The sequence below is a fragment of the Callorhinus ursinus genome, unplaced genomic scaffold, assembly GCF_003265705.2.
Source record: "Callorhinus ursinus isolate GAN/ISIS: 27379988/994484 unplaced genomic scaffold, GSC_fseal_2.0 scaffold5, whole genome shotgun sequence".
NCBI lineage: Eukaryota > Metazoa > Chordata > Mammalia > Carnivora > Otariidae > Callorhinus > Callorhinus ursinus.
Genome location: NW_027397067.1, coordinates 22,554,379 through 22,626,467, shown reverse-complemented (window position 1 = coordinate 22,626,467; position 72,089 = coordinate 22,554,379). Strand labels below are relative to the sequence as shown.

At 41.0% G+C, this 72,089-nt stretch overlaps 1 protein-coding gene and 1 long non-coding RNA gene across 3 annotated transcripts; one reads left to right on the top strand and one right to left on the bottom strand.

The window, feature by feature from the left end:
• Window positions 1-22,077: 22,077 nt before the first annotated feature.
• MSC (musculin) lies at window positions 22,078-24,896 on the top strand. 2 transcript variants are annotated; one of them, XM_025871447.2, is made up of 2 exons: window positions 22,078-22,790; window positions 23,685-24,896. In XM_025871447.2, exons 1-2 carry the CDS (start codon window positions 22,290-22,292, stop codon window positions 23,769-23,771), a joined length of 588 nt encoding a protein of 195 aa, XP_025727232.1. In that variant the 5' UTR covers window positions 22,078-22,289; the 3' UTR covers window positions 23,772-24,896. The 2 variants fall into 2 exon arrangements, with proteins under 2 accessions (XP_025727232.1, XP_025727230.1); XM_025871445.2 differs by having other exon boundaries at window positions 22,078-22,799.
• A 30,183-nt stretch (window positions 24,897-55,079) lies between these two features.
• LOC112823614 (uncharacterized) lies at window positions 55,080-64,784 on the bottom strand. The gene is made up of 3 exons (XR_003208079.2): window positions 64,454-64,784; window positions 63,506-63,612; window positions 55,080-55,584 (listed from the first exon to the last, which is right to left on the bottom strand). It is a non-coding gene; the product is annotated as an uncharacterized lncRNA (long non-coding RNA).
• Window positions 64,785-72,089: the final 7,305 nt, after the last annotated feature.

The window sequence follows — 72,089 nt, the reverse complement described above, 5'->3', positions numbered from 1 at the left end:
TCGAGCTCTTCCCACTGCTGTCCCACCTTGTGGTAGATTAAAGATGGCCACAAATACCTTCTTATTCTTGTCATTGAAAAATGGAGTCTAATTGTCTAATTCCTTTTCCTCTGGAAGCTGGGTTGGCCTCAGTAACTTAATAGAATGAGGTGAAAATGACATCCTTTGACTTCTGAGTCTAGGTTATAGGAAGTCTTGCAGCTTATGTCCGAGACCTCTTGGGGCAATCACTCATGAAGTCCCTAGAAACCGTGAAAGAATATGTAAAGAAGCCCTGAGACTAAATGGGAAGGGGTCGCAGTTGAACCCAGCCTTCCAGCCATCCCCATCAAGGTGTCAGGCATAAGCCATCTTGACCTGCCCCAACCAGGACAGCCATCAGTTGGACATCTCCAAGTGACCCCAGTGGATGCCCTGTGGAGAAGAAAAATCATCCAGCTGATCCCCAAATTCCTGACAGACAACATCATCCAATATGATAAAATGATTGTTGCTATATAAGCACAAAGTTTTGAGGTCGCTAGTTATGCAGCAACAGATAACTGCAAAAAGCTTTCTTCTCTGATATTACCATGCTGTGAACCTAATGACAGTCTTGGGTAAAAAACATAACCAGGGTATGATTCTTTGTTTTCTCATTCAGGTTGGGATATACCTGGGTGGATAAAGAGGAAAAAGGAAAAAGAGGAGAAAAGAAACAAGCTACCCATATGTTTCAGAGGTACCAAAGAGAAAGCATATTAAGATTCTTTTGACTTAAAATGATGGAAATCTTAATTAAACTGCTTTAAACAAAAACAAAGGAAAGTACAGAATGTATTGGCCCATGTAACTGAAAATTGTAGTAGAATGTTGACCTTGTCTATGTCTGATTAAGATGCTCAAAAATATAATAAAAAATAGGTTTCTCCCTCTTTCAGCCTCATTTTCCTCTGGGCTGCCTTTATTCTCAAGCCAACTCCTTCCTCGCGGTGACAAGATGGTCAACAGTAGCTCTAGGTTTATATTATACCATCTCAGCTGCGAACTCTCCAGCAAAGAGAATTTTCATTTGTAAGAGGTCCAGGAAAGGGTTGCCATTTGCCTAGAGTGGATCACATGCCCTTCCCTGAACCAGTTCCTGTGGTCAGGGAAATGAAATGTTCTGTCTGGTCAGGTCTTAGGAGACTATCCATTAGCACTGGGGGTAGGTCAACTCCATCTTTACCGGGTGGACTCAGAGTTTTGCTTCCCAAAGGATCCCTGTGTCTTATTTCTATCATAAGGACTGGAGGGTAAATACTACAGAGAAGAAAATGCACCTCCAAAGGGCAGTGAGAAGGAAAAATGTATTCCTTTTTCACATAATTAAAATCATGTTAATGACTTGATTTTATCTTGATTATCTAAATCATAACTATAATTTAATATTTGAATAAAATAGCTTTAAACAAAATTATGCTCTTCATCCCTGCCACATACATTTTGCTCTTCCCTCTCTTGCATATGAACACATTCTCCTGTTGCCCAGAGTACTCAGTGGTCTTATGCTGCTCTCTGGCAGCCCACGGCCCCTCACCCTGCCTGGTGAGTGCCCTGTTTTCTGAGCCTAATCTTTCTGAGAACTAGACAACTGCCATCAACTAGTTGAGCCAGTCACCAACCTGTTCTTGGCTCCTTCATACTGTAAATTGAAGGGACTGGGTAAGTAGCCTTCAATGTATCTTAGATAAACACTTTCCTCAGACTTTTCAATGAGACAAACCCTATAAAAGCAAACCCTAATCCATTTGCATATCTCATTGCCCTCGTTGGATGAGAGGAGGGGACTCTTGTTCTCTCTCATAAACCTATAGAGTGGCTAACTTCCAGTCTCTTCCTCACTCTGGAGAGAAATGATGTCAACACTCCCAATCTCTTTCTCTCTTTTCTTGTCCCTCCCCATCAGGTGGGAGAGGTGCTAATCTGTTTTGTGGGAGCCTGTTTCCATACTTGATGAGATCACAGATCACCGCCCACTTGTGGCATGGCATCTAGTTCTCCTTGACAGATCTGTACTCATGCAGTGAGATCCCTCTCCTACTCTGGTGCAAGCCATAGCACTTCTTGGCTCTGAGTACTAACCCGCTTTGGGAGAGCTTGCTCCACTCAGGAGGGATACTAGCCATTCTCTCTGTATTCCAGTCCCTCCTGCTCTCCAGAAGCAGTCTTTGAACTTTCAGTAAGTGGACTGGAAGACGGTGCAGCAGATTCAGCTCTCTTTGCAAATACAGAGGTTTTTATTTGGGTTGGGTGGGAGGGGACCCGATCTTGGCCTCAGGTCTAGCTGCATTCTCCAATCTAGATTTCCTAGAGCTGTGAATTTTATTCACTTCTTCTCTGCCTAAAATGATGATACTTTGGACTCCCATTTTGCTAGTGATTCTTCTCTCCATAGGGAGGAGAGGTAATTTTTAGCTCTTATCTACCTCTAATAGCCATTTCCAAATTACTTTCACATGCATTCTTATCATTTAATTCTCAAACTGCCTTGTGGTGCTGCCAGGCAGGGGTTGTTAATTTCAGTTTACAGCCAGAAAAAAAAAAAGATTTAGAAAGTTAAGTGACTCATCTATTGTCTAGTGAGTTGGTGGCCGAGTGGGACTAAGTTGAAGTGATCAGACGCTGAGAAAAGAATCTGAGTCAGAGACACACTAACATTCTACCAGAAGAATAACTCAATCAGCAGTTACTACCTATCCCTTGTACTACTCTGGCAAGAAACTGTTATGAAAGCTTAAGAATTCCAATCCTCATGTACTATACACGATATAGGCAAAAAGAAAATCACGCAGATAACAAAGTATCGTAATGTCAGGTGCATGATTTAATTTCTAAGCTACTGTGACACTGTGACCACGCAGATCACAAAAATAACACATTGCAGATGGTTTATCCATGTAGATCTGAGCGAACATTATGGAACTCTATGCCCTGATGAATATGTGTAAGTGTGTTGCTTCTGTAGTTTTTAAAGACCTTATTGGATAGGATATTGGATCTCACTAGAGATTATGCAAGCCTGAAAGCCTGTCAAATTGAGGCAGTATATGCACCTGCATCCAGCCGTCCACCACCACAGCCGTTCTGGCAGCTGTCAGTGTTCCCACCCTCCCCCACATAACTGGGGATATCAAGCCACATACAACTATGTCTGCCTATGCACAAAGAGGAAACAAGGTAACAGAGTGTAAACAGCAAAACCTTAGCGATCTCACTACTTCTAATACTAAACCAGGATATTCTGAACTCTACAAAGTAATGAAATATTTTTGGAAATGATACCCTGAACATATTTGGTATAGGGGTGGAATCTTTCAAGAGAAAAATTTTCCCACAATTTCATTATCTCAAATTAATATCTAAGTATATCTCTGAATGTTAAGCAAAACCAGTGCAGAAAGAACTGATGACCATTCTCTAGTATTCCTTATCTCATACTAGGAAGTGGTATGAGGTTAAAAAAACCTATTTCCACTTAACGTTCCTTGGTTTTATAGGTAGTTTTTCTATTTCACTGTGTGTGTGCATGCATGTGTGTGTGTGAGAGAGAGAGAACAATCTTGAATACTTTGTGTGACATCTGGATCACTTTGTTCTGAGTTTATAATAAAGCAAGGGGCAGTAAAAATAAAGTCAATTCTATAGTCCATGGTTTGCAATCAGGTTATAGAAGGAATAGGAGAATTCTGGAATTCTGGGAGAATGATGACCAAATTAATCACATGCCTAGTCCACAGTAGGTGCTCACCATGCTTTTGCTCAAAAAAATGAACTTAAATTCACTGGGTTCATCACAGAATTTATTGATTGAATATATGCTAGATGACTAATGTTACTTGACAGTAGTGGTAGTCTTGTGCTTGTATGTATTTGGGAGATAAAAATAAAAGAAGCTAAATACTTTGTTTGCTTTTATACACCTATGAATTGTTTTATAAAAGCATTAAAGAATATCAAGTTGTCATCATCGTAGATACAAATAGTTAAGCCCATCTCTTCCTCTAAGTAGCTTTCCCTCTTGGATCGGGAGGGAAAACCTTTCAATCACAGCTGTTCCTACACCAGATTCTCTCAAGAGAATGATTCAGTCCTTGCCATGGAAAGTCTCATCACAGAGAAGCTACTGAGGAAGATGCAGAGGCAAAAACACAAATGCACAGGGGCGTATTTACATATGAGGCTGTGTTAAACAAGCAACGTGAAGAAAATATTTTGAATCCCAATAGCTAGCTGTTCCTTGGTTCCACTGCTCTGCCTGATTCTTGCACCAAGGGGAGTTGAAAACTTCAGAAAAGACTGAACGTGAACTCCTCAACATATGTGGGACCTCTTAACATTCTCCTTCTTACATGTGAACAGAAGACTTGGCACTTAATTTATTGCACTTATAAGTGGATCTAATGATATACCTAATATATATCAAGATTCAGTGGGAAAGGGATGATGTCAGCAAAAATGGCAGATTAAGGACCCCCAAAAATTCTCTCCTCCAAAAAAGCAATGAGAAACTCACCAAAATTGTCAAAATCAATATTTTCAGAATACTAGACATTAACCAAAGCTCCCAGCAACCTTGGTAGTAGTTTTCAAAGAAAAACAGCTGAATCTTGGTAAGAATAGTGTGATTTGTGGCATTTTAACTTGTCCTATTCCCATACCTCCTCTCTAGCTCCACAGGAGCCCTGAAAATGGACAGCTCACTACCACAGTGAAAACCAGTAGCCTTGTAGCCACTGGAAGGAGAAAAATGCGGTGGGGCTCCTTTAAAGCTTCATTCCAAGAGAACTGTCATTATTTGACCTTTTAGTTCCTGGAAGACCCGATTTGTAAAGAAATCTTTATTTAACCTGACTCAGAGGTCACTCGGTGCAAAAAGTCTCTTCTCCAGGCACACTGTCAAAAACAATTACAGGCAATTGTTTACCTCTGAACCTAAAGTGGTAAATAACAGTTGGGGGAAATAATAGGCTAACCAAAAATTTAAAAGGGAAAATCTGGGGAATGAGAATTCCATAGGGGCTTTGAAAAGCTCTGAGCTGCTCCTGGGAATTAAGAAAGTCACAAACATAGATAGGTGTGTGCACATTCCCAAAACTGTGCACACGATTAGGAAAGATCTGAAAAGGCCCTAAACTCTCACCTCTAGCTGATCTAGAGGCTCTATGCAAGCAGGAAGTGAAGGCTAAGGCAAAATTGTAAATTATCTGGCTAAGCATTGAAATAGTGCCCCAACACATAGAGAAAGCCCCTCAGCAAAGACCGGGAGATTTAATGGTTCAGGCATTTAAAGAAATCTCTGTCCAACTATTAGTGGACCACTCTGCTAACCAAGTAGAAACTTAGGTGGTCACACATGACTTCACAGAATTGGCGCAGAAAAGTCACTAAATAAACAAAAATAACAACACGTGACAACACTGAACCCTGGGAAGGAGGAAGAATTTGATTTCCAGAATTGCCACATTATATTATTTTAAACATTCAGTTATCTACAAAAAATTATGAGGCAGCACCAGTTTGCATTCCCACCAACAGTGTAAGAGGGTTCCCTTTTCTCCACATCCTTGCCAACATCTGTTGTTTCCTGAGTTGTTAATTTTAGCCATTCTCACTGGTGTGACATGGTATCTCATTGTGGTTTTGATTTGTATTTCCCTGATGATAATGAGTGATGAGCATTTTTTCATGTGTCTGTTAGCCAATTGTATGTCTTCTTTGGAGAAATGTCTGTTCATGTCTTCTGCCCATTTCTTGACTAGACTTTTTGTTTTTTGGGTGTTGAGTTTGATAAGTTCTTTACAGATTTTGGATACTAGCCCTTTAACTGATATGTCCTTTGCAATTATCTTCTCTCATTCTGTAGGTTGCCTTTCAGTTTTGTTGATCGTTTCATTTGATGTGCAGAAGCTTTTTATCTTGATGAAGTTCCAATAGTTCATTTTTGCTTTTATTTCCCTTGCTGGAGACGTGTCTAGTAAGAAGTTGCTCTGGCCGAGGTCAAAGAGGTTGCTGCCTGTGTTCTCCTCTAGGATTTTGATGGATTCCTGTCTCACATTTAGGTCTTGCATCCATTTTGAATTTATTTTTGTGAATGGTGTTAGAAAGTGGTCCAGTTTCATTCTTTGCATGTTGCTGTCCAGTTTTCCCAACACCACTTGTTGAAGAGACTATCTTTTTTCCATTGGATATTCCTGCTTTGTCAAAGATTAGTTGACCATAGAACTGAGGGCCCATTTCTGGGTTCTCTATTCTGTTCCATTGATCTATGTCTGTTTTTGTGCCAGTACCATACTATGTTGATGACTACAGCTTTGTAATACCGGAAGTCTGGAACTGTGATGACTCCAGCTTTGGTTTTCTTTTTCAAGACTGCTTTGGCTATTTGGTGTCTTTTCTGTTTTCATACAAATAAGATTAAAAATAGAACTACCCTATGACCAAGCAATTGCACTAGTAGGTATTTATCCAAAAGATACAAAAATAGTGATTTGAGGGGCACAAGAACTCCAATGTCTATAGCAGCAATGTCCACAATAACCAAAACATGTAAAGAGCCCAAATGTCCATCAACTGATGAATGGATAAAGAAGATGTGGCATATATATACAATGGAATATTACTCAGCCACCAAAAGGAATGAAATCTTGCCATTTGCAATAACATGGACAGAGCTAGAGTGTATTACGCCAAGTGAAATAAGTCAGTCAGAGAAAGACAAATACCATATGATTTCACTCATATGTGGAATTTAAGAAACAAAACTGATGAACATAGAGGAAGGGAAGAAAAAATAAGATAAAAACACAGAGACAAACCATAACAGACTCTTAACCATAGGGAACAAACTGAGGATTGCTGGAGGGGAGGTCAGTGGGAGGACGGGGTAATTGGGTGACAGACATTAAGGAGGGCACTTGATGTAATGAGCACTGAATGTTATATGCAACTGATGATCACCAAATACTACCCCTGAAACTAATCATCATCATCATCATCATCATCATCATCATAATTATGAGGCATGCAGAGAAACAATGAAGTATGGCCCATACAAGGGGAGGAAAAAAGCTACCAATAGGAAGCTATCCCTAAGGAAGCCCAGACATTGGATTTACTAGACATATTCTTTACATTAACTATTTTAAATATGTGCAAAGAACGTTAGTCTAAAGACTAAAGAAAATATGAGAATGATGTCTCATCAAATAAAGAATGTCAATAGAGACAGAAATTATAAAAAGAAAGCCAAAGAAATTCTGGAATTGAAAAATACATAAATTAAAATGAAAAATTCATTACAGGGATTTCAACAGGAGATTTGAGCAGCCAGAAGAAAGAATCTAATAACAGGGTCCCAAAATACATGAAGCAGAAACTCTAAGAATTAAAGAAATAATTAGCAAATTCAACAATAGTTGGAACTTCAATATCTCATTTCCAATAATGGATAAGACTAGAAAGAAAATCAAGAACAAAAAATAGAATACTTGAACAATACTATAAATCATGTAGATCTCACAGACATCTATAGAACTCTGCACACAACAATAGTAGAATACACAGTCTTCTCAAGTGCACATGGAACATTCTCTAAGATAGAACATAGGTTACATCATAAAAGAAGTCTCAATAAATTTAAAGGGATTGAAATAATAGAAATTATTTCTCCAGTAATAAAAGGACATTTGAGAATTCAAAAATATTTAGAAATTAAGCAACACACACCTTTAAAAAGAGTAAAAGAAGAAATCACAAAGGAAATTAGAAAATGTTATACTTATGTACAGTGTGATACACATAACACATAATAAATATTTATGAAAAAACTGAAGACACAACAAACCAAAACTTAAGGAATACAACTAAAACAGTGCTTGAGGGAAATTTATATCCATTGTATTAACCAAGGGTTCTCCAGAGAAACAAAACCAATAGGATATATATAAGAGGAGATTTATTACAGGAATTGGCTCACAGGATTAGGGAGGCTGAAAAGTCCCCAAATCTGCCATCTGAAAGGTGGAGAATCAGAAAAGCTTGTTACAATTCAGCCTGAGTCTGAAGGCCTAAGATAGAGGCCAGCTAATGTACAAAGGCAGAAGACAGATACCTCAACTCAAGCAGAGAAAGTGAATTTGCCCTTAGTCTGACTTCTATTCCCTCAAAGGATTGGGTGATACCTGTCCATGTTGGTGAAGGCAATATTTTTTATGCAGTTTACTGATTCAAATACTAATCTGCTGATACCTTCCCAGACATGTCCAGAAAAAATGTTTTCCCAGCTATCTGTGAATCCTCTAGTTCAAACTGATACATAAAATTATCCACCATGCCTATAAATGCCTATATTAAAAAGGAAAAAAAACAAACTTCAAACCAATAACCTAACCTTCACCTTAAGGAAATCTGAAAGAATATACTATACTAAATACATGGAGAAGGAAGAAAACAATGATTACTGTGGAAATAAATAAAACAGAGAATAAAAAAAATAGTCAACAAAATCAAAAGTTGGTGGTCTGAAAAGATTTACAAAATTAAACATTTACCTAGAATAACTGAAAAGAAGAGACAGCATTCAAGTTACTCAATCAGGAATTAAAGAGGGACTATTACTACTTACTTTACAACAATGACAACAAAGGAATTAAAAGGGAATGCTATGGACAACTATGTGCCAACAAATTAGGTAATCTAGATAAAATAAACAAATTCAGATAAAGATAGAAACTATCAAAACTGACTCAAGAAGAAATAAAGTTTTTGAATAGACCTTTAACAAGAGATTGAATTAGTAATCAAAATATTTTCCACAGAGAAAAGCCAATGAATTCACTGGTGAATTCTACTAAACATTTAAAGAATAATTAACAATAATCCTTCACAAACTCAAAACACAGAAGAGAAGGGAATACTTCTTAACTCATTCTATGATGCCAGTATTATCCTGATACCAAAAACAGAGAAAGATATAACAAGGAAAAAAATCTCTTATGAATACACAAATATCCTCAGTAAAATATAGCAAACCAAATCCAGCAACATATAAAAAGGATAAAGCATTACAACCAATTGGGATTTATTCCAAGAATGCAAGGTTGGCTTAATATCTCAAGGTCAGTTAATGTAATATATCAATTGTCAATAGAATAAAGTATAAAATCACCTGATCATCTCAATAGATGCAGAAAAAGCATTTTGCAAAATCCAACACCACTTAAACAAAAGCATTAAACAAACTAGGAATAGAAAGATACTTCCTTTTTTCCCCAAGTTTTAATTTAAATTTCATTTAGTTAACATACAGCGTAATATTAGTTTCAGGTGTAGAATTCAGTGATTCATCACTTACACACACCACCCAGTGCCCATCAAAAGTGCCTCCTTAATACCTATCACCCATTTAACCCATCCCTCTGTCTACCTCCCCTCCAGCAACCCTAAGTTTGTTCTGTATAGTTAGGAGTCTGTTTCCTGGTTTGCCTCTCTCTCTCTCTTTTTTTCCCCTATGCTCATCTGTTTTGTTTCTTAAATTCCGCATATGAATTCAATGGGGGAAAGAACTGTTTTTTCAACAAAATAGTGCTGGGATAAGTGGATATCCACATGCCAAAAAAAAAAAAAAGTTAGATCCTTACCTCACACCATACACAAAAAATAACTGAAAGTCAACCACATAAAAGCTAAAACTATTTACCCCTGGGTTTTCTTCTAAGAAGAAATCTTTGTGACCACAGATTAGAAAAACATTTCTTAGACATGATACCCAAAGCCTAAACAACCAAAGAAAAAACAGATAATTAGACATTGTCAAAATTAAAAACTCTTGTGCTTTAAAGGACACCATCACATGAAAAGACAACCCACAGAATGGGAGAAAATATTTGCAAATCATATATTTATCCAGAATAAATAAAGTACACTTATAACTCAATAAGAAGACCAACAATCCAATTTAAAAATGGACAAAGAACTTGAATAGATATTTCTCCAAAGAAGATACACAGATGGCCAACAAGTACATAAGAAGATGCTGAACATCACTAGTCATTAGGGAAATGCAAATCAAAACCACAATGAGACATCACTTCACACCCACTAGGATGAATATAATCAAAACAAAAACCAGAAAAATGTATTGGTGAGAATGTAGAGAAATTGGAAACTTTCTATATTGCTTCTGTAAATATAAAATGGTTGAGCTGCTTTGGAATACAAGGTGATAGATTCTCAAAAAGTTAAATACAGACTTACTATATGACTCAGCATTTCTACTTCTTGATATATACCCAAGAAACTTGAAAACATACATTCATACAAAACCTTGTACACAAATATTCATAACATCATTATTCCTAATAGCCAAAAACTGGAAACAAAATGTCCATCAACTGATGAATGTACAAACAAAATTTGGTATGTAAAAACAGTGGAATATTGTCTAACCATATAAAAATAAAGTACTATTATATGCTAAAACATGGATAAACCTTGAAAAACATCATACTTAGTGAAATAAACAGGCACAAATACATGTGGCTTATAATTTGGATGACTTATAAATGAAATTATGTCCAGAATAGGCAAATACACAGAGACAGAAAGATTAGTGATTTCCAGGATGTAGGGAGTGACTGATAATTGCTATGGGATTTCATTTTGGGACGATAAAAATGTTTGGGAAATAGATAATGGTAATGTTTGCAAAATCTTGTGAATATACTAAAAATCACTGAATTGCATATTTGTAAAGAGTGAATTTTGTGATATGAGAATTATAATTCTATTAAAAGAAAAGATTCAGTGGTTATATCCATCCAAGCAATGTGAAGAAAAATTTCTAATTAAAATTTATATTTTTCAACCAAGTTGCATAATAATGTTAAAAGAAAATATGAAGTCAATGTGTTGATATTTTACAGTTACTTTAAACATTTTCCTCCCCAGCTAGACTAATTTTTCCATGACGTCTCAAATAAGGACTAAATTTCAGGAACTATGAGATTCACTATCCCTTCATAATTTAAATATTCCGAATTTAAGCACAGAATGCCTAGCATATTATCCGGCTTACTAAATTTTCTAGGATTAGCATTCTTTGTCCAAGAGCAGTATATGAAAAGTAGGCCAGCAGGCTAGAGATGGAGGGAAGAAGTGGAGTTCAAGTCTGAAGGCAGTCTCCTGGCAAAACTCACTCTTCCTCTGGGGAGGTCTTTTTCTATTAAATACAGTCAACTGATTGGATAAGGCCCACTCACATTACAGAGAATAATCTGTTTTAATCATAATCTACTGATTTAAATGATAAGCTCATCTAAAAAAAAAAACACCTTTATAAAAACATCTAGAATAATGTTTGACCAAATATCTGCATATTGTGGCATAGACAAACTGACACGTAAAATTTAATCATCATGGGCATGATATTATAACAAGAGTGCTAGACTCTTATTGTGGAATTCTGAGTTCCCCTTCAACTATCTCTGTTATTCTCAGCAAGGGACTTTGCCTCTCTAAATCTCAATACCTTTATTGTAAATTGTGAGGAGATACTGAAATTTAGTATGCAGAATAAGAAAATAAGGGTTGTGGGGGGCCAATCTGACCTACCTCATCTTTTCCCCCCTTAAACTGTACATCACATGCCAGTGAGTACCCTATGACTAATATAGAGAAATCAGAGACAGTATTGATTTAAAATACCCAATATTTGCTGTGATCTACATGGCTGTGGGATATATTGAAAGAAATCTACTAATACTTTCAGGTAACCTAAATTCTGAATAATAGTTTGTGTTTATATATGTATGTATGTTGGCATTTATATATTTTGCCTTTTATATAGACAAGGCACAATGGAAAAATATAAGAAATATATAGATTATTTCACATTGTACTCTGTCAATGACATCCTCCAAACTTGTGCAACAGAGTGTTACTGCATCTTTGAAAATCCTTCCCTTTTAACCTCAAAGAAAAAGAAATTATAAGTATGTCTTCATTTTGTCTCTCTCTTGCATATCATGCATCTCCAACTATAGAAGCTTCATCTAAACGTCTGTGAGTGTCTCCCCTAAAAACCATGTTCCTAAATTGCGTCTCTACCTCATCAAAACCTAATGAACCTATTAATGGTTCATTCTTGCAAGTTCTTGTTACCAAGGCTATAAACAGGCAATCTTGTTATCAAGATTCAATTATTTCTAAGTGAAAACCACCATGTACCAACCACTATGCTGGATTACTTCAGTTGCTAATGGGTATAAATGCTCATCAGTCAACCTCATCAGGGCTCTTAACACTCCCTTGAAATAATTTTCCCTACACCTAGTCAGACCCTTCTTGTAGTCTCTAAAATGGTTACTTCTCACATTACTCACTTTTGTTCATCTGGATACCTCATGCCTACTCACCTGTTTGAAGTTAATAACCTGAATTTATACTCTACTGAGAAGACAGAGACCATCAGGAACTAACCTCTTAAACTTCCCATTACAAACTTCTACTGATCTACAGTAGCATTCCACGTTATTTTTTTAAAAATTTGTTTATTTATTTGAGAGAGAGAGAGAGCGTGTGTGTGGGGTGGTGAGGCAGAGGGAGAGGGTGAGAGAGTCCCAGGTAGACTCTGCACTGGGCATGGAGCCCCAGGTGGGGTTGATCCCATGACCCCAAGATCGTGACCTGAGACAAAACCAAGAGTCTGAAGCCCAACTGACTGCACGGCCCAAGCCCCCAAACCCACATTATTTTCATCTCATTTTAGGCAGAGAGGCGTATTTCTTGTTTTTCAAAGCCAACCCCTGCCCCCATTCTTTCCACCTCCTCTGGGAACTTGGCCCATCACCATTCCCTCTGTTTCTCATATATTTTTTAGTATCTCTAATCTCTTCCTCAAAATACAACCATACTTAAGCAACTCTTATCCTTAAAAACAAAAGGTGGGGAGTGGGAGGGATGGGGTGGCTGGGTGATAGACATTGGGGAGGGTATGTGCTATGGTGAGCGCTGTGAATTGTGTAAGACTGTTGAATCATAGACCTGTACCTCTGAAACAAATAATACATTATATGTTAAAAAAAAAAAAAGGGAAGAAGATAGCAGGAGGGGAAGAATGAAGGGAGGGATATTGGAGGGGGAGACAAACCATGAGAGACTATGGACTCTGAAAAACAAACTGAGGGTGCTAGAGGGGAGGGGGGATGGGTTAACCTGGTGATGGGTATTAAGGAGGGCCCATTCTGCATGGAGCACTGGGTGTTAAATAATGAATCGTGGAACACTACATCAAAAACTAATGATGTAATGTATGGTGATTAACATAAATAATAATTAAATAAATATGTAATGTAAATTAAAAAAAAACAAAAGGAAAATAGTTTCCACCTAAGATGTAACTCCAAAAGCTTCCACTTGCAGTCAAAATAGTTAAGACTTACCCTTCCACCTGAAACAACCACAAAACAAACAAAAAATAAGAAACAGAGGTTCTCAAAACATTGGTATGAGGCAGTGAAGGTCAGTGGACCCTAAGAGATGGGAAACAAATAAAGCAAGCTCAAAAATTGTTACGGTTGCCCTAGCTACCACCGTGACAGACGACTGGAGGCTGAGGAGCAGAAAGGGAGAACCCAGGCAGAGTCCCTGAATGAAGACAGAGCTGGGACTGCAGAGAACAAGGCAGCTAGAATTCACAGAACAGAGTACCAGGAAGAAGGGCACCTGGGTGGCTCAGTTAAGCGTCTGCCTTCGGCTCAGGTCATGATCCCAGGGTTCTGGGATCGGGTCCCATATCAGTCTCCCTGCTCAGAGGGGAGTCTGCTTCTCCCTCTACCCTTCCCCCCTGCTCGTGATCGCTCTCTCTCTCTCTCAAGTAAATAAATAAAATCTTAAAAAAAAAGAGAGAGAGAGAGAGAAGGGGGCCACCCAGGGAGAGAACGTAGAGACCTGCAGAGGGTCCCCCTGGAAGAATCAGCTGATCGGCAAGAGCGTATGAGGAAACAACCAGAGGCTGAAGGAAGAACCACCAAAAAAGATTAAAGGGAGCAGTGCCAGGTCCTCACACAGGGCCAGGAACAAGACCTGCTCCAGCCAGGCAGGAAAATCTCAGAGTTCACAGGGCATTGGGTTGAGTGCTCACAAGACTCCTGCCCTAGTAGGGGGAATGAGTAGCCCTAGAATGAACACTGCTCTGATTCCTCTACCAATCTCAAAAGGAAAACCAAAAAGGAGTACACCATTTCCAAGTAACTTAGCTGAATCCCAGAACAAAGATGGACAGTATTTAATAGGAATACAAAGATATCCAGCACCCAACAGGCAAAATTTACCATGTCTGGCATCCAAACCAAAGTTACCAGGCATGTGAAGAAGCAGAAAAATGTGACCCATAATTAAGAGACAAAAACAGGTGAAAACGAGCCAGTCACAGAGTCAACATGCTGGCTGGGCCTGTTTCCCCTTGCCTCCTTAGAGACTGCATCTACCAAGATGGAGACCTGCTCCAGCATCCAAATTTAAGTAGAGACCCAGGATAGTCATCCTCCTCACATGGGATGGATATGTTCCTCTTAATCTGCAGAGGTACTCAATACTGGGATACTCCTGCCTGGAGGAGACTCTGGAGAACTGCCCGGAGCTTCAACCCTACTCAACATTCAGTCTCTGTTCCAGTCCTGGCCCACACAGGTATTTGTCTTGCTTGTGAACACGGCTACGTCTTTCTAGTCTTCTATTTTTGCATCTTACCTCTTATGACCACATGTTTGGAGCACAAGGGAAACCTCAAAATGTGATCTTACCAAACCATCTCAACTGGAAGTCCTCACCCATTATGTCCTGAAACGCCTCCACTGCTTTCAGTAATGCTACTCTCTTTTGGTTTTCCTCTCACCTCTCCCATTACTGTCTTTTCATTCTCTGAATCCTCCTCTGCTCACTCATTAAACTTTAAAGGGCTCCATTCGCTCCTTAGTCTATGATAAAAAGTTTAATCTGAGGTTTTGAAGGTCTGTGATCCCCTGAAAGTTTATAAAAATTCTCATTTTTTTCAATCAGGAATAAAAGTTACAAATGGTATTTAAAGCTAGATGTCATTTTTATAAGAAAAAATCCTGTTGCTGGGATGTTTATAACAAATGTAATTCTTCAGTTATTTAGAATTAGCCCTGGGGTTGTGGCAAGTATAGTATATGAAAAGTAGACAGATACATAAGCTACATTTGAAAACAGGAAATATTCCTTAGAAGTTCACTCAGTTAATGAGAAATGTAATTGGGTTTCTGTAAGTGTTGATAGCAGGGTAGAGTACGTAGGAATAAACTGAGTTGGTTAAATGAAGGGCAAATTATGGGTTGAGTATGCACCTCCCGTTAATTATGGGTGAAAGTTGACCTGTGTTCATGTGTTTGTGAAGGTTTTCAACCATCACATATTTAAGTAGTGCCCTTCGGAAGCTGCTCAACACTGGGGATGCCCAAATGAACAAGACAGTCTCTGCCTCCACTGAGTTTACAGTTTGGTCTTTCATTCTCTTTTTAATTCTGTCTTCCCTGAAGGAAGTTGCCTGAATGTGGCAGTCTAAGAAGGAATGGGGGCAGGGTGATGAAACAAGGCAGGAGGGTACCTTACATTGTTCTGTTTCCAACATCTTCAGGGAGCTCTGCTTGAGAATCAAACCTAAAGAAGAATGTAGCAGGGTGGGTTTTTCCCCAGCAAGCTAATTGGCTCATTATCCTTGCTAATTGGGCAGAGCAGCACAAATAAGCCAAGGGGGGTAAAAATCAAGAAAAAGTGGTTCCATTTCCTAAAACCTCCCTGTTTTCTGATCATTTATGAGAGCTCATTTTAGAATTGGAAGTCCGAGGGGCTTGGGGCTTAGGGAAACAAAGTTTGTATGTAAATAAGCCAGGTCCCTCTTTTACAGAAGAGTTGATTAAGGGACTGGTTGACAAAGTGTACAGAATCCCTGCTCTCTGACACCACAAAGTATCTATTACATGAGAACTTCCTTCTGGCGCCAGGAGGCATTTAGTTTTCACTTGGGTGTTCTATAGGGGATGAGGCACTGGGGTGGGGGGCGGGAGTGGATGGTGGGAGGGTTACGAAAATGAAAGCAACTCTCAGTAGGGGGATAACTCTATTGGGAGAGGGGCTATGAAAAAAAAAATGGGACGCCAGGAGAAAGGGTGGGGACGATATGTGTGCTGCCAAAGAGAGAACAAAGATGGGGAAAATAACATCATAACTGACCTTGAACAATGGTCTACAGTTTCCAGGGGTGCCTGAACACTGGGCAGTCTCTGGGAGGTGGGCTCTACATAGAGAAACAACTCCGGGAAGGTGAGCAAGCAAGCAGCCCAAGGCCACTCAGCAGATGGATGCAGAAATCTAATGTCCATGGCAAAGGGGGGGCTCTTTCCAGTACAAGCCACGTGTTAGGATGTTATTCTCCCCTCAGCTAACTCCACAGTTAACAAGGCCTGGGACCACATACTGGAGACCAGAGCTGTGTGCTACATTTCAAGTGATGTTTTGGTAATGGAATATTTTCACACTTCCAAAGTACTGCCAATAAACACAAAAAGAAAAATCTGGCACAGAAGTTTCTTAGCTTCTGCCCAAAAGTTAAAGGCCGTCTCAAGGGATTTTTTTTTTTTTTTTTTTAGTAAGATTGCTCTCAGACTAGTTCATCCCTTGGCATGCTGCAAATCAGTGAGGCCCAGGGACTCTGCAAACAGAACTCATTCTTTGGAGGACTTCACCACAGGGCTTTTTCTCTGAGGCTGGTGTGGCTTTACTCTGCTAATGGGGCAAAGTCATTTGCAGGAGATACACAGCGTTCCGCTGGTGGAGGAATTTACACTTTGGTGTTGGCTACCTAGAATCCACAGATATTGCTTAAAAAAAATTTTTTTTTTCCTAAAGCCACTTGCATTTTTACCTGTCAAAGCAATCAATGAGGATTTTTTTCTTCCCTCCTGAATGGCAGAGAAAATCGGGTCTCTAAATCTTATCACCTCCCCCCTCCCCTTTTTCAAATTCTTAACCCCGACTTTTCTACCGTGAGCGTCCGCAAACCTGAGGTGTCCAGGCAGTGGCCTCTCTACACGCTAGGGCCTCTTGGGGTTCCAAGGAGGCAAAACTCTTGCCGCAACTTTTGGATAAGTAAACCAGCAGCGGAGGACTGATTGTGAGGAGGATAACAGAGACCTTCCGCCGCCCATTCCGAGTGTTCCCGCGGGTGCCTGACCACGTAGCTGGCGGCGTCCAAGTGCCAGGCGCTCCTTTCCTTCCGGGGTTGGGAGTGTGGGGACATCCCGGACGACCCAGGACAGAGGCTGCAGAGGACCTGGAGCTGGGCCCGTGGCTTCGTGTAGTCGAAGAAAGAAAAGCCAGGGCCTGACGTGAATGAGGGTGACCTGACCTGCCTCCAATTGACCGGCCTCCCCCCACGTGACCTGACCCCACATGACGTGCACGCCTCGTGACCTTGCACATCACGTGACTCGCGCACCACATTCCGAGCTCTTTCAGCTCCTTGGTCTAGGTGTCCTGCGCCTTAAGTACTGCTGCTCTGAGAGGCTGATGAACTAGGCCATGGAGCTCGGGGGTGATGTCTCCAGGGTGTCCGTTCTGCCTGAGGAATCAAGCCCAACCCTCCTCCAGGGCTAAGGCTTCCCACAAAGTGGGGCAGAAATCCCAGCCAGAAGTTTCTCAGCGTGGTCTAGGGCTGGCTGGATGAGATGAGGTTGAGTACACGCGGTGAGGTGCGGGGGAGATGAGAGGAATGGGGGGAGCGGTGTGCTCCCCGCATTACCATGTTTTTTCCCGTGTGTTTTCTGAGTGGGCAGGAGTTGGTCTCACCCACACCTGCCACAGTAAACAGTAGACACTCAATGTATAGCTGCATAGTTAATCCCTGACATTTTCCAAAAGAAAATGTGAGCTACATATGTAATTCTAAATTTTTAGTAGCTGCATTATAAAAATAAAAAGTGGCTGAAACTAATTTTAATAACATTTCTTTTAACCCAGTATGTCCAAAATGTTATCATCGTTTGACATAATTTTTAAAACATACTAATGAGATATTCTACATTCTCTTATTCATGTTGTCTCCAATATCTGGTGCATATTATACACTACTGTAGATGACTAGCCACACTTCAAGTTATTGATAGCCTTATGTGGCTAGTGGCTTCCAGAGTGGCCAGTTGGAGACTCTTTGTTTTTCTAGATCAAATGTATGGGCAATTTCTTCAGCCAACCAGATAGCTCAGAATATCAGGAGATTTTAGGAAGATAACACCCAGAAAGTCACATGGGGAGGGCTCTATCCATTCAAACGCATTCCCACAACAATCATTTCTTCAGTATTTACTTAGTAATGTTTTGGCTTGGTGTTCACAGAAGATTGTTGCAACCCCTGCTCTCCCTAAACCCTAAACCCACCTGACCTGCCCAGCTTCAGACTTCACCTAGTATCTACCGAAGAGTCCAAAGGGGCAGTAGCCATAAATGGCCTATTTTTATGGTCTGTAATTATTAACCCACCTCATTCTACCTTTTTAGAAAACCTAAGTTTTAGATATTTTTAATATTATAAAATATTTCAAATATTTAAATACTGCATTTTAAAATATTTTAATATATTAAGTGTCTTTTCTCTGTTACATCTGAGTGTGCTTTCACATACACTGCAATCTCATTTAATCCTTTCAATAACTCTGATTTTGGAATTTTATCCCAGTTTTCAAATAGGGAAAGTGAAGATTGGAGAAGTGCTGTGACTTTATGGTAAGAGAACTTGGAGAAAGAAAAGGTTTCTAATGCAGGCCGATCCATTTTCCCTCAGTGAGGTCTCTTACAAGATCTATGGGAAATGTCAGGTGATGGGATTATGTACTTCAAACTGTAGAAGTTTTCATTTAAAGCAAAATGAAACATCCTGGTGCCATCTAAAACCCAGAACAAGTCCTGGGATACAAAACCTGGGTCAACTCCTGACCTGATACTTATTAGCTGTGTGATTTTGGACAAAACAATTCATAGTAATAAAAATAGCTAGCATTTATTGATCTTCTTCCATGTATGGGGCTCTGGCCCAGGTAATTACTCATATACAATCCTATTCCTTATGAGACAGATAGCTCATTTTATAGATCAGGAATCTGGGCCTCAGAAAAAGTAAATTGCCAAAGGTCATACAGCCAATAAGCAGGAAGACCAGGATTATAAGACATTATTAAATGTACTAATGTTTATTTTATAATGTAACTTTAAGCCCACCCACTCCCTATTGCATACTTAAAGAGCACATCTTAAAGAACTTCAAGACCATTAGTGGATACCATAAACAACTACAAATCTAAAAGCACGGACAGATAGGAACTGTTTTCAATATGCTTTAAAAAAATACAAAAATAAAGCCTTTATCATTCATTTGCCATGTATGCTAACTTGCCAAAACAAAACAGCCGAGCTCTCAGAAGGGATAATTATACTTGCACAGTTCACCTCATGGGGCTGTTGCACTGAGAGAGAAGGAAAAGTAAAAGCATGTTCAAAGTATAAAGAGGTGACAAATGTCAGATATTGCAAACATGTTTAAAGCAAACTGCAGTTACATATCTAATATAAAATGTATTTGGATGATACACTCTCTAATCTTTATTGGGAGGCTGCAACTTGAAAAAGAAGAGTAAAAGAATGAAAATATAACTAGAAAGAAATGGAGGGAAAGGAAAGATGAAAGAAAGATAAAAGAAAATAGTGACGAGAGCTGTCTTTCTTGAAAGAGAACAGAGGGAAGGAAGAAGGAAGAGAGATAAGAAGGAAAAAAATGGAAAGAAGGAAAAATAGAGCATTAAAAAAGAAAAGAACATAAAAGAAAAAGGGAAGGAAAAAGCTATGACAAAAAAATAAGCATGAGCTGTTGGGGTCAATCAGTTCCTTCAAGAAAAAGAAACTGGCCATGACCCGCTTAGCGTTGAGGCTGGGTACAGATTTTTTGTGACTGTTTAGAGAAAATCTAGCACTTTCCCCACCATTAATCTTTTCTAAAGAACGACTTTGTTCTGCACCTGTATAAACAATCCCGATTTTTAAAACCTGTATGCCTGCCTCTAATGTGTGAGACTATGTATTTATACTGATAGATTCAGTCATCAATAGGTGATGCAGAAAGCTAGCCTGAGATCTCCTTTTTACATCTTTCTGCTCCCCCTTCTCACTTTTTTCTCCTCCTTCGCCAGCCTGGTACACCTAAAGTCAAGTTCAAGTTCAAGCACTCCTATAAAGAACTCTACATTCTGCCCAATACTCCCTGCATTTTCCCAACCCAGAGAGAACTGAAAGTGAGCAATATTTTTATTCAACTGATCCCAAAAGGAGCCCCTCCCCCATCCCTCAACAAAAGGACAAAATATACAGAGAGAAAACCTCTGCAAATGAGGGTGACCAGGAGGGGTTGTGTGAAACATCCCCCATGAGGGCGGCCTGGCCTGGGAGATGAAGGTGGAACGCTGCCTGAGTGATGAAGTCAGCCCGGGCCAGCCACCTGTTGCGGCACTTCAGGCATGAAGCCGGGAGCATTTGTTCTGCTGAGGAGCTGGTGGAGGGAAACCCGCCCCGTGGCTTCTGCCCACTCTGTCCTGGGCTGACTGCACATTTGTTTCCTTGCACTTTTGCTCGGTTTGGGAACCTATGCACTTTTAGGGAAAGGACGACTAAACACTTAAGTCGGGTGTGAAGATTCAGTTTCCTCATTGTAAAACGGAAGAATCACACCCCCAACCTCATGGTGGTTGATTATTTTGTTGTTTTCTTTTAATTCCTCAGTGGGCAATCATATGGTGCCTAGCCCAGTGACTGGCACATAACGGGCGCTCAGTAGCTGGCCATTGGTGTCTGCCTCCAAAGTGAAGTACCCATCCCCAGACCACTTAATTGCAAAGATCCTTTGAGTGAGAAAATGAGACTGCAGTTTGGTTTTGTTTCCTTTGGGGGGGGGGGGGGCGACACAGAGGGTTTATATTTGGTTGGCATAGGACACCGTAATTCTGGCTGCTGTTTTGTCGTTTTTATTTTGGAAGACTGTGCTGAGTTAGCATTCTGAATCCAGGAGTGTGCTCTTCAATACACAATCTAAAATAGTAATCCATTCCCTAGACTATAACTCAAAGAATCAGGGCAAGATCCTCTATCTAATGCATTGTGGTATTAAAAACAAAATCGAGCACGAAATTCTCAAGGCAGTGGTAAATAGCAAATATAACAGCTTGTGATGTGTGGCGCGGGAGGCGTGTAGCGACTGGAATATCGAGGGGCCAGGGATGCCAAACACGGATTTCCACTCCATATTCTACTTACCAGTCTGGTGATTTGGGATCCTTAAGTATCTATCTCTGAGGCTTAGCTTGAAGTTCTGCAAAGTGGAGATAACATTTAAGTCACAGATGTTGTTTGAAAATGGAACGAACCAAGGTAGTAAAAGTGTTTTGTAAATCATAAAGCCATGTTATAGGAAAAGGAGGAAGAGGAAAATAGGTTAGTTAACTGTTGCGGATTGCTCGGAGTTGTTTGCTTGTTTTGCTTTTACGCTTTTGTCGGGCAAGCTTTGGGTAGGCAGTCATACATTATGCGTTATGAACTTGGGAAATAGAGTTCCGCTGAAAAGACTGAGAGAGAAGCAGAGGTCGCGATCCTGGGGTTTCTAAGTGTCTGGCAATCTTCGCCCTCGCTAAGACTAGTTGGGGGTGGAAGTAAGGTGGGTACGACAAGGTCCCCTCCTTCACTCGCCCGAAGCACACTTCTCTCTCACTGACAATCTGAGGGTCCGACGGACCTGCGGCCCCAAATCTCAGTGGGCAGAGACTTCCCCTTCCCCGCCCCCACCAACAGATCCTGAGCGCAGAAAAACGGTCCCCACCCCTTCCACGCCCCCGCCCCACCTCTTGCCCCCCTTTCCAACCCCCTCTTCTTTGCCCGGGTGGTTTGTTCCGAGGAGTACAAATAAATAGTGCTGTCAAAAGGCGCAGCTCGCGGTGGTGCGCGCGGAGCCTGGGCGCGGGAGCCCACTTCTCGGCCGCGCACTCCCGGTTCAGCGGCAGGGCTCGCTCCCGCGGCCCCGCGCTTCCTGCCCAGGTCTCAAGTCTTCCTCGGAGTTCTGCCCGGCCCCCGCCTCCGCCAGAGAGAGCGGAAGGCCGAGACCGCTAGGCTGGCCTGCGGGAGGAAGGCGGGAGCGCGTGGGCGTGGGAGACGCAGTGATGTCCACCGGCTCGGTGAGCGACCCCGAGGAGATGGAGCTGCGGGGGCTGCAGCGGGGGTACCCGGTCCCCGCCTCCAAGAGGCCGCCCCTCCGCGGCGCCGAGGGCAGCTACATCTCGCCCAGTGACAACTCGTCGGCCGAAGAGGAAGACCCCGAGGGCGAGGAAGAGCGGTGTGAGCTAGGCGCGGCCGGCGGCGCGGAAGGCTGCAAGAGGAAGCGGCCGCGTGTGGCTGGGGGCGGCGGCGGCAAGAAGCCCCTCCCGCCCAAGGGCTCGGCTGCAGACTGCAAGCAGTCGCAGCGCAACGCCGCCAACGCCCGCGAGCGCGCCCGAATGCGCGTGCTGAGCAAAGCCTTCTCCAGGCTCAAGACCAGCCTGCCTTGGGTGCCCCCCGACACTAAGCTTTCGAAGCTCGATACGCTCCGGCTGGCTTCCAGTTACATCGCGCACCTGCGGCAGCTGCTGCAGGAGGACCGCTACGAGAACGGCTACGTGCACCCGGTGAACTTGGTAGGGGCACCGCACGGGGGGCCCGGGGCTAGCGGCTGGGAAATGCTCAAAGAGTTCCCGAGCACCAGGCAGAGTCAGCCCGCGGGGAAGAACCTGAAAGGGGGGTTCTGGAATGGGTGGTGAGGAGTCCAGTTTAATTTCTCCCAAACAGGGGAGGGGCCAAGCCACATTCTTGGAGAAGAACCTTCCACCCTTCAGTGTTTCTTCATTCTGATCATTGTACTTGGTACTTTGCCCCGTGGCAGCTCTTTGGCCAACATCCTACGTCCAGGGTGAATCTGGGTTCCATCTGCATCCACTGCCCGGTTGCAGAATGAATGGCAAAATCTCTCTCGCCCCAATTTTCCAGCTAAGAGTTTGACCTGTTCGATTTAACAAGCCCTACTTTCTGAAAGGAAGGAGGGAAGCCTGAGCTCTATTTAAAAGCCTTTGGATTTTTTAAAAAGTTCTTGCAGAATATGAGAGGTTTCCCCAAAAGGGATATGTCTGGAAAGTCCCTCTCCGACCTGCCAACTTTCCCGGCTTGAGAAAGAACCTATTCCAGTTCCTACTCGGAGTGGAGGGCTGAGTGTGTGTGTGTGTGTGTGTGTGTGTGTGTTGTGGGAAGGGAATTAAACAGACAAAATCCCAAACTTATGCAAGTTTCACCGAATCATCCTGAGGGCAAAGACCACGAGGAAGCATGGCAGACGTCTCACGTCTCACGCAATCAAATCCAGTAAAATTAAAATCCTAATTTAGAGAGAAGACACACAAATTCCCATAACACTGATAAAATATGAGGTACTAAAAGCCAGGGATATTCCAGGGTTCACTTAGGAGAACGGTTTCTGTTTGAGACAGTACTTTCTCCTCCAATATCTGACGCTCTTTTTGATTTTACAGACATGGCCGTTCGTGGTCTCGGGACGACCCGACTCGGACACCAAAGAAGTTTCCGCAGCCAACAGATTATGTGGGACCACCGCTTAGATCGAACTCACTTGCTGGGATTATTGTTGAAGCGCCTGTGTTTGGGGGCCACGGAGAGAAAGGAGCGTGAGAACCCCCAGAGAATGGGAGGAAGTTCCATCGGATTCTCCTAAATTCTCCTAGGCAGCCCCCCACCCGAACTGTGAACACGACACGTGGCGGGTGTTGGGGACAGAGCCCGAAGGGTTGGCCGCCTGGCTGTCATCGCAGGACGCCTAGGGAGGCCCGCTGCTGCGGATCCCAGCGATGACAATTTTCTTCTCCAAAAAGAGTTTCCTTCTCTGTCTCTGCAGCGAGGAACCAGATTCAACCTCGGACTTTAGCAGTATAGACTAACCCAGCGCCAAACCGCCTAGGAGTTAGTTTCCCGACCGAGCCAGATCTCTGTATATGATGGCACGGCTCTGCACCGCACAGGCAGGTTACGGTTAGGCAATGGTTAGAACGTGCTCTGGATGATTGGCTTTAAAGACAGCAGTCTTCACGCGAGACCAACATCGGGGCATGTTTTTAAGTTGCAAAGAGAGCAGAGTGGCATACCTGGGCCAGGTTTGTACCCCACAGGGCAGCAGCCTCCTAAAGGAAGGGGCATGTCCTCTCGGCACAGGGAGAGATGGAGGTACGCTTTCCCAGACCACCCGGCCCGGGGTTTGCCCGGAGCGCTCCGGGCGGTTCTGCCTCCTGGCCTCAGTCAAGCTCTTCACTCCTCCCAGGCTCCCGCCTCTTCCGAGCCGGGCTTCTGTCTACCCTCCTACCCACCTCCGGGTCTAGACAAGAGCCTCCCACCCCCGCACCCCTCACCCAACCAGACTTGGGTCTTCTTCGGGCCTCCCTCTACTCCTTCCTCCCATACCTCCTTGCAACACCCCTCCTCCGGCTCCTGGCGATGCCCAGCTGGCCTCCGGCATCCAAACTCTGGTCGCCTCCCCCTCCAGCACAGCCTCCCCGCTCCCGCGTTCTTCCTTGCTGGAGGAGTGCGCTGGGTGGTACGCTGAGGCGGCTGGGTACCTAGGGACCCCGCTCAGGGGAAATGCGCCGCTGTCTCTAGGCTGCACTACCACAGTAACTAGCAAATGTAAATAAATTTATTTTTGTATGAATAATAAAACGCATTGTGAAACCTGAGTGGCCCTGGGCGCTGTCAGAATGTGGTCTTTGTTGCCCTTTATCTAGTTTGGTACCGAAGTTCTTTTAAAGGTGACTTCTTGGCCCGGGACTGGGATTGGTTCTTTCTCGGCAGAATGGAGTTGATCCCATTTGGATCACTGCACTTAAAAGTGTAACTCTCATTACTTTCTATTATTCTGATTCTTCTGGAGGCCAGGGTTACTGGAAGGCAAGAACCCGAGGCTTAGGGGCTTCTGGGTGGCTCAGTCCTTAAGCGTCTGCTCAGGTCACGATCCTAAGGTCCTGGGATCGAGCCCCCCATCGGGCTCTCTGCTCGGCGGGAAGCCTGCTTCTCCCTCTCACACTCCCCCTGCTTGTGTTCCCTCTCTCGCTGTGTGTCTCTCTGTCAAATAAATAAATAAAATCTAAAAAAAAAAAAAGAACCCGAGGCTTAGTGCGCCTGAAGAGTCTTTTGGGGCTAGGGCCACGTTGAAAGGTGTACGCTCTACAAAGTAATATAGGTGCACATCTTATTTTACACACACACACACACACACACACACGATGCTTTCTCTGGCTTAAAGCACACTCCAGTCCTTAAGAATTGCAAGTCATTCAGGAATGCCTGCAGCCCACACATCGGAGTGGGGGTGGGTCTCAGGTCCAATTGGCAGAATAAAATCATAATACAAGGCACCAAGTTGTGTTTTAGTTGAACTTTTCTTTTTTTCAAATAATGTTTATATAGCATTTTTAACGTACACCATCTCATTTTCCTTGTTATTTTCTTCCATTTTCACTAAAATTTTCTCTGGAAGTAATAACCTGGGCAACCATCATATGGTTTTTTAAATGCCCATCTTTTTAAAAAGCTGCATTATCTTTGTAGAACATTTAGAAAATTAGGAAAAGTGTGAAGGATCAAACTACCTAAACAACTGCCCCATTTGGGGTGTGTTCGTTATTTTATAAAATCGAAAGGCAGTTTTCTTGACCAGAAAGAGAAAATACAGCTGGAGTTTAGGAGGTGAGAGGGAGGTGTGTGTGTGGGGGGGGAGCATGATTTCCTGTTTTGAACTAAACTAAACCAAAACTCTGGAGAACTGCTTCCTGAAACCATTTTCTTGGGCTTTCTTCATAGAAGGAGGGATCTGGCCCTCAGGATGGAATCTTCAGCAGCAGAAGTGGGCTCAGGGTTATGCTAGCTGGTTTCTGTGGCATCATCAGGAGCTCCCTGGTAAAAGCAAACTCAGGAGTAACTAGTGACAGGAAACCCTAGCGTGGTGGTTTAAAGGCACTTAGGCCCCTTGGTAAGTTTTGGGTGGCCGGCTTCTTGGGGGTGGGGATGTCTCCTGGAGACTAGCTCTCAGACAATGTCTTTTCCAAAGCTTCCATCAAATGCGACCCTTTTCAAGGGAAGGACACAGTGTAGTATGTTGTTAAGGTGAACCTGAATGTCTACAGAACCCCACCTGAAATTCAAGCTCTGCCACCCACAGACTAGTGGCCACATGCAACCTCTTTCAGCCACAGTTTCAGTATCTACAAAATGGGAATAATAATAGTGCCCCCCCCACCCCAGGAGAAAACTGTCATCAGGAATAAATGTGATAATATTTAAGAAACCCTTCTCGTAGGCAGTAAGCAGCATCCTAAATGTTGATTCCTAAAAAAAGTGGGGAGGCATGCTTTGACAAAGGGGGCACTTTATAAACAGGTGAGGCATTTCAGGAATCCAGTCTTTAAGATTTTGGGGCCCAGCTTTAAAATGCCTGGGTTACAACGGTAAAACACAAGTGTCCCACAAAAGCAGACCAGAAAAAGGGGGGGGAGGCTATATTGGTAGTAAGTACAGATAAGAAGGAGCATTCGAAGAAACAAGAAAATATTTGGGCAAATTTTCATAAATAAAAATATGTAAGTACTTCTTTCTGTAAATATATCCTTCTAGGGCACTTCAGGGGTAAACGTTCCTACCCCTACTCTGTCCCTACTCCCCACACTGCAGTGATCCTCTTCACTGATTTACATGTGCACAGGGTTGTATCCTGCAAACTCATTTTTACTGCCACTTTATAATCCTATAATTTATAGAGAAAAAAATTCTTAAGAATTATTTTCACTCCCCAGTTTCTATAAAAAGTCCAATGCCAAGAATTATGTGATTTAAAAAGAAGAAGAAAGAAGCCAATTTCTAGTAAGTCTCAGTGAATCCGGGTAAGTTGCTCAAGCTTCTGGACAAAGGTAGCTGTTGGGAGAGGGTGAAAGCACCCTGAACCAACCTTTCCTTGATTTACCATGACCATTGTGCATGCTGAGTGGTAGAAAGGCATCCCATTCCTTAATTTCTTTTTCCTTCATTTTCCTCTAGGAATTTGGGTTGAAGAAATAGGAGTTGGGGCTGGGAACAGAGGAGGTTAAGAAAAAAAGAACAAAGTTTCTCTTTTGAGTTATTTCAATTTGATTATACTGCTGTCTAAGAGAAGTTGAGCAGAAAAAAGTCTGAGAAATATAATGTAAAAGGTCTTGAAGAGCAAATAAAAATGAGTAAATTGAAAAATACTCTTCAGGGGGCTTTTTGAGAGACCAAAGCATTATTATTAGTGATACTGACTCAATCAAAGAGAACAAAAAATCCCCTTTCACAGGCTCTTCCTAAGATGAATATTTTAAAAAGAAATGCTTTCGGCACTGTAATCTTGAAACACTTAGGCGTTTCTCTTGGTTGTGGATGATGAATTGATTTTGTGCATATTCTTTTGCACTGGGCTTCAAGTTACAACTTCACTTGAGTCCAATGGCTCCTTCAACAATTAGTGACATTGACCATCACAATTTACAAAGGAGATTTTTTTTTATAGGTACAGTTTTTCCGCTGGTGATAAATGCTTCATGAGTTAAAAAAACAAAACAAAACAAAACAAAACAAAACAAAACAAAACACCACTACCCTCCATAAAAAGAACTGAGTGATACACATCCTATTTTAATAGGCGATAGGTAAATAGCTTGGCTACTAATTTTGAAAAAAATATTAAAGCAATAACTGAGAAAGTCATTTTAGCAATGTTTGGAAGAGCAAAAACAGATAAATTAATAATTGACTTCTCACTGCCAAGCATCTGACTTCTGGGAAAAGTCACTAGAAAGTACAGACTGGGACTCCCTTTGTAACTGAGACCCTGGCTACTTTCCTTTCACTGGGCACGTACCCACTGAGGGCGCCCTTGCTTACATTTTTGCGCTCACCACCCACCATTCATCTCCTTTTCTGTTCTGTTCTGCCCTGTGTATTATTTTTCTTCTCTTTCCCACAACAGTGATAGGTGAATATATGATGCTGCAAAGGTCTAGAAAGTCTCCAGAACCTGAAATCCACCTGTCCGTGTAAACACTAGCACTAAGGGAGGAATTGTGGCAAATGATCTCTGCCCTTGTTAGTTCTATTATCACCAAGATAGGTTATGGACCAACTTCGGGATCTTTCATTGCTTGTGGTAAAGAGGATCATGGAGCAGTTGAAAGCAGTGGCTTTCTGTTTGGTGAAAATATGGTATCTGTATTGACTATTACGATTCGCAGTAGAAATGGGGAGGAGTGGGGGGCAAGGAGGAAGAAGCTTTTGTCTTTTCCTTTTCCTTGTGTGCTAAAAGAGTTTATATATTATTTTTGGAATTTAAAAAAAACTTACATTTTTAAAGATTGAAAACCACTGGGTCAGACGTAACTGGTTGCAGTCTCGTCCCACAATTTTGTAACTCTGCAACCTTGGGCACTTTACCACTCTTCTGTGAGACGAGAATAATCTACCCGACCCCACCGAAAATGGATTAAATGAGATCTATTAGGCACTTGAGAAATGCTCCATAAATGCTAATTTTTAAAAGTTGTATTCCCAATTTTCCTTCTCTCCTCTACAGGTGTCCTTACTCCTCATCTGCAAATTTGTCCCATCATTCCCCTTTGCCACTGTTGTCACCTTGCTTTTTTATGCCACATGTAATTTTCCTAAAAGATCTTTCTTTTTTTGCCACTAAGGAGACATTTTCTTTAGTTTCCTCTTGAAAAATAGAGATCACAACACTCAGCATCAGAAATCATCTATGGGATAAAAAAATAAATTCAGGTAGTGCAAAATAGACTAATGGATTTTGATGTAATAAAATACAAAAAGTTCATTGTTGGGCGCCTGGGTGGCTCAGTTGGTTAAGTGACCTGTGGCTCAGGCCATGATCCTGGAGTCCCGGGATCGAGTCCCGCATCAGGCTCCCTGCTCAGCTGGGAGTCTGCTTCTCCCTCTGACCCTCTCCCCTCTCATATTCTCTCTCATTCTTTCATAAATAAATAAATAAATGAATAAATGAATAAATAAATAAATATCTTTAAAAAAAGTTCATTGATATGATTTCAGATTCCGCATTGCAGCCCACCTTTCAGAAACTATACTTGTGGAGTCTTGGCATAATATCAACAAATACCCGCATTAACTGAAATGGCCATTAATACGCTTCTTCTCTTCACAGCTCCACATCTGTGTGAGGCTGGATTTTCTTCACATACTTTAACCAAAAGAACATATCACAAGAGATTAATGTAGAAGGCAGGAATGAGAATACAGCGATCTTCTATTAAGTCAGACATTAAAGACATTTGCAAACATATAAAACATCACCATTAAAATGTGTTGGAGGACACAGTTATTTTTCATTAGAAATATGTTTGTTACATTCACATGTAATTAGCTTATTATTGTTTTTTAAATGAATTAAAAATGTTTTCTCTCGATTTTGATTTCGAATCCAGTAAATATCAACAGATATAAACCACTTAAACAAAAGCTTTTCAGGGTCTTTAATAATTTTTAAAAGTGTAAAGAGGCCAGAGACAAGAAAAAAAAATTGGGAACCACTGGCCTGGGTAATTCCTAAGGTCCTTTTCACTGATAGGATTCCACGTGTTCTTGATCATGTGGCAATCTCAGCAGGACAGGAGTAAGTAAATCATGTCAAGGTTGGATATAGGAGCAAACATTTGATCAGAAGGATTTGCTAGAGAGGTTAGGATGGTAGTGACTTAGACGGGGCAGACATTCCCCATGCAATACCACTGGAGTCTAGCCAGGCAAATCAGCAGGGTCAACGCTTGAGCTGGTGTCATACAGGCTATTCCAGGATTTCTAACTGTTTCCTGCTCTTTCTGCCCCATTCTCAACTCTTTTAGGCCTTTGTGTTTTAAGCCTTTGTAGCCTCAGGGCTGGATCTATCTGGCTTTCAACTGAAAGGGAAAATGGTGCCCGAAATTTGTAACTGCAAAATCCCATTTCTTTTGCCCATATAATTCATATTCTGAGGGCGAGGTTAGAATCTTAGCTAGATCCTTAGCTAGATTAGAATCATTGTCCCAATGAGGAAATTTATTTAAGGAAACATGGGAATCATTTCCACTGATCCTCAATAAAGAGTCTTTTATTTGTAAGTTTGCCAAGTGGCAGACAAATATATTTATTCATGATAATATTGATTAACTTATACAGGCACAGCGCTGAAGTAACTAAATGCCTCGATGCGCACAATCTGAGTACAAAAGAAAGAAAAACAAACAAACAACAAAAACTCGGGGAATTCTCAAATTCTTTGGAAGCAAACATCTTCAAATGCAAAGAAAGGATCCCATAAAATAAACAGTACAGCCACAGGAGGTCCAAGGGATTTGGATGATCCTTAAGGAAACTGTTCCAAGGGCTGGGGAGTAGGGAGGGAGTATCCTTATGCAAAAATGACAGAAACTTTTCTGGCTAAATTCAATTAAGGAATATCTAAATCACAAAGGGCAGTGCTCTAAGAGGTGGTAGCCAAGGCCTCAGGGGCCTGAGGGGACAAGGTGGCTAAACCACAGACAGGGAGAAAAGGAGAGAGCCGAAAAGAAAGACATCCTTATATATAAAACATATATGAAACCTGCATGTTGCTAGATGTAGGCTGTATGTTTTATCCTAAACATTGTAGGTGTTTCTTACCCGGCACTGTCCCACTGGCTGTTTCTGTGCACAGAACTCTCTGGAAATCTCTTTTATGTGCTTTCATTATAGGTTTTCCCTCAACTTGTGGTGACGGAATAGGATGAGGCATTCTCTTTCTCCGGTTCAGTCATCCTCAAGTAATACCATTACTTTGGAGGCTTGGGCAGGAATGGAGTTGACTCTATTAGCATAGAGGGACCCAGGCACCAAAGATGGTCCCCAGTGAACCAGGCCTCTATTATCCATGTTTTTGTGTAGTGCTGGTCCTGTGATTTGCTCTAACCATGGTAGGTGGCAGAATTGACTGGCAGATCCAGGTCTAAGCCTTAAGGACTGGAAGCTTCTGTTTTTCCTTATTTGGGATTCTGAACTTCCATGTAAGAAGTCTAACAATCCTGAAGAGACCACATGAAAGAAAAGCCCTGAGACGACACACAGGAGAACTGGGGAGCCCAGCTGACAGTGAGGACTGAGGCCCCAGATGGATGATCCCGGTGGAACCATTACGGCCAGCTGTGGCCGAGTCTTAGTGGAGAGTGAAGAAGCTATTGAGAACATCTAGCAAGGGTGAGCCATCCCCTTTAGCCCTGTCTTAATTCCTGACCCTCTGAATCTTGAGAGAGGATAATGTTTTTGTCATTTTAAGCCACTAAATTTGGGATCGTTTTTTTCTCAGCAATAGATGACCAAAACATCTTGTCAAGTAGGATTTCATCTCAGATATTTATCCAAGGAACTCGCTGATCATCTGCAATGAGCCAGGACAGTGCTGGATAAAACAAAGTTGCCTTGCCTCAAAGTGCTCTGAAGGAGGACATGGATAAATGCACCAAAAACTGAAATACAGTATGCCAAGTGCCATGAGAGAAGGTGGCGCTCTGGGAGGAGGGGCAGAGAACACACGTCCTTGGAGAGTTGCAGAAGGCTTCCCAGAGGGCTGACAGGCGAGGGAGTCCTGGAAGAGCACTGGGCAAACCAAGAGTAGGGCTTACCAAAAAGAACGATAAATACTAGCCCGGTGACTGGGTTAATGTCTAGTATGGTGGTTAGGAGCATGGACTTTTACCACGAGTTTTGGACCGATGGGGGAGAGGGGAAGAGCATAGACTTAAGGGACTTAAAATGACTGAGCCTGCATTTGCCCATTTGTAGAATGAGGATATAATAGAATGTACTTGATAGGGTGTGGAGATGAAAGGCGATGGTGGATGTCAATTACTTAGCCCAGTGTCTGGTGTGGTAAGTAGTCAACAAATGTTGCTCCATTAGTATCCGCATCCACATCAGCATCGCATTGAGATGATCAGCTTTTTCCCTTGGCATGCTTTGAGACAGTGCTAAGGGACACATCCCTGACGATTTAGAGTCCCTTACTTTTCCTTAAATCTGAGCCTTGAACTGTGATTCTGTCTCCGCTCTCCTCTCAAATGTTTGTCACGTTCAGAATTTTTAAATCTTCAAGGTACTGACTGAAACGACAAGCCACACATCGAGCTCATATTGGAGTGTGAGAAGAGATTGTTAAAGTCTATTTGCATGGTCAGGACAGCTGGATAGAAAATGTGTAGATTGATTCTATGGCTACAGTAAGATAGAGGGGTTAAAAGCGACACCAAGGAGATGCCCTGATTCAGATGTGCCCACAGGATGCACTCATGCTTTTTATTCCCCTGTGATCTGTCCCAGAACTTGTGCCCTGGAGGGAAATTTAAGACCCTGTGACCAGAACTGTCCAGGATTAGAATTCATAGACTGAGTTTCCCCTTGGCATTCAGCCCACCCAATCTGAAGGACACCAGCAGATAAGAATTTGGCACCATGACAGCTATTTTGTGTAGCTGCTCTCGATGTGCACCGCCCAGTACTTGGGAGCCTGCTGGGGTGACAAGCCGATCGTTCTGAGGACCTGACTTGTTGGGTGGCCCTGGCTAATCACTTGCTGTTCCAACTTTGGTTTCTCACCTAAAATGAGCCACCCAAGCTAGATGAAGTCTTAAGTCCTTTACATTTCTAAAATGTTCCAGTTTCTTAATGGGTCTTCCAACCAGCATCAATTAGGACTCCTGCTGTTGTTGTAAGTTACAAATAGGGAGGCTTAAAGCCTGAGCAGAAGGACAAAGTCAGCCTGCTTTTAAATGTTTTAGATGAGCTCAAATCCCCTAGGTGTCCTTGGTTTATTACACGGAATTGCTATTTCTATGTGATTTTAGTGTTGACCATACACTTCACTACAGACCCTTCATTTCTATTTATAAGTCCTCGGTCTCACCAGGGTACAAAAAAGGCTTCTTTAGGATGATAGAGAAATCAAATAAGCAAAGCCATTGTGGTATTTAAGCTCTTTCCTTCTAAAGGCAGATATTCAATAGCATTTTTTAAAAAGATTTTATTTATTTATTTGGGAGAAAGAGACACAGCGAGAGAGGGAACACAAGCAGGGGGAGTGGGAGAGGGAGAAGCAGGCTTCCTGCAGGGCAAGAAGCCCGATGTGGGGCTCGATCCCAGGACCCTGGGATCATGACCTGAGCCAAAGGCAGACGCTTAACGACTGAGCCACCCAGGCGCCCCGATATTCAATAGCATTAAACACTGATAGAACAAGATTTGTCAGAACTTTTAATAAGCATTCTATGATTCTGTTTGGTTTGACCCAGAATAAAAATTAAGATTGGAAAACATCATATCCAACTAAAAGAATCCCTCAGCAAAAATAAATAAATAAATAAATAAATAAATAAATAAATAAATAAATAAATAAGATGGCTTTTTTTTTTTTCTTAAACTCTAGAAGCCTGGGTGAGAAATATAAAAACCTGGTCTATTGTTTCAAGAACTTAGCGAGTTTTTTCCCCCTTTAAGGTAAGATATTTCCCCACCGCTTTCCTGTAACACTTTTCACCTTTTTCCATGATTTCTCAAAATGTACTGTTGGTGCTTTAGAATTGCCACCTTTAAGCCTTTTGCATATCTTGAGATGTGATTCATCTGAGCCTAGGTTTTTAGGGGGCTCCCTGGCTGGTGGCGGGCAGGATGGATTGAAGGCGGGAGGACCTGGGCAGGCCAGGCAAGAGAGACGGAGAGCCCAGGTTGAGAGTTGTGGTGGGGATACAAGGCATGCATTCAGGAGACACGTTACTGCTAGCATCAGACTGATTGTGTTATACACTGGATGTGGGTGATGAAAGACAGGAAGAAATTCACATTGACTACGGGGTTTCTAACTTGGGACAGACAGTGAACAGCAGACTCATCATGAGTCATCATTTATCACTAAAGTTTAAAAGGGCAAGTTTAAAAGAGTACAGATTTTAGAAACGATGCCATTCATTTAGGAACTCCACTGTCCTTTGGCTTAAGGGGATTCTTATCAAATTTTGTCTTGTTGTAGGGGATTCAGATTCGAAGGGGGGACACTAATAACTAAAAGGTCAAAGAGAGACAAGGACTATTTTACTCGGAGATGCAAAGCTTGGAAACAATGTCCTTGCCTGGGTCTTGCATGAGTATGCCTTTTTTTCTGTCGCTGGAGTGTGAATGTCTTCAGAATGGGAATCATGGGTTTTCATTTTTTATCTTTATGAAATCATCACCTCCATATGTCTGGTACAAAGCAAGTACTCAGTAAATATTTAATAAATTATTCTTAACAGAAAATAGCCATTGCTCCTCTTTGGCTTAAATTATCTTTCTGTTGTGAAATGATGGTGATTTGGGCAAGTCCATTCTCTGGAGCCACCTGAGATATGTAGTCATCACAGACAACCAGGATGCTGGTATAATTAGTCACTACGGCTTTACAAACTATGTTAATTCCTGCTGCACACAGAGTGCATCAGCTCTGCACAGAATCTGGTGGTTCTCAGGATCTCTCAGACTGAAAAGAAACTTGAATGAGTACAGTAAAGGACAAAGGTTTTAAAATCAGAAGAGACAAATTAATACTGTAACCATGCTAAGTCTCATGCTATATACTTTACAGATAATATTCTTTGAAATCTCTCAGACCATTAGTAGGTCTGTCATTCTTTTAATTTACAGATAGAAACCCAGGCTCATAAAGCTTTCGTGACTTTCCGAGGGCCACACAGGACCCTAGTCGGTAGAGTCAAAGTTCAAATCTGGTTCTCACAAAGACAAATATCATATGATTTCACTCATATGTGGAATTTAAGAAACAAAGCAGATGAACATACGGGAAGGGAAGGAAAAATAAAATAAGATGAAAACAGAGGGAGGCAAACCATAAGAGACTCAACTATAGGAAACAAACTGAGGGTTGCTGGAGGGGAGGTGGGTGGGGAAATGAGGTAATTGGGTGATGGGCAGTAAGGAGGGCACTTGAAGTAATGAGCACCAGGTGTTATATGCAACTGATGAATCACTAAATTCTACTTCTGAAACTAATAATACACTATATGTTAAATTAAATTTAAATAAAAAATTTAAAACACACACTCACACCTGGTTCTCTCTAGCTGGTGGAGCCAGGATTTAAACCTGGTTCTCTCCAGCTCAGTCTGAACCTTTAACCAATCCTAATCTAGTGCCTCCCCAAAGACTTCTCCCAGGTGGAAAGGAAGCTGGTGGGAAAATGGTGCTCCCCAACAAGGATACTTTAGCCTGGGGTGTTAACTTGGGACAGTAGATGAGCCACAGAATTATATCTGGTTCTGAGTGCTTAAAATGGTATGGAAGTGAAGAAAGGAGCCAGGGTCTGTGTGCTTTGCTGGCAGTACCAGCCGAAATAACCCAGAGAAAGGCACTTGTCATCTATAAAGAGATCTTTTCTTTTCGGTCTTGCTTTCCTCTTTAGCCCCTAATGAAGATGACTGGAAAAACGCCCAATGTATATGTGCTGAGCTAACAAGATAGCTCTATCCTCACCTGGGATTTTTAGCTCACAGGATTACATACCCCTGGAGAGCCCTGCAATGGAGGCAGGAAGTGGCCAAGAGAAAAAAGCTGGAGGGGAAAAATGAGGTGAGGAGGGCCAGAAAAAGCGGTGACTGCGGGCCGTTCTCACCACAAGTGTTCTCCCACGGTTCTCCTACTCTGACTAGAATGGCCTACCAGTTTGAGATGTGTGTAACGGGTACTTGTTTAAGCAAGTTGAGAGACAACCTTCCACTAGGAACAGGTATTTTGCTATTTTCCATCTTCACAAGGACAGGGCAAGACAGTTTATCTGAATTCAGACAAAGGAGAATTAAGGTAGACTTAATGAAACTGCCTGATAGTTTTTCTGACAACCTGGGGTTAGGGGTTAGGACTTTGTAGAATTAGGGAGGAACCAGTGGTATAGGTTTCATAGACTCAGGAAGCCGTAACACTTTAGATCCAAAAGGTGTCTCATAAATAATCTACTTTGTGTTCATCCTAGTATGCTAATAACAATGAAAAAGAAAGATGAATCTAAATGCTTACTGTGACTACCTGTCTATGGGTTGCTAATTACAAATTATAGTCTGCAAACTGCATAACTTCATTGGAAAGGTTTATGATATGAGCATGAGGACAAATTCCATTTATAATAATGATAGTCAAAACCAAAATAATCTATTCATTTTACAGATAAGAAAAGTGAAGCTGGATCTTTGGAAATTGGATATGGCTTCTCATCTATCTGGGATTAGAAAAAGACTCCGCTTGAAAGTTTAGCTTTCATCCTTATCATTCAAGGTCATTTCCAATCTGACTTTTACAGGCTGGCTTGTCTTCCCCTCCCTTTCACCCTTTCTATGACTTCTTCTCTGACCCGCAGAATCAATTCTATTTCATTTATATTCCTACAACACTTTATATATGTCTTCATTTAAAAAAAATGTTTTAAAAAGAGATGCTCAGGAATACAAAGGTGGCTTTAACAGAAGCAAATCAATCCATGTAATATGCTACATTATAACAATGAAGGAAAAAATCCACATGATCATCTCAGCTGACACAGAAAAAGCCATTGACAAAATCCAACAGCCTTTCATGATAAAAACATTCAGAAAACTAGAAAAAGAAGGGAACTCCCTCAACATCATAAAGGGTATTTGTGAAGATCCCACGGCTAACATCAAACACAGTGGTGAAAGACTGAGCTTTCCCCCTGAGAACAGAAACTAGACAAAGATGAGACTTTTACCTCTGCTAATCACCATTGTACTGAAAGTTCCAGCCAGAGAAATTAGATAAGAAAAACAAATAAGAGGCATTAAATTAGCATGGAAGACTTAAAACTATCTCCACTTACAGATGACATGATTCTATATATCCATGAAAGAATCTACAAGAATCCACAAAAAGCTACAAGAGCTAATAAGCAAATTCAGCGAAGTTGCAAGGTACAAGATGAACACATAAAAGTCAGTTGTGTTTCTATACACCAGCAATGAATAATCTGAAAAGAGAATTAAGAAAACTATTTTTCTGTTTTCTATTTACAATATCATCCAAAAGTATAAAGCACCCAGGAATAAAGTCAACCAAGAAGGAGAAAGACTGATAAGCTGAAAACTATAAAAACACTGCATAAGGTAATTAAAAAACAACTAAATAAATGGAAAGACATCCTGTGTTCATGAATTAGAAGACAATATTGTTAAGATGTCAGTACAACATAAAGTAATTTACACATTCAGTGCAATCTCTATACAAATTCCAATGGACTTTTGTGCAGAAATGGAAAAGCCAATCCTTAAATTCACATGAATTTGCAAGGGACCTGGACTGGCCAAACAATCTTCAAAAGAAGAACAAAGTGGGAAGATTTACATTTTCCAATATCAAAACTTACCACAAAGCTACAGCAATCAAAACAATGTAGTACCAGCATGAGGACATACTTACCGACCCATGGATTAGAATTGAAAATCCGGAAATAAACCTATACATCTATGGCCAATTGATTTTGACAAGGATGCCAAGACCATTCAATGGGGAAGAGTGATATTGGGACAACTGGATATCCACATTCAAAAGAATGAAGTTGGACCCCTACTCCACACCATATACAAAAATTAACTCAAAACGCATGAATGAATTAAGTATAAGAGCAAAAAACATTAAACTTTTAGAAGAAAACATAAGAGTAAATCTTTATGACGTTGGATTTGACAGTGGATGTGATATCTAAAGCAAGGGCAACAAAAGAAAAAATAGATATATTTGGCTTCATCAAAATTAAAAACTTTTGTACATCAAATGATATAATTAAGAAAGTGAAAAGGTAACCTAAAGAATAGAAGACATTTTTAAGAATGGGCAAAAGACTTGAAAAGGTATTTCTACAAAGAAGATATACAAATTGACCAACAAGCATATGAACAGATGCTGAACATCATTAATTATTAGGGAAATCCAAATCAAAACCACAATGAGGTACCTCTTCACACCCACCAGGATGGTAATAATAATAATAATAATGATAATGACAATAACAAGTGTTGGTGAGAATGTGAAGAAATTGCAACTCTCCTACACTGCTGGTGGAACTGTGAAATCGTTCAGCTTCTGTGGAAAAGTTTTGCAGTTTCTTAAAACAAACAAACAAACAAAAAACCCCCCCAGCAACATAGAATTGCCATATGACCCACCAATTCCATTTTAGGATTGGAAACAGGTACTCAAACAAGTTCCTGCACACAAATGTTTATAGCAGCACTGGTCACAATAGCTCAAAGGTGGAAACAACCCAAATGTCCTCAGTGGATAAACTAATTGTGGTATATCCATACAGTAGAATATTATTCAACCATACAAAGGAATGAATGCCACAATGTGGAGGAACCTTAAAAACTTTCTGCTAAGTCAAAGATACCAGGCACAAAAGACCACATATTGTATGATTCAGTTTATACGAAATATCCAGGAGAGATCAATCCATCAGGACAAAATGTACATTGGTTGGTTGCCAGGGGTTGAGGAGAGGAGAAATGGGAGAAACTGCTTAAAATGGATTTTCCTTTAGAATGATGGAAATGTTTTGGAACTAGGTAGAGATGGTGGTTACAAAACATTGTCAATGTACTAAAGGCCACTAAATTATTCACTTTAAAATGGTTCATTTTATGTCATGTGTATTTCACCTCAAAAAAAAAAAAAAAAGATTTAAAACAGAAAGTAATATATGTTACCCAGTATAAGAAAATAAGAGTGATTTGAAACCCACCTTCAAGGGCACTAAATACACTTGTCAATGGACGTTTCCACACTATATTATTTGCTTACATAACCACTGCTTCTGCTATTTTGGGAACTCTCTGCAGCTCCAGTTCTTACCACAAGATTCAATCGTAAAAATAATTGATTGGAAGGAGGCCAAACGTCTGAACTCCAGGCAACCAGTCCCAGCTCTGAAAGGACGTGGTTACCGCGCCATCTGGTGGTCGATATCTAAGTGGCAGCAAGCCCTTAGCCGGTACATATTAATCCCGGAGGTTAATTTCTGCCTTTTCTTTAAGCTCAAGTGTTTTTGGTCACTGGTCATGAATACAAAGGGCAGGGTTAACGCCTTTTTGAAGGCCTCAAGTTCTAAAACAACAAATACTCTATCTTATCCTGGGTGCCCTAGGAGAAGCAGAAAGCTTGAGGACTAACACCTTATTTGGAGAAGCAATCCCAGGACAGCAACCCTGGAGGGAAAGAGGGAGTAAGGCTGAGAAGGAGGTAGAGCAAACATTAGGGGGTGCGCATCCACGCTGGCCACAGTTTTAAGACCAGCAGGACGTCCTCAGAAAGCCCGCAGGAGTTACAGAGTTCCCACGTAGTGGTGCTGCCGGTGGGGTCCTGTGGAGAGCTAGAGGGAATTTCCGGCTTCCCGCATCGTCTCCCTTTCCTCAGACTCGGGTCCCCCACAGAGGTCTCCTCTACGCATGCGCTGGATGCCATGAGGGAGCTACCCCGCCCTCTTCCGACGTCCCAGTCCGCCATGATGACATCCTCCCCTCTTAAACGCTGTGTCTCCCTACTTGTCTTCATGGTCCTCGCCGTGAAGGCAGCCATGGAGTGCAATACATTTACTTCCTTGGAGATGAAGCATTGTCCTCTGCAGCCTTCAAGAAAGCAGCTGGTGAAAGAGGTCTTTCTAGAGACATAACCTTGCTAAAGAGAATCCCAAGCTTACCTGTGCACAAGTCAACATCAGGCACCTTCCCCCCCGCCCCCATCCACCAGGGCCACCATTTCTTCTGTCTGTGGGCCATCTATGGATTCTCAGATCCCTTGTAGCAATTCTGCAACACTGTCACTACTACACCTCCTCTAGAAAGAAACTCTAGGAAGTTACCTACAACTGTTTTATTTATTAATGAGACACAAATGTATAGCTAGTCCTGGTGCCTCGTCATTGTCTCATATTATGCAAGAAATGTTATAATTCTTAGAAGACTCTTTGGGGGAAGTGGTTAGTTCAAGGAAGGCCCAAAGATGATAATTTCATTTGAGCTTCCAACTGTCCTGTGTGGGGTAAGTGGAAAAAATTATAATTACCTCCATTTTTCTGTTTTTAAGAGAACACAGATTCTAGTGCATTTCGGTGTTCTGTTTCCTTTTTCCAACTTGGCTCTTCACTCCAGCCAAATAATAATATTATGGATGAAAAAAAGCACAGAAAAAATTTAATATATATTATTACACCTTGAACTGTTTTAATTAATATGGGGATAGGTGAAATTGTGGTCACCTAAGATGACCATTCAAATCCGAGTCTCTACTTCCTCCTTGTGGTCAATGGTAGTATCACAGGAATGTGGGCCAGCCGGGGAGATAGAAATGTAGTTATTCTGGGAATCTGCTTGTACTGTGGTTGTTATAGGCACAGAATTTAATTCTTTCATTATGGCTTCACTTCTCTGAACTTTCAGGTTCCACCCCAGGAAAATGGAGCAAATGTGAGAGTCTCCCTGAGAGAGTCGCTGTGAGCAGATGAAGCATGGAAAGAGCTCTGTGCCTGGCTGGAGGTAAGCACAAAGGGGAGTTCATGCCCTCATCTGCTAAACTAGAAGAACCTCAACTAACACATGAAACATAAAATCTTGTAACTGAATTAGTCCAAATCTTATTCCAATTTATTTGATTCTCTGTTAAAAATGCACACATCCTGTGGATTTTAAAACCTTCTCAAATTAAAAGTAACACATCTAAACACTGTGGTTTTTATTGCTAATTTCTTAGGAAAAAGAGCTCTTCAATAATAATTTTGAGGTTTCTGTCTTTGAATGTAAAAATATTAATTTTATTTTTCCTTCTATTGTAATCAGGAGTCCTGGCTCCCAGATTTTTTGGATTTCCCAGAAGAAGAAATTAGCAAAACCGAACAAAACAAAACCCAAATGGGGTTGTCAATTTTAATTTCACCAGATCAGACATTTTAAAAAATCAGTTTCTAACTATCATCATGATTTAAAAACAGGAAGAGCATTTTAACACTTAGGAAAAAAAAAGTAGGAAGGATGTTATTTCAAAAGGAAAGGTAGTGCTTTCAGTTGGGAAACTTGCTGCCCTGTCTTTTTTTTCTCTCACTCCGATGGCCATAAGGAACTTTCCTCACAGGTGGTCGGCAGCCGTGGGTGACCATTTAGAAACCACTGAGTGAAGGCAGAAGCCAGGTGAATTGGGTTATTTTCCACGCTCACGAAAATTAAGGCCATCTGGATATGTGACCGGATACAGAGGGTAAATGTGGGAGTATTCAAAGATTTCTCCCTCCTCCTTGGCCACTTTCTGTTAATCTGTTTTGCAGGCTCACCTTCTTCTACCTGTTTCTGCCCACAGGTACCCAGAGCCCAATTTAATTCCTAGGATGATCATTTGAAGGCATGAAGAGTTCACCACATTCATTCTAATGATTTTTCTTTAAGTTAAGAACCAGTAAGCTTTCATTTGCTGCTCATTTGCCATCACACCCACTCTAGTGTCACAGTTGCCCTCCTTGGGATAGGTTCAAGTTGGCAGACGTCACTCTCAGCATGCAGTGGGTTCCGGGAATGACATCAGGCAGAGTAGCCCCAAGCCTGCTGCCTTCTTTGCTCTGTTCATGAAATCAGCTCAGGATTGTTTCTGCTGACAAGCACATCACTTTCAATTCTTATTGATTTAGCTTCATTGTTTTTCACATGTTCCACTGATCACCTGTTTAATCTCTACTTGTGCAGTTGTATCTTCTTATCCCTGATTCAGAACTTTGCATGTGTGTCCATTTAACATTAAGCCAGCAAAATTAAAATTAGGTTGTAAGTTTTTCGGTTGTGGGCCCTAAGTAGATTAATGTTGGGGTATCCAGCTGCTGGGTGTGAGATTTTATTGATTTCTTTTTTTTTATTGTGTTATATTAGTCACCATACAGTACATCATTAGTTTTTGATTTCTTGAATTTGTTTCCCTATTTGGGAGACTGGAAGAGAATGCTCCCATGCAAGACTCAGATAGCTCAGCAGCTCCAAAGATTAACAGAGAACAGAAGAGGCCAAGTATATAATATTATATACAAGTATATAATACTTTAAATATTTGAAATGGCAAAAAAAAGAAAATATTTGAAATGGCCTACTCAAAAAAAAAATCCTAGGCAATGAAAGTATAGTTGGCTTTTTGATAAAATATGAGTATATTAGTTTCCCAGGAATGTCACAGATTATTACAAACTTAGTGACTTAAAAAACAGAAATTTATTTATCTCTCACATTTCTATAGACTAGAATTCAAACTCAAGGTGTCAACAGGGCTGTGCTTCCTCCAAAGGCTTTATGGGAGGATACTTCCTTGCCTCTTTGAGTTTCTGGTGGCTTATATGGTTCCAGTCTCTCTGCTTGATTATGGGATAATGGGATCACTCCATTAACACATACATGCCTTCTCCCCTTCTGTGCCTTCTCAGGGCACTTAGGGCACTTCTATGGCACTTAGAATTGGATTTAGGGCCCACCTGGATAACTCAGGATGATCTCATCTTGAGATCTTTAATAACATCTGCAAAGACCCTTCTCTCACATAAGGTCACATTTGCAGGTTCCAGGGAGTAGAATTTGGATATATCTTAGGGGACACCATTCAACCCATTCAACCCATTGCACTGGGCCCTCCTCTGGCCTAAAATTCCATGATACCAAGGAGCCTGGTGGTTGCTTCAGTTGCCTTTTTAGTCTACTTTTAAGCTTCCTTTATAAGCCCTTCAGTCATCAGCAATTACCCCACAGCTTCTTATACTTTTCTTTTGTACCCTCCAGCTTGCCTGATTTGACTGGGGTTGGAGATGTCAGATTTCTTGGCACAGACAACACATTTTCTGGGTGGTCTCCAAACAAACTGTCTGAACTTGATCCTAATGTCTGATCTGTTCACATTACTGAGCAACTGTATTGTGACAGGCGGGCAGTCCAGATCCCGTGCTCATGACATCATTGTTTGGAGCATCATAGGCGGCATTTATACAGAGGCCTGAAAAGTGAGTGCTGTGGATTCAAGTTTTAATCTGACATAAATTGTGAGCTTACTTCCAGATGATGATCCTCTATTAGTTATGAGTTTTACAAATATCTTCTCCTCATCTGAGGATTGCTCCTTCTGCTTTAAGGATTGATGTCTTTTGATGATCAGAAGTTTTGAATTTTAACATAAGCAAACTTATAAATTATGCCGTAATTTCTATAAGGCACAAATGCCAAATTTGAGCTGATTTTATTCTTGTTTTTTAAAATATCTTTCCTCCTTACCTTTATTACTGAGTAGCCAATGCCAACTCTTCTAGTAGGATAGTCAGAGAGTTGTCAAGTGCAGTCAGGTGCTTACCCAATGGCTGCTGAGTGACCTGCAGTGTTTCCACTTCGAGGAGGGTGGGAATCCAAAGTATGACATGATCTCTAGAAATTCTACACAATGGCCTTTTCTCTTCAGATGCGGCTTAAATTGCTCATTGAGCAAATCATACTCAGCTTTAACTTAGTCAAGCAGCTTCAACCTGGGAATAATGAGGTGGAGTTTCCCATTGGTTATAACCAAAGTGGAAGATACCCTAAGATGAAAAATACACCATGACCTGAAACATCAGTACAGCTTTTATGATTCCTTCGAGTAGCAAAATGACTTTGGGAATGGATGGATGATGAATGGACTTTCTCCGTTCTGGAGAATGTCCAAATGGACATTCTGTTGAACTTTTAAGATCAAGACCTGAGGTGGGATCAAGAGTTGGATGCTTGACTGACTGAGCCTCCCAGGCATCCCTGTTGAGCATTTTAAATAGATATGTTATCATAGGGCATTAACAATATACTACAAATGTAATTTTGGTTAATTACAAATATATATATTTAAGATTTTAGTTATTTACTTGTGAAAGAGAGAGAGAGCATCCCAGAGAGAGAGAGAGAGAGAGAGCACAAGCAGGGGAGGGAGGGGGGGCAGAGGGAGAGGGAGATGCAGACTCTCCGCTGAGCCCGAGGCAGTGCTCTATCCCAGAACCCTGAGATCATGACCTGAGCCGAAGGCAGATGCTTAACTGACTGAGCCACCTAGGTACCCCTGTTTTGTTAAACATATATATACATATATAATGATTAAAATTATAATGGTTAGCAAATATTGTGTGGTAGCACTGTGCTAAGTGTGTTTCATTATTTTCATTGAATCCTTGCAATAATTTTCTGAAGTAGAATTAGTTATCCACATTATTACAGTGAAAAACCCAAGATTCAGAGAAGTTAAATAAAGTGCCCAAGGTCATGTAACTGTTGAGTGACCCAGTTGGGATTTAAACCCAGAGCTACCTGACTTTCAAGCTCATGCTTTGACTACCACGTTCTACTGATTTCTCCAAAGATTTTCTCCCCAAGAAGAAGTTTTTGTGTATAGCCTTTAGTTCAAAGGAACACTAGGGAAAAGAAAATGTTACATTTTCTTGTCAAAGAAGTTGGGAAATCTACGGACAAAGGGGTAAAGGACTTACATGTATCACTAGGAAAAGAAGCAAGTCTGCCAGGCAATGTTATCTTCCTAATTGTCTCCCCATGGGTCCCTGCTCCTTGGTGGAGCCTGCTTCCTCTCCCCTTCCCACCCTGCTCCTTCTTTGCGCTGCTGAAGAAACCATCATTAATTTTCTTTGAGACTTAACACTTGTTAAGTATCCCTGCCTTGCAATTAATAATTTCTATGAACATCAGTCACTGGAGGCCTGACAAGCTTCAGTTCAAAGACTACATCCATCATGTTTATGAGCTATTTCCAAAAAACAGGAAATGGCTTGTTTTCTCTGAACAGTTGCCCTTGAATCAATCTCCTTGCCAAAAATCACAGGGTGTAGTTGTTATGTGGTTTAATGGATAGAGGACTATAGTTTTTGCTTCCTGATCCCAAATTTCAATGTGTTTTCACAGGACGACTCACAGACAATGGCTACAGCCATTGATTTTGAGGAAGTGGCCATTAAACAGCTTGGTTAGACCAAAGTACAGGGACAGGGAAATCAGGGTAGTAAATGGGAGGGGAGGCTATGAGGGCTGGAGCAAGAGTAGTTAGTCACGTTGACTCCTTCTGAGGACCTCTTCTCTCAGTCTTTGAGAAAACAAAGTTTTGTAGTGAATCATGAATTTCATTCATCATGCATTTTGACACAATAGTTTGATATAGGGTACCATGCTTGACATTAGGAATACCAAAAGAAACTGACCATGTGCCTGGCATGAAGGAACTCATCATCTAGTGGGGATGGTGGATGCAATGGAAGCATGAGGTGGTGACAGATAGTATGGCGTGGACTGAAAGGAAATGGATTTATATCTGAGCTCCACACACACAAGCTGTGTCATCACAGGCAAACCACTTATTTCCTCTAACCCTCACTTCCCACATCTCTACAATTTCACGGTTAATAGGAGGAGTAGAAATAACACATGTAAAGTATGCAACAGAATGCCTATCATGTTATATGTACTCAAAAAATGTCAGCTATTATTATTACGTGAAGAAATAGTTGCCTTTCATTCTAAGAGGTGTGATAATAAAGGTATGTTTTAGGAAAGTGAATTCTGTTATGATCATGAAGACTTCCTGTGTCAGAAGATTTGATCTAAAACATAAATGATTATAAGTTTGACAGGCAAACAAGATGGGGTTGGAGATGCATTCTGGAAAGAAGCAACTGCTTAAACAAAGGCATGGAGATTGAAGAGAACGATTAAAGTGTGTTTAGGGATCAGTGAGTTGGGTGGTTGGAAGGAGCAGAAAGTGAGGAAAAAGTGTGTCTGGAAAGGGAGTCTGAGGCTGGATCCTTAAAAGTCTTTGGGGGCCTTGTTAAGAAGTCTCGTCCCTTGAGATCACAGAGTGAATGAAGTTACAGAAGTATCTATTGCATGTCAAAATCCTGATGGGAATAATTTTGGGTTGACAAAGAAGATTTTTAAAACTACAAAATAATTGTTTTCCAAAAGGGAAGCGCTCTCTGGCAACAAGATTTGACTACTTGTCAAAGGATGGAATATTTTCCACAGTAAGGGAAGGAGGAGGTGGAAGTCCAGACACTCATTGTTCTAAATCTGTAGATTCATTGTATTATTCTCTTTATGATTTGTTCTCTTTCCCTATTTGACTTGTTACCCCCAAAATAAAGAAAAATTTAAAGGTCAAGCAAGGAAAGTAGGAATGATGCTGATGTGTTGTCCCATTTTCCTGAATTATTTCTTGAAAAAAGATGTAGTGGTGAGCTTGGTGAAAGTTGATATTCTGGCGAAAGCACTCATAATTTTTAATTTATTTTTTATTTTTATCATTATTTTTTGCTAAACCCATGAAGATTTTAGAACTTGCAATATTTCTACTGTAGTTACTACCTCATACCAAACAGTGTCTTGAATCTTAAATGACTTGCAAATGAAATAGCAATTTTTTTAAAAGATTTTATTTATTTATTTGAGAGAGAGAGAATGAGAGATAGAGAGCATGAGAGGGAAGAGGGTCAGAAAGAGAAGCAGACTCCCTGCTGAGCAGGGAGCCCGATGTGGGACTCGATCCCGGGACTCCAGGATCATGACCTGAGCCGAAGGCAGTCGTTTAACCAACTGAGCCACCCAGGCGCCCTGAAATAGCAATTTGAGAGGTAAGAAAATAGTCCCGGGAGCACAACATAACATTGATTCCCTGCACAAAGTGACCTCTCACTAAGGACTAAGAGTCACTGATTCTCCTGGAGTATTGGCATCAACAAGGACAGACTAACTGCTCTTCTTGTTTATCAGCACTAGAATCTGTTCTGGCTTTAAGATATGAGATGAAATCATTGAAAAATAAAAGAATGAAGCTTCCTTTAATGAGATGGCTTTGAGGACAGGGTTTTCTTGTTAAATTTTCAGCTTAAATTAAGGTTTATGGAACTCCATTTTTTTGTTTTGTTTTTTGTTTTGTTTTCTGTTTTTTAGAGAGAGAGAGAGAGTGCGAGCAGGGGTGAGGGGAGGGGCAGAAGGCAGGGTGGGGGGAGAGAATCTCAAGCACACTTCCCGCTGAGCATAGAGCCCTATGTATGGCTCCATCTCATGAACCTGAGATCATGACCTGAACTGAAATCAAGAGTCGGCCACTTACCCTACTGTGCCCCCAGGCGCCCCAAGCAACTCCTTTTTTGCATTTAAATATAAATTATTTTAGCCCTCATTGAAAATCTTCCTGAAATTTGTGAGGCCAGCTTTGTGAATTGCATGTTTGGAGGTACACGTGAATTGTGTAGTGCTTGAGAATCATTTGATCACACCCGGAAGCTCATTTTATTGAGTTGCAGACCTAAATGGTAGAAGGACAGGCAGTTGGTTTGGTTGTGCATTTCAAGATGTGCCAAGAAATGTTTCTTCTCCTTGTTATGGACTGAACTTGTCCCCACCCCAAAGTTCACATGTTGAAGCTCTAACCCTCAATGGGACTATACTTGGAGATCAGGCCTTTATGGAGGTAATTGAGGTTACATGAGGTCATAGGGTGAGACCTAATCCAATAAGACTCATGTCTTAATGAGAAGAAGAGACACCAGAGTGCTCTCTCTTCATGCACACACGGAGGAAAGGCCATGTGAGGACATAGCCAGGAAGAGAGGCCTTTCCAGAAACCAACCCTGCTGGCACCTTGTTCATGGACTTCCAGCTTCCAGAACTGTGAGAAAATAAACTCCTATTGTTGAAGCTGCCCAGTCTGTGGTATTTTGTTGTAGCAGTGCCACCAGACTAATACACTCCTCTTGATATGGTTATGATGAAGAAAACGATAATAAGGAAAACTATTTGCTGAACAGTACTATGTGCCAGGCTTTGTGCTTTGGCTCTTGACAGATGTCATTTAATCAGGATCATGGTCCTGTGGTGGGCGCTTGTCTTATCAGTTGGCTCTTTCTTCTGACAGGAGAGTTCAAGAAAAATGCTCTGGCTAGTGGCTCTGACCTCCCATTACATAATATTTGGGCATTCAAAGAATCATTATCAAATAAAAATGGTTAAATCGTCTTCCTGACTTAACCCACCAGTATGAATCTCCAGATTCTGCCCTTTAGGCTCAAGGCAATAAGCTTATCACAAAATGAGCATGAATGTTGCACCTCAGAGTCCTTATTTATGCAACACATCTGATGCAAGGGTTGTGCTGTTGAATCAGACATGAGGCTGTAGAAGCTTATTTTTTACAGCAGAGGGCAGCCCACACCTATGAAAGGAACAGATTTCCCAATAAGATTCCCAGTAAGATTCCCATCCACCCCCACACCCCCTACCCTTCTCAGATCAAAATACTCTGATCCCTTTCTCACTTCTTTCTGTTACATTTAGTCTGCAAACTCATTACCAAAAGGTAAAATTGTGTTGTTAGATGAGTCTCGGTAGAAAATCATCTTGAAGACAAGTATTTTTGATAAAACAAAGCCTGCCAAGGAGCTCTGGACATAGCCCTTCCCTGGAGAATCATTCTCTATTATTACAGAATAATAAATCCTATTTTGTTTTATTTATTTATTTTTTGCTGTAGGCTTTTTTTTTTTTTAATTATGGAAAGTTTCAAACATGAAGAAAAGCACAGGAGACCTTAGAGCAAATGAAGAGGACCTACCACTTGGCTATATGAAGCAAATTCTATTAGGTTTTAATTTGCATCTTCATAGCACCAGCCAGCTTGTCCTATTTGCCAGCAAGGTCTGAATGAACATGGTGAATGAAGGAGACATGGAACGGATGCCAGAAGTTTGGAATTGTCATCTCATACCTATCTTGAACTTATTGAAAGATCATTTACTTACATACATAAAAAAGATCACTGTTGGGTCATAAACACAGGGACTGTAACCCTGATTCTGCATCAAAGCTTTAGATTCCCCACCTACGAAATGTGGACCAGTAACTGTGCCCACTTCATAGGGTGATAGGGATTCAAGGTGAACTGCATATGAAGCATCTAGCACAGCATCTGGCACATAATAAATGTACAAGGTCATTATTCACTTCCTTGGACTTTGTTCAACTTTTTCATATTCGAAATGAGGGATTTAAAGGAGATCACTAAGTCCACTATCAATTGAAAAGGCTAAATTGGGTGCCTAACTTTTTATTGCTAATCTCCTGATTTGGCTGGAGGTATTGGAGTGGAGAGAATCCTATACTGTTTGTGCCAGGCACGAAAGAGACAGTGATAGCACATGGTATAAATCTGCATTATCTGCCTGGTAGTGAAATATCTCCAGGGCAAAAGGTTGATGACTCTCTTTATCATGTTCTCTCATGTATTTTTCTCCCTGAGTTTTTCAAGAGTAAGGACTATATTGTATTTTTGTCTTCAACTCAATTCAGTTAGAGTCATTTATTGGGTGCCTAAAATGTATAAGGCACTTGTTAGCCACTGTGGGGTAAAGATAAATGAGACACAAATTCTCCCAATAGTGGAAGATAAGATACAGTTACAAATATCCAAAATATAAGAAAGAGTATGATGAATGCTCCAAGTAAAATTTGTCCTGAAGGGATAAGAAAAGCACTAATTGAGACTCTGTACAAATGAGCCTTCAAAATGGGTAGAATCTGCGTAAGATGAGACATAGTGGGCATGGCATATAGGCAGGAATAGTCTAGACAGAGAGAAGGGTCCAGAAATTGGCAAGGCCATATTTGTGGTCGGGACTGGTTAAAGCAGGGATTTCAGGATTGGATGCAGCATGAGATAGAAGTGAAAAGAAATTGGAGCTGGATTGTGGAGGGCTTTGAATGCCAAGTTAAGAACTTTAAGCTTTATGACGAGTTATGAGACCAGAACTTGCTTGAAGAGGCAGTCAGGACATGGAGTTGGAGAGAAAATAGGAATGGGAGACTGTGTCAGCAAGTGACTTCAGTGGTTTATTCAGAGGGGTTACAGCCCTGAATTATAACCATGGTGGCAGAAAGAGGATATGGATGTCAGAGAAACTCTAGGATGAATCACTTATTTATCCATTTCACTTTTATTAAACACCTGATCTGACCAGGTACCTGCTTCATATAGGGAACTCAAAGAGAAATCAGAGGACCCCTGATAGGAGGTGAGGGGGAAGATAATTTAGTCACTGCTTTCAATTTTGAAGGTTACTTGTAATGGTGGTGAGAACCATGTGGCAAGTGAGGAAACCAGAGAAGTTGAGGATAATAATGCCATTAACAGAGATAGTCAACACTGGAGAAGAGGCCAATTTAAGGGGAGAGGATGAGATAATCTTGGAGTGGAATCCAGCATGTAAATCTCAGTAAGTGAATGAATACATGCCTAAGAATGAAAGAATGCATTAACGCATGAAGGAATGGATGGAGGCATGGGAACTTTGCCACCCTCCATGAGCCAGGTACCTACATACTCTGTCATCAGTCGTGCTTTATGATTAAATCTCTCTGAGCACAGCAGTCTCTCAGCATTCTGAAACATTTTTATAATGAAGGGCAAAGGGAGAAGGAAAGCAAGATTAGGAGCTCAGTGTTAACTCTATACACCTATATCTCAAAATTCAGAATGATAGGATTGGCTGCCAAAATGTCAAAATTTGCAAACAAATACTCACTTTGTGTTTTTATAATGTCTTCCAACATTTTTCCAATGTTTAAATCATAGTTCAGTTGCTTTGCTACTTGTTCTTTTTTTCAGTATTTTGGCTTTTTTCAAAAAGTCTGATCTTCTGATGTTATACCAATTCTCTCTACATTTGTGTATGAGTGCGTATGTGAGAGAGAGAGAGACTTCATATGGACTGCTTTTTTTAACTGCTTGATTCATTATCAGAGCAAGTTCTCCATAAAATGCTTGTTAAATCATATTTGTCTTGTTATGTCAGTCTGTAATTTTCATAATCATCAACGTAGACTTTCCATCAAGAGTCTTAGAGGTGAAGAATGAAGCTTCCAACCATGTCCTACCACCCGGACCTCTACTGAGTCAAATCTAAGGATTCGAAGATTAAAAAGGATTGAGCTGAACAATGACCACAGACACAGGGTGTCATTCACCTTTGGGAGCTCAAGATCCCAGAACAGCACACGTTGTCCAACTGTACCCTCAGAAGACTTTTTAAGTCAAGGAGCAAGCCTGAGCCCTCCACCATCAGTCTTTGAACATCACATCCTGCCCTCACTGTGGGTTTTGAGGCCCTTTCCCATGGAACAGCTCAGGCCTCGAAGTTGCTGTGAGGCATCGGTGGAACCAGGGTCAGTGCACTGACCAACCTGACTGGAAGTCAAGCTGAGAGGCTTTGAAGAGTGGCAGAGTATCTGAGAGCATAAAACTCATGTCCAGATGGCCTTGTCCAAAGATTATGGTGTTTCCCCCCATAATTTAGTTTTAAATAGGGGAGCTTTAGCATTATATCATCTAAACATCTATCCCAGAGAGAAGCTGAAGATGAGGTTTCTGCACTGGATGATAGGTGGCTCTGAGGAGTGATCTTGTCATGGCTTGTTCCCCTGGGAACAGGATTCCCTGGCCACCTGCATGGTAAATAAAGGTGCTTGTCCTAGGAGAAAAGGACAACAGGGAAGAGATGTCTGTGGACCCTTACTCTCATGGTTGTGAAATTGGAGAGTTATTACCCTGCCCCTACCTGGTTCTGGCTTGGGTCTGTGAGACTGAATTTCAGAGCATTAGGGTCTGGGCCTTCTGTTTATGTGGCATTGATTGTGCAGGAACGACGGTGGGGAATCTATAGCTACACAGTCTGTGGCTATGTGGCCAGTTGGTGTCCAGTGTCCTTTGAATCTCAGTTCTGACATATTTTGTTGAACACAAAGTTTTGACCTATCATGAACATACAAGGGATTCCCAGAGAACATTCTAGTAGATGAACACCATTACTTTCATAGAGGGGCAGCCTGGCATGGAAATAGAAATTAGAAAAGTCTCTAGCACACAGTAGGTTTGCGAGTAAGCAATACCTAGATTCTAGCTCCGTCTGCCACCAAATTATCAATGTGTTACAGAATAAGTCATGTGACCTCTCTGGGTTTCCATCTCTACCTTCATAAAATGAAATGGTTGGAGGAGTTTTTCAAAGTATGCTTCACAGATAACCTGCATCAAAAGTTTCACAATGCTTGTTATAATGCAGAGTTCTGGCCTTTACTCTGATAGGCAGATCAGAGCCTCTAGAAGTGGGCTGGGAGACTGAATTTTTACTGGCTCCCCAGGCCTTTCTTGATGCACACAGTACATCAAGAACCACTGGACAGGATGATCTCTAAGTTTCCTGTACTAACATAATTATAGGGCAGAATTGACCTGAGACAAAAATAGAAAAGTCTCTTTGGACAGATTTTGGTTCTCCCCACTCCCTCTGGGGCGTTACCCCTATGACAATTCCGGCTTCCTTTCCCCTCTGCTCCTCCCCTGCAACTCTTCGCTCACACTTGCACCATCTAAGCTCAGCCTCTTGGAGCTTGGTCTCCTCTTTTCCTGCCCTCACCGAACCTAATCAGCCTTTGCTACATGTGTTTCCTCCAACTCTCTGCATCTGTCAGGGTATGCAGGGATCAGCTTGCTAAAAGCATTTTGGAAAGCACTAAATGTTGTGCAGATAAAAGGTGCTCATCCAGTAGCCTTACCCAGGCCAGAAGGCCCATGGGGAGAGGGTGAGCTGAGGGTGCTCCTCAAGCTGGAATCCTAACCCATTACCATCAAAATGCCAGTATTCTAGTGCCAGTGGCTCATCCAGGCAAATGAGTCCTCAGGGAAATTTCAGACCCATTTAGAGGTGGGGAGGGCGACATTGTGGCAGATGCATAGGGCAACTACTTTTTGGAAGACATGACTCTTGGAGGTTTTTAGAATCTCATCAGTAGGCGGGTGCTCCTGCATAAGATCGATTCTCCTTATAAGAAGTGCACATAATTTATCTACATGGCTTGAGAGAGAGGAGATTCAGGTAAAATATCTTAAACCCGCAGAGAAACTCAAAATACTTGGAGATCAATCCAAATTTTCAACCACTCCTCCCAAATGTCTCAGCTTTGATGCATGTAAAAATGTAAGGATTAAGCATCATAACCAAATACAATTTTCACGTATCCAATTCTTATGTGTTGTCTAATTCTTTTCAGGGTCTTTGAGCCTACAAGTACCATGCACTAGAGACTAATTTCTCCTTGTTTCATAAAGATAAGAGACTCGATCATAAGAGAGATGTTCACTCTGGAATTCTTCCGTGAGACTCTCAATTAAGTTGCCTGTAGCATTCAGTACAACCCTAATGGTTGAAGAGAAATCAGAGGATCCCAGTGAGATGCCATGGTCTGAATGCTATTTCCTTTTTATTTAATATACAAACATGAGTATATGATTTTCTTAAAGTATGGACCAAGGCAGTTTGGTGAGTGGTGTGGATGGGCTTGGAACTCACCAGTTGCACCTTTCTTGGAAAGGCCTACTGGGACAACCCTGCCGGTAAGGTCTATGAGTGACAGGAGCATGAGCAGGTAATCACAGGTCTGGAAATGCTTCTATTTCACCAAATAAATATATTGCATAAATAACAATAACAGCTGCAACCTAATAGTACTGTATGAGCAATAGGTAACATTTATTGAGTGCTTCCTGTGAACCAGGATATGAACTAGGCTTTTCATATATCTAACCTCATTTAATTTTATTTAACAGTGGACACTATTATTATTTTCATTTGTGCAAATGGAGAAGTTAAAATTTAGAAAAGTTAATAGCATCTAAAATCACCCGGTTATCGAGTGGTGGAGGCAGACCTCAAGCCTAGAGTCTGCTCTCTTAAAATAGTAGGAATTACAGGCAATGAACATTTGAAAAACTAACCCAAAGCCCACTATTCAGAAGGAACTGTTTGTAACATCGCTCTTCATAGCTTTCCAGGTTTTCCCCTGTGAATGTTACATATAAAATTTATTATATATACAGATCTCTCCCTCTTCTATAACCTGTTTTCTTTTTTTTTCATTTCCCAATCTATAACCTAGAAATATTGCTCCGCAATCAGAGTTTTCATGACAGAGAGGTAACAGTCTGCTCGCTCCAGGTCCTCCAAGTGTTGGCAGCAGAAAAGTGCTTACCCAGCACGATGCCCACAGAGCGCACAAGGCGATGGTTTTATAAAATGCAAAGCTGGGCACCCAAGTAGATATCAAGACCGCAAAGTCCAACAGCTTTGAAACCTACTCCAGCACATTCTCACATTCCTATATTTTACAGACAAGGGTAATGAGCCCAAGAATTACCGCCCTCCAGCTTCAGGGTAGTGAAAAATGAAGGGTTGTTTTCCGAGTAATGTGATGCCAGACAGCTGGCTCACCAGTCAACAGTGCCAGGCCTTCTCTGAAGGCCAGTGTGGGCCCCCGGCTCCTTCTCACCACCCAATGTCACAGAGCACCCCATACCAGGGAAATCTGTCCTTCTGCAGGATGTATAACTGTAGGAGGAAAGCAGGTTTTACTGGCTTGTGGTTTCCGAGGCTCTAAGAATGTTGAATACAGCCTGTGCATTGGCCGCTGAAGAACCCGAGAGAAACCACGAGGTTGGGAGTGATTAGTTCCTGTTGTTCCCCATCTTCCACCAATATCGGTACCTGTCTCTTGATAAATAGACACATGAACACACTCCAAACACCAGCTCCTTGACAGCAAGCAATAAAAATGTGCCTTGACCCACTGAAATAAATTGCACCGAATGGAGTTATTGTTTCCATTTATTATTTATTAGTCATGTCCCATGGAGTGACTGGTGAAATAATTTTTTTCCATTGGAAAATGAATGTATGACCTGTGAAGAATAACTTCACAATCAGATGTAATAACAATCACGGACAACTGTTCTCCCTGGCTTGGACCAAATCTAATGTTCTCTGTCCCAAGCAAAAATTCCTTTGCAGATTAATGTATCTCTTTGGCCACTTGATCTTTTCTCAATTCATATCTCAAGTTGTCTCTCCCTCCTGTTCCTTCCCTTTCTGGCCACCACACCAAGTTCTCCAATAGTCCCTTCCAGATGCCACAGTTAAAGAAATAGTACTGAGGCTGAGAGGTTTGAAAGGAGCCCAATGGTCCAGGAATGGATTTTGAATTAATTCAAAAGAATGGTTACTTCAACACAATATTTTATCTGGAATAGGAAGAAATGTGTCACTTACTGACATGAGCAGTTTCTTCAGTCACTGTCACATTAAGATGTCTGAAGATCATATTGAAAATTTGATTCATTTGTCTCACTCCCAAAGATGACCTAGAAGAAGTTGGAATCATTGGCATTTATTGTCTTTTAGCATATACTTGATAATCTGGTAGATATAAGTAGCAATAGTAAAGATTAATCGACTGGCAAACACTGTTACTAAACTATTCTTTTAGTCATAGAAGGAAGTGCACTGGGGAAGTACTTGTAAGTTTTTCAAGCTTTTTTGCCATTCAGATAACACATGCAATACCATCTGCCTTATTGTATTTTATAATTATCAGAATCAAGAGTACCTTAGAATTGTAGGTGTTGGTTAAGTGGTGGCCTCCCCCATGAGTGTGGTAGAATAATGCTGAGTTGCCTTCTAAGGTACATAGTGCTTCTATTGACCTCAAACCTCAGTAATACACAGTGTTTAGCCAGAGTGTTAAATGATTGTCAACCCCCTGCTTAATCATGTCAGTGGCTTCCTTTGGCCATGAAGCTAAAGTGCAAATTCGAGCATGGTTAAAAAATTCATCTCAATCTGGCCCAGGTCATCCCTCCTGCTACTTCCCCTCACTCTTTACTCCCCAGCCATACTGTGAACTACCATGGGTAGCTCTTCTATCCATGTTTGTAATTATACCTAGGTCTGAGTGCAGACTAGCCCCTCCACCTGAACCCCCAGTCTACCTTTCCTTAGGTCTTCATTTAGAAGTCACTTCTTATCAGATGATTTTCCAGACTATACTAGTAGATAACCATCAGGTGCTCCGTTGGCACCCTGAGACTCTGTCACTTGTAGTTACTAGAGTACCTGTCACTGGGCCACCTTTCCTCCTTCTCAGGCTACCTCCCTCTATAGCTATTTCTCTTTTCCATGCTTAGCTCCACTGCTGTTCATCTTCTGCAACCCTGGACCATTCTTCCCTATGACAGGATGCCTTTCCCTTGCATTGGCACTAGAAGCGAGGGACCACTAGGTAGGGCATAATTCTTTATTCCCCACTAAACTACCATAAAAAGTGTGTGAGTATCTGAATTTACTGAGGATTTGCAGGGGCGTTAGAGATTTACATCATGGGGGCGCCTGGGTGGCTCAGTCGTTAAGCATCTGCCTTCAGCTCAGGTCATGATCCCAGGGTCCTGGGATGGAGCTCCACATCGGGCTCCCTGCTCCACGGGAAGCCTGCTTCTCCCTCTCCCACCCCCTGCTGTGTTCCTTCTCTCTGTGTGTCTTTCTCTGTCAAATAAATAAGTAAAAATCTTTAAAAAATAATTAAAAATATATATAAAAGAAATTTACATCATGGCCATAGAAACCACCTGTGGAATGAAACATTAAACATCCCTGGCACCCATCCCCCTGCTGGGAACTTCTCACTTTTCTTGGCAATTCCAGCCTCCTTCCATGGAGTTGTCTGGTTTCTTTCTTTTTTTAAAAAGATGTATTTGTTTGTTTGTCAGAGAGAGAGCGTGAGCACGCAGCACATACATGAGCAGGGGCAGCAGCAGGCAGAGGGAGGGGGAGAGGGAGAAGCAGGCCCCCCACCGAGCAGGAAGCCTGCTGCAGGACTCGATCCCAGGACCCTGGGATCCTGACCTGAGCCAAAGGCAGACGCTTAATCGACTCAGCCACCCGGGTGTCCTGGAGTTGTCTGCTTTCTGTCACCCTACCCTCTCCACATTGTCCTTCTTTCCCCTTTGAAATCCCTCTTTTCTTCTTCTCTTCCCTTCCCTTTCCCCTTCCTCCCTCCTTCTCTTCTCTTTTCTCCTCTCCTCTCTCCTCTCTCTCCCCTCCCCTCCCCTCCCCTCTCCTCTCCTCTTTCTACCTTCCTTCCTCCTTCTATCCTTTCCTTTCCTTTCCCTTCTTTTCTTTCCTTTATGACTTGCTAGCCCGTGTGATCCTTTCCATCTACAAGTCATGGTTCCATCTACTCAAAACTCAACATCTCAGCAGTCAAGTCCTTATTGGCCCCTGATAGGCCTGTAAAAACCTATAAGGTCACTTCTCAACCTCCTCTTCCACCACTCTCTGAGACGTTTCCTCCACTCTGCTCATCCAGGACTCCTTGCTACTCTCAGGAGATACAGGCACGCTCCCATCTTAGGTCTCTGTCCTGGCTGCTGCCTCCACCCAGAACACTGTTTCCCAAATGGTCACGTAGCTAATTTCCTCACCCTCTTCCAGCACTTCACCCTCTAAATAATTGTCTATGGTCATCTGTCTCCTCTCACCAGACTGAAAGCTCCATTGGAGCAAGTCTCTTGGGTTTTGTTTACTGATGGATACCAAGAGTCAAGAGAGTCTAGCACATAGAAGGATCTCAGTAAATATGTGTTAAATGAAAAGTCTCCTGCTAACTCATACCCCTTTCCTCTTCTCACCTTCAAGGTATTTTTTCTAAACAAAGATAGTTACCACCCTAAATGATTTAGGAAATAACTTTTGTATTTTTTATATTCCATTCTATTGAATTTGCTTATTTTCTTATTTATAAGTACCACTACCCTTACATTCTTTGAGGGTGGGGACCTACACATCTTACTAATGCTGAGAGCATCTTAATAACGCTTGGTTGGTTTATAACAGATCCTCCTTAAATAATTGTTGAATAAATAAATGAAAGTAATGCCTGATCATTGTACATGGCTTTATTTATATACGGAGTACTTTAATTCTTCCATTGGGTGGTATTATCACTCCCATTTTAGAACTAAGCTCAGTGAATTTCAAAAACTAGTCCAAGGTCATGCAGTAAGGAGCAAACTGAAATTGAGCTTTCTACCTCTGACTTCCATGTTTTGTTTTGTTTTTTTCCATTACACTGCATTGCTTCCCCATTCCCAGATCCCTTAAGTTCCTGGGCCTCTAACTATATTTGTTACTATATTCAAATAATGTCAGGAGGAGTGGTTTGTTACGTCCATTAGAGTGAACATCAGAAACCTTTTCTTTCCCCTAGGAACCATAAATGGGCATAGCAGACAACCCATGTAACCATGTCTCCTACAGCAGGTGTGCATGAGGCAGCCCCTCAGCTGGGGTGATATGAATTATCCTAGAGCTAATTCCCTTCCCCAAGGGTGAAGTTGTGATCCCTAAACTTCCTATCTCATGAACTTTTACTCTTGGCTAGTATCCAGCAACTCCTCATCAAAAGTTCACTGTATGTGGGAGTGGTGTGCATCAGCAGGAACTAGCACATTAGCAAAAATTAATTTTATCTAAGCAAAAGTCACCTTACCTTATCTTTGTGTGTGTGTGTGTGTGTGTGTGTGATTTCTCACTTTTCCTACTTTTAAACCATATCTAGTTCTGCAAATGCCTCTTTCTGTAAACCCATCCATTTTATTCTAATATTTCTTTGGCTTTCACTTTCCCACAGGTACAGGTTAAAAGAAAATTTTCAGATTTTCTCATTTATTTACATTGTGCAGATCAACATATTACTTTTTCATGATATTTTGGTATCCAAATGACTATGCCCTAGACTGCATACCAACCCAATGGCAGAGTTAGAATTCCAGAACATAAGTCCTCTGAACGTTCGACTGTGAGTCCTTAAGAAACAAGCTTTTGGAATGTCAGCTCTAAAGGAGTTGGCTTCTGCTTGGAGACTTTCCCCATACTGTCCACTACTGCCAAATGTATGTTCTGTTTCCCTGGCTTGAAGTAGGAATCAGAGCAGAAATGTTCATTTCTAAGATAAGGACAGAGATTTAAAACGTGGCTTTCATTATAGAATTGACAATTACTTGTACTGCTCATATTAGCAATTTTTTCTTTGGCACGTGCCACTCACGTGTAAGTACTGTGGCTACTAAAGGAGTTCACAAAATCTTTTGTGTGTGTCTCCTTGAAAGACCCTATGCGGAGAGGTAAATTACACCCTGCAGATTAGTGCTGAGCAGTTGATTCTCCAAAGCATACTTAGGTATGCAGGGCATTGTGATCCTAGGATTTTATTGATCACTGAAAGTTTCCTATGTTCTTCAACCTGGATCAGTTGTGGAAAACGGTAGCAAAAGCCTTCTCAATTGCTGTGAGTGTTTCAGAAATTTAAGCTTGCTTGCCTCTGTATGAGCACAAGGTTATATCCCAAGCTAATGTCTCTGTAGATGTTGATGGGACTAGGCAAGGGAATGGGATGTCTCAAATGGGATAGGGTGAGAAGTGGCACAGGAAGTAGCAAAGAAGAAGAATAGAAAGGAAAGTCCTGAGGGGCGTCTGGGTGGCTCAGTTGGTTAAGCGGCTGCCTTTGGCTCAGGTCATGGTCCCAATGTCCTGAGATTGAGCCCCGCATCGGGCTCCCTGCTCTGCAGGAAGCCTGCTTCTCCCTCTCCCACTCTCCCTGCTTGTGTTCCCTCTCTCGCTGTGTCTCTCTCTGTCAAATAAATAAATAAAATCTTAAAAAAAAAAAAAAAAAGAAAGGAAAGTCCTGAGATGCTGTCCGTCAAGGGCATGGGCTGATGACATGGCTCCCGGGGTGGGACCAGCAAATCTTTAGTCTGCAAAGAGAAGGCTTCCCACACCAGCCCCATTCCTGTGCTCATGCCATTCATTCTGCGTCTACCATGAATTGCTGCAGACCCACATATTGTAAAATTATAGTGAGTTTATCATGTAGACATAGTTTGAACTCTTTTACTGTACCTTCTGATAACCTCTGATATACCTCCTAATCAAAATAAACCTCATGGATACGTTGGGATGCATATAGGTGCTTTTTAAACGAAAAGTGAATTTTAGGGGCACCTGGGTGGCTCAGTCATTGAGCGTCTGCCTTCGGCTCAGGTCATCATCCCAGGGTCCTGGGATCGAGCCCCGCATCGGGCTCCCTGCTCCGCGGGAAGCCTGCTTCTCCCTCTCCCACTCCCCCTGCTTGTGTTCCCTCTCTTCACTGTGTCTCTGTCAAATAAATAAAATCTTTAAAAATAAAAAAATATATGTATATATATAAAAGAAAAGTGAATTTTAAAATCTTGAGTTAAATAGCATAGTGGAGCTTGGATATTCTTGCCACGTGTTAATTATACCTCATGCTGAATGGGCATTGGAAGATAGCTTGCCAGATTACATACAGATGCATGAAATATCTCATGGGGCCAACAGTAATTATTCTTCTGAAGACTCTTGGTTTCTATTTTATTTCTCAAGATGGATCTATAAATCTGATAGCAATTGTATTACATCAAGTGTATGAAGCTGTTAAATACATATAAGGAAAAGACAGGATGTTTAAAATGTCATGTCAAAATAAATAACTGGGTGCTTCACAGCAAAGACAACTTTACATCAGCATGGATACCAACACATGGAAGCAATTAATAGAAATATTTTCAGTGAGAAATAGAAACATATCTATGGCCATTACTGAAATGCATTAAACAAGATGAACTTTTTGGAGAAAGTGAAAAAATAATATTTGCTAAAAAAATAAAAGCTTTTGGCTGTCATACAGTAATGTGTAATACTAGTGTTTCGGAGGTTCCCAGTCCTTCAATCCTCTTTATTCATGAATGCTTTGGAAGCAGCAGATTTTGATTCAAATCACCTTAAATTCAAGGACTGCGTTAGTGTCTATTGGCCTCCTTGGGGGATTTTCCTAGAATGATTGTGTTGTCTGGAATTTTATTTATTTGTTTTCAAAATGAAGAGAAAATAATTCAGAGCTGGATATGGATCACACTGTGTATATGCCTGTTAAGAAATTATTTACTGAAAAATTATTCATCCTCCAAAAAAAGCAAAATTACCCCCAACCCCATTTTTCTTACTCCTCAAGCCCCAAATGACCTAAGCTTAAAGATACTTGAAAAATAAAGGTCTCCAGAGGATATTCAACGTGTGGAATGAATTAACAGGAACCACAATGGCACTAAAGTTAATAATTATATAGTAAAAGAATGAAAAATTGGCATGCTTCTGAAGTTAACATAACAAATAGGGAACATGTAAGGAGCACGCTTTGCCAAGTTTAAGACGAGCTCAAAAACAGGAACTTTGAACTAGGATTGTACCTATTTTTTATGTTAGTTTACTCAAAGTTGATTTTTTATTTTTAAGGGGCAAAGGTCTAAAAATATATATTTTGCAAGGGAAAAAATCTGTTGGATATTAAATGGCTCTTAGAAAATAATATATTTATGATTCAAGTGTAAATGAGTCAGAAACATATGGATTAGATTTCCCTTAAATCTGTTCAAATATTAAAAGCAAGGGGGAAGGCACTTGGCAAATGTATTGGAAGTTTTTCAAAACTGTGATGTCTAAATGTATACTTTGAAAGTGTTATGAAATCTGGATTCTCCCTAGACTCAGTGATTAGCTTAAGCGGGTAGATCCTATAGTCACAGAAGGTTAATTTAAATAATTTCTTTGACAGTGGAAGCTTATACCTTCATGTAAGAATCATTTATCAACACTCAACTGGAAACTCTGGAAAGAGATTCATCTGCAAAGCAAAATATTAAAAATCTCATATCTAAGTAGACTGAGCAAGGACAGTTTTAGACATTAAATTCTGAATGTCTGATTTTGCATTGATCTTTTTAAAATCTGATATGATTTCCGACTTTTGATAGGTCTGTTCCACTAACAGGTTGTGTTGTACTCTGCAATCACTCAGGGCTATATCCAAATATTTACTAACCTCTAACTCATGGACACCATATTCAGAAGAGATAATGGTGTCCCAGTGCATACCTGCTGTTGTCGGCCTTAATAAGAACTATATTTTTAGAAGAGTGAGTTCGATAAAGGTAAATGTAGTATCCTTTGAAACTCTGGAAATAAAGTTGTGTGGAAGCTGTCAGTTTCCTGTGGTTAGGGCCTCAAATCAGCATGGCCAGGACAGGATTTGGACCAGCAAGCCGAGCCCCTGATTCATGTTCTGGATTGCACTCAAACCCCATCCGTTGTCCATAAATTCCTGCCCCTCATCACAAGGTGGTCCAGACAAGACTGTGTGAAGGGGTCAGTGCACATTCATCCCCATTGCCAGAAAAATGAATCAAGATTTATGGGCCACAACCACAATATGAAGGACAGATTATTATTTATGTAATAAGTCCATGATTATCTGTTTTGGCCTTCATTTCACTACAAGATCTTTTAACCTATTTCTTGATGACGTTGGCATTATTAGGAATTCTTTCCCAATCAACTCACTTTTATTTTATCTGGCATGAAACAATAAGGCTTATGAGAGTTTTCAGTATATCATGGCTACATATGCATTTGTTTTTTTTTCTCATCATTGCAGAAACTGTCAAGAGTTGGGCTCTTGTCCAACTTTCAAGAAAATATGTATATCTCTGTATGTGTATAAATATGAGGATCCTAACATTTTCTTTTGAAGCACTTATGGATATTTGGATTGCTCTGATTTATTTTTAGGCTTTTCCTTTTCACTGGAAGAAATTTGCCCTGAGGAAATTTTGCTCTATACTTTTCTCACGATAGGTGAGAAAGCAAGTCTTTTAAAACTAGTGGTGAAATGTCCTCTCAAAAACACAGAAAAAAAATGTATAAAAAAATTTGGAAGTGAAGTGACCAATATTAGAGTGCACAAAAACAGCTTTTTAAAGTAAAACTGTCCCTTGACATTTAATGGTGACTCCAAATAGAAAAAAAAGTAGCATAAGAAAACTTTCCTTTGAGAAACTATTGCCTATTTTTTTTTTGTAGGGGGATGATCAGTTTCTAGGATTTAAAATTTGACTTTAGAAAATGGGTATAAAGTTAGTTATACAAGAGGAGTAAGTTCCAGAGGTCTGCTATACAGCATAGTACCTATAGTTAATATATTATAATATTAATAATAATTATAATAATAAGGTATTGTGTACTTAAGAATTTCTTAAGAGATGTAGACCTAAACGTTAAGTGTTCTTACCACCAAAAACTAAACCAAACCAAACCAAAACAACCCCAGCAAAGGGACCCAGGGAAACTTTTGGAGATGATGGTTATGTTTATTACCTGGACTGTGGTGATGGTAACACAAATATATTCATCTTTCCAAACTCACCAAATTGTATACATTAATTATGTACGGTTTTCTGTAGACCATTTATACCTCAATAAAGCTAGAGAAAAAAAGAAAATGAGAAAAAACGTTTTTAGAAATAGATCTCAAAATAAAACAGAAGGTAGTTTAAAATGATACACATCATGCAAAATATCCAGTCCCATCATAGGTGTCATCTATTAGTTTTAATATATATCAGACACTGCAGTAACTGTTTACTTCACAGATTATTTCTATGAAGTATGTGGGCAATTCACTTAAATTGTCTCCACCTCAGTTTCTTGATTTGAACTGGACAGTAATAGTACCCATCTTTTAAAGCTATTTTAAGGATTAAATGATCAAAAGGATTAAATGATGAAACTGTGACACGGTGTCCATCACCCAGGAAATACTCAACAAATGGGAAGTATTGCTATCACTATAATTTCTCTGTTAAGGGAAGGCTGGCAATCAAGACTTGGAGATGTTACGGTCATAGACAGACTCAGATCTAACTCCAGAGTCTGTGCTCTTAAACTGCTAAGTTATGCTGTCTCCCTGTTGTGCATGCAAATGTATCAGTCCAGAAATTTTCTTCTTCTTCTTTTTTTTTTTTTTTGCCTCCTAGTTAATGTCTTCTGGGTCTCATTTACACAGAATCAAGAAAATCTTTTTTGGTCATATTTCTAAGAACATGTGTTTGTTCTGTACCCTTGTTCCAAAGATAAATATTCTAAAACTGGTGAGTCCTTATAATTATTTCACCCAAATAAGATTCTATGTAAGTTGAAAATATTTCCAGGTAAATGCACAGCTCAACATTTTAAGGTTGTACCATGGAGATCATGTTCTGCACCAGTGCAGATTTCAATGAAGTGGACCATGCAGTTTTATAATCATGCATATATCTGATTTACCTGAAACCTCATTTAGTCTCTGTGGAAGCAGCAAATAACATCTGGCTTTACTTTGAAAGTCCACAAAAGGGTCTTGTTTGTGAGTCCACCATACAACGTCATCCTAGCCATAGCGATGCATTCAAGAGGAAGCTTAAGAGTGTCCTTCCATGGAAAGTTTGAGCGGCTCTAATATTCATTTTGTGAAGACGCCTTTAGAGAAGGAGGTACAGCTCTTCCAGTTTGGAAAAGAAATGTCAACTTCAGAAAGGCACAGCGTTTTGACTACATCCTTGATTTGCTCTAGTGATCATAGTTCTCCAGTGGGTTTAAGAACAGTGTTGGTATTTTATTGTTTGCTTCCATGTGGTTCTGGCTGCTATGGGAACCACAACTTTGGTGTTCTAATGGTCAGCACGTCTGACTCACTTTGGGGAAAGGTACAGTAACGCTATGGCACACTTTCAGGAAAAAGCATGGAAAGCAAAACAGAATCCATGACCCCCTTAAAATAAAGGGACACTGTCTGACATCCAAATCAGGTTAAACCTGAGGGCCTGGCTTGGCAGTATGAAAAAGGAGCTCAAAGGTAGTGTTTCTGGGAGTCCACACTCTCTTTTGAGTGATGGTTTCTCTATTCACACCATCAACCTCTTAACTACATTTTTAAACGCATAATAAAACAGGCCATGACCCTAGACCAGAGTTCTCAGCACTTCACTTATGTCATTTAGCACTGCATCTTGAAAATAACTGAGAAAAGAGTGTGGATTATTCCATAATTGATTCAACTAAATTCCTTCCAGGGAGTTCAGCAGTGGCTCTTTGGTGACCTGGCACACCCCAACTTGTCTCCAGAGTTGGCTTCTGCCCTAGTTCAACCTTGTACCTCTCTAGGAACAACACACAAGCCATTACATTGGCTTTTCCAGAAGACCTGGGAGAAGATCTGTTCCTTTTCAACCTCTTTTTCATAATGTCACTATTTACTCAAGTCACTGGAAACACAATTCTTTTTTTTTTTTTTAAGATTTTATGTATTTATTTGAGAGAGAGCGAGGGCACGAGCCGCAGGAAGGGGCAGAGGGAGAGGGAGAAGCAGGCTGCCTGCTGAGCAGAGTCTAAGCCTCAACCCGGGGCTTGATCCCAGGACCCTGAGATCACAACCTGAGCTGAAGGCAGACGCTTAAACTACTGAACCACCTAGGTGCCCCGGAAACAATTCTTGAACATGAGCTCTCCCATTTTTAGATAATAGGGAAAAGAAATGATAGCTGAGATACCATTAAAATTTCCTGGTCTCGTGAGTAATAGTGTCCCATGGTAAGAGAAAATGTAGAGGCAAGATTTTCAAAGACTTCATAATACAAGGATAAAATGGAAAAGTAGACAACATAGAATATGTCCGTACAAAGATGGTCTATCAATAAAGAGAAAAAAAAGAAATGGCTTTTAAATATATCAGAAAAAAGAAAAAGATCAAGACTGATCTGCCCCTGCACTATGTTCAAGTAAGCCCAGGGTCATTAACTAACTACTGGGAGTGTCAACTAAGACCTCTTTCCCCACCAGGGGACGCAAGGCAGTAAACCAGGCCCTTTATGAAGTCATCTGGTAGCAAGAGTCTAACTCCGTGACATTTCAAAAGCCAAGAAAGTAGTTCCAAGAGGAAGCTGTCTCCCCAATAAATGAGTGAAGATGGAGAAGTCATTATGACTTGAAGACAGAGAGAATGAACTCCTTTTCAAATCAGTGTTTAATGAGAAACTCTAGACCAGTTGAGCACTCAGGGATCAGGGAATGTTTGTATCAACTCTCACCTGAAAGTAAAGGGATGCTGGGCGACTACAGAGTGGAAATGTCTTTCTAACATAAGCAATTCTCAGAAATGGCTAAATGACTTCTATTTATTTATTTATTAATTTTGGAGAACTTGGAAGCCCCTAGGAAAGACTGAGTAAAAACAAGTATGGTCTCAAAATTTAAACAATGGTTTGAATTATTTCCAAAATGTCAAGACCTCATCTTTCTATGGATCTGTGATGAACTGGGCAATGTGTAGGGTTCAGAGGTGTCTGTGGGTTTTTTTTTGACAGAGCATAGGAGCTTTCTTTCTAACTGGATGAAAATTAAAAAATAAAAACTGATAAATTTTAAACGAGGCGATTCCTGTCTTGTAGGGGATTCCTTACTTCCTGTCAACAGGTTCCTTACTTCCTCTCAGAGAAGTTGAAAATGCTCCATACTCTTCTTAAGAGATCTTCCCCTCATGCACCCTTGACAAATGTCTGTTTCCACAGAGCATTTTCTCTACCTGAGATTTCCTTCCTCTGCCCACCTGCCAAATTTCTTCCATCTCTCTCAAGACTCAGGGGCCTAGTCCCTGGATCTGTGAAGGAGTGGGATGAGAAGAAGAGGCGGTGTGATCAGGGAGAGGTAACAAGAACACAGTGATCTCAGAGACTTCAAAGACTTCAGGGGCTTGGTTCTTTTGATTTATGTGTGGAATTTAAGAAACAAAACAGATGAACAAGGGGAAAGGAAGGGAAAATAAAATAAGATGAAAATCGAGGGGGAGGCAAACCAAAAGAGATGCTTAACTCTAGGAAACAAACTCAGGGTTGCTGGAGGGAAGGGGGTGGGAGGGATGGGGTAACTGGGGGGATGGGCATTAAGGAGCGCCCTTGATGGAATGAGCACCGGGTGTTATATGCAATTGATGAGTCACTAAATTCTACCTCTGAAACTAAGAAAAAAATAAATAATAAAATAAATAAAATAAAAATCTCACTGCTGCTCTACACAAATGTGAGGGAAGGGGGAGAATTTCCAACTTCAGATGCAGGCCTTACAAGGCTGCAAAATAATAACTGTTAACTGTATTTAATACTTCCCCAGTATGATAGCTGTCCCCCGTATGGAGACAGACTTGGAGCTTGGGGTGATTCTCAAAGCAGGCTGAACAAATTCTCATATTATCAGCCCCCCCGAAAGTTTTCCCAAATGGAATAGTTAACCACTGCAGTTCCCATTCCACACTGAAAAGATTCAAGAAGACCAGAGCACCTAAAGGTTTATCTATTTCACTTGAGTCCTGTTCAAAAAGGTAGTAAAAGAGGAGAGAGGGATTACATATACAAGTATGTATATGTAATGAGAGCATGCTGTGGAAAACAGTGGGCAGTTCCTCAAGAGATTAAAATTAGAATTACAATATGATCCAGCCCTTTTACTCCTAGGGATATATCCATAAGAATTGAAAATAGAGATTCAAATACTTACACACAAATGTTCACAGCAGCACTGTTTACAACAGCTAAAGGTGGAAACAACCTGAATGTTTATCAGTGGATGAATAGATAAAAAAATGTGGCACATCCATAGAATGGAATATTATTCGGCCATAAAAAGGAATAAAGTACTAATACATGCTGTAGTGTGGATGAACCTTGAAAACATTATGCACAGTGAAAGAAGCCGAGCACAAAAGGTCACATATTAGGTGACTCCATTTATATGAAGTGTCCCAAACAGGCAAATCCAGAGACAATAAGCAGGCTAATAGTTGCCTAGGGTCTAGAAGGAAGGGGCATGGGGAGGGACTGCTTCATGCATATGGGATTTTACTGGGGCGCGATAATGTTTTGGAACTAGATAGAGGTGATGGTTTCACAGCACTCTGAATATACCAAAAGCAATGTACACTTCAAGATGGTTATTTTTGTGTTATGCGAATTTCATTGAATTTCACATCAATGAAAACACACAAATGTGCACATACACATCCATAAGCACGTAAGGGTTACACGGGCCCTAAAACACACAGGACAACCAGAAGTGCATGGTGTTGCAGCCGTCCCAACAAAGCAAGGAAAACTACTCTCTCTCAGAGTTTTCAACAACTTTATTTAAATCAAACTTGGTTTTCATTACATTTGGATTGTTTCTCTCATCCCGATTTTCATTACAGGAAACTATTTGAGGCCAATCCTCAAATCTAGTCTTCGGCTTGGTTTCTCCTGGTAGAGTTAACAGAATAGTTTAATATCTATTTTTTTTTCTTTTCACAATTTTGCTGTCCTTACAAGGAGGCAAATAAATTCATCCCCATCCCCACTGATATTTCACACTATTTTTTCTAATAGAGCTTTAAATAGCCTAGTATGTTCTGTAATTCCCATCAGAATCTCAATCACATCAGAATCTCAATCACAAACAAATTCATCTGCAAATAAATTGAAACTGATTTAACCCATCAGGGAGGCTAAAGTGCACCCATAGTTCGTTGACAGGTTTCTCTGGGCTAAACAATAGAAATTAATCTGTAGTTGCCAAGCACCAAAGGGTGAGCAGTCCCTCAAGGTCACTGTGAAGAACATTGCTGGCTTTGAGCTTCGAAGAATTAAAAGACTTCCTTCCTGACAAGAGTGGATGTGGTAGAGGTGTCATTCAGGAAGACGATAGGGTTACCAGCCTGGAGGTAAAAAAGTCATTTGGAGCACAGTGTCTTTTGTGTCTGGGCTTATGTTTAGAGAAGGTCAGGCGAAGGGCAGCAGAATGACATGTCAGCTTCCGGCCCAAAGGGCTTCCTCTCGTGCTATTTGAAATCCAACAACTTGTACACTTGCAAGTATTGGGTCCCTTTGCTGTCGAATTTCTCATCCTAGTAGCTTTTCCTGTTCTTTCAGGCTGATGTAACTGTCACACCTAAGTAGAAACAAGAGCCTTTCATTGTACCCAAACACATTGACAAGACAGCAATTAAGCCTTTGCCGTTGACATAATTTCGGTCTATGACATAAGAAATCATACCAGTTAGGCCTAAAAAATCACTTTAAAAAGAACTCAAATCTCAGTGCAATGCAAGCCGAAGATCAATGTCAGTCTCGCTCTGATCTCGTATTCGACGAGCTGTAGTAGCATTTTAGTAGCATTTGAAAAGAAATATTAGCCCAATCACTTAGTATGTCATCTGCATAATTTCTAATACTGATATAGAGTCACTGAGTATATTATGCACAGTGAACTTCCCGTGATGCCCTGTTCTCCACTGGAGCTGGCTGGGTTCCCAGAATGCAGCACTGCTTATCATGGAGAAAAGTGCAGAAAAGTGCTTCCATCTAGGAGAATAATCATTCTAGTGACATGGTAGTTGTAAATCTGTTAAAGTTGAATTCCTTGTTGCTACGACGAAATGTAAAACTTCTTACAGAACTTTCAGCGTGGGGTCACATAATTATGAATTAGGCAATTCTGACATGCCTTATCTCACCACATTAACATATGTTATGGAGGCTAACTAGCTTTGCCACTTTAATTTTAATATTAAAATATGCCAAATATAATGTCCACTAGGAGAGGTAAAGTATTTGAGCTGCTTCATGGAGGAAATGATTCACCTGACTTTACATTTCATAAGTATTGCCACATACTTTCTCGCACTCGATTCCTATGACAACCTTGTAGGATAAATTGGACATACTTTTCTTGTCCCTATTTCATAGATGATGAAGAGAGGTAAGCGACCTTGAGACAAGCAACCTCCCTGGAAGCATACCCTGGCAAACCCAGCACCCTTCCCCCTTCCCTGATGCAGTTCTGAGCTTAAGGGCAGGATTCTTGGAAGAACTGATGAGTGATAATCAGAGTACAATGGTAGGAGACTGCTACCCTGTGTGGTCCTGGTGAGGCTCTTTTCAAGTTGATGTTTTTCCCTGAAAGAAGAGAGCCTTTCCTCTTCCCTCTTCTCTTTTCTGAATCAGTGTTGTGTATTTTGCTTTCATGTTGAACAATGATAATTGGAAATCCATTGAAAATAGTGTCATGTTTTTGAATTTATCAGTGTGGTTTCTACTAAGATGATGAGAATAAGTGTGGTTGGTAGTTCTCTGTTTGCTTTTGTTCATTTATTTCAACCAACAGGGAAAGATGAGGGGACCACCCTAGGCAGAAGCAGGGGGCTGAGTGCTATCCCAGACCCCTGGGTATCTGGATATTCTGGAGAAAATGGACAAAGAGGGTGAAGTGCATCAGATCAATACGTTTTAGACCTGAAACTCCAAAGTGCTGGTGTGACCATGGCCAGTGGCTGAGTTAGGAGGCAGAAATATTGGGTGCCGGAAACTGAGAGTTGAGACCAGCTGGTAGGAAATCTGGCACATGCCTGTTTCATCACAAAAAGCACTGGCCTGGGAGTTAAACCTTCCTTATAGTTGCAAAGCCACCAATTACTTATTACCCGATGACTCTGAGCAAGCCACTTCTTTTCCTGGCCCTGGGTGTCCTCATCAGTAACAACAGGGTTCTACAAAACCATGGTTTCCCTTCCCTTCCCTCCTATGTATATGGCAAACCATATATACAGTTGTGTTCCCTTATTTGACATATGATCTTGGGCATACTCATTTATTTAATATTGCTTAGTATTTTTTCCTCTTAATTTACTTATTACTTTACTTATTTATTTGAAATTTGAAATTTTATTGAAGTATAATGTATGGATAAAAAGGTGTACCAATCACAATTACATGTGAGATGAACTTTTACAAACAGAACACACCCTTGCCACCAGATCAAGAAGCAGAATGTCACCAGCACCCCAAAAGATCCCTCATCCCCTGTACAGTCACTATTCTATAAGGGTAACCACTATTCTGATTTCTTTTTTTTTTTTAAAGATTTTATTTATTTATTTGACAGAGAGAGACACAGTGAGAGAGGGAACACAAGCAGGGGGAGTGGGAGAGGGAGAAGCAGGCTTCCCGTGGAGCAGGGAGCCCGATGCGGGGCTCGATCCCAGGACCCTGGGATCATGACCTGAGCCGAAGGCAGATGCTCAATGACCGAGCCACCCACGTGCCCCCCCACTATTCTGATTTCTAACAGAATAGATTGATTTTGCCTGTTTTTGAGCCCTCATGTACATGGAATCATATAGTACGTACTTCTGTGGGGGGTTCTGACTTCTTTCATTCAGTATTTTGTTTGAGATTCATCTACATTGTTGTAGTCTTGATTCATTCTTCTTATTGCTGCATACATTCCACTGTATGGGCATATTTGTGTATTTATTGGCAGATAGTTGGATAATATCCAACTTGGGACCATTATAAACGGGACTGTTAAAACATTCTTCACGTGTCTTTGGTGAATATAAATACTGTTTCCATGGGATGAGCGCCTAGAAGTGGGACTGCTAAATCATAGGTAAATGTTTTCCAATGTGGTTACCAAATACATTAATTTTAAAAGAAACCTTTACATCACTAGGACAACCAGTGCCATTTATCAGAAACAGAAGACAACCATACAATTAATGCCATAAAAAGAAAGCAATGTTACCAAATAATAGCTAGATAATGTTGCTGAAGGCTCTGCACCTGAGGCCCCACTTGCTCTGGTTGCTAACATAGGCAGATATTGAAGAGGTACTAAAGATGCTCTAATGCTAAACAGAGGCTCTCTCCTCAATTAAAGGAACACCTGAAAGACTGTTGAAAAGATAATTACTTTCTTTTTTCTATTTTAGCCAACATTTGATTTTATTTTATTTCATTTTATTTTATTATTTTATTTTGATGGAGGGGAGGTGACAGGGGATGGGCTAAATGGGTGATGGGCATTAAGGAGGGCACTTGTTGGGATAAGCACTAGGTAT

Coding starts and splice junctions, on each gene's coding strand:
- MSC (XM_025871445.2), top strand. CDS start 22,290: ATGTCCACCGGCTCGGTGAGCGACCCCGAGGAGATGGAGCTGCGGGGG. Junction 22,800..23,684: donor ACGTGCACCCGGTGAACTTG/GTAGGGGCACCG, acceptor TTGATTTTACAG/ACATGGCCGTTCGTGGTCTC.